The sequence below is a fragment of the Telopea speciosissima genome, chromosome 5, assembly GCF_018873765.1.
Source record: "Telopea speciosissima isolate NSW1024214 ecotype Mountain lineage chromosome 5, Tspe_v1, whole genome shotgun sequence".
NCBI lineage: Eukaryota > Viridiplantae > Streptophyta > Magnoliopsida > Proteales > Proteaceae > Telopea > Telopea speciosissima.
The window spans coordinates 53,884,126-53,955,825 of record NC_057920.1 but is presented as its reverse complement, the minus strand read 5'-3'; the positions used below and the strand labels follow the sequence as shown (position 1 = coordinate 53,955,825).

The 71,700-nt window shown below is 40.3% G+C and overlaps 3 protein-coding genes across 3 annotated transcripts; 1 reads left to right on the top strand and 2 right to left on the bottom strand.

Annotated features, from left to right (window-relative positions):
• Positions 1–23,809: 23,809 nt before the first annotated feature.
• On the bottom strand, positions 23,810–24,741 carry LOC122660973 (elongation of fatty acids protein 3-like). The gene has a single exon (XM_043856238.1). The coding sequence runs from the start codon at positions 24,653–24,655 to the stop codon at positions 23,822–23,824; it is 834 nt and encodes a 277-aa protein (XP_043712173.1). The 5' UTR covers positions 24,656–24,741; the 3' UTR covers positions 23,810–23,821.
• Positions 24,742–25,639: 898 nt separating this feature from the next.
• Positions 25,640–52,282, top strand: LOC122660871. Its single transcript, XM_043856122.1, has 3 exons — positions 25,640–25,832; positions 51,800–51,868; positions 51,967–52,282. The coding sequence occupies exons 1-3, from the start codon at positions 25,668–25,670 to the stop codon at positions 52,144–52,146; spliced, it is 414 nt and encodes a 137-aa protein (XP_043712057.1). The 5' UTR covers positions 25,640–25,667; the 3' UTR covers positions 52,147–52,282.
• A 16,252-nt stretch (positions 52,283–68,534) lies between these two features.
• LOC122663075 lies at positions 68,535–71,009 on the bottom strand. The gene is made up of 5 exons (XM_043858782.1): positions 70,491–71,009; positions 70,384–70,395; positions 69,866–70,245; positions 69,430–69,703; positions 68,535–68,747 (listed from the first exon to the last, which is right to left on the bottom strand). Exons 1-5 carry the CDS (start codon positions 71,007–71,009, stop codon positions 68,535–68,537), a joined length of 1,398 nt encoding a protein of 465 aa, XP_043714717.1.
• Positions 71,010–71,700: the final 691 nt, after the last annotated feature.

Sequence of the window (71,700 nt, the reverse complement as noted above, 5' to 3'; positions counted from 1 at the left end):
GGCTATTCATGGGCAGCCACCCACACCCTTTTAGATTTTGAACTAAGAGAATCATGGAGGGGAGATAAAGTCAAAATTTGAGATATCTAGAGACACTTAAAATTCCTGATTATCAGGCTAGGCAGTAGATTTCCCTTGTGCTTCACGAAGGATCGACTACTAGGAGATTGTGGGTCTGAAGAGATCTCCTCAATTCTGACAGTTGAAATTTGTCAGCTCAAATTTTGACTTGTTGCAGAATGGCTCTTTTTTATTTTTTTCCCCCCCTGTGATAAAGAAGTATAGCTCAATCGATGGTAAAACTAATCAATGTTAAAATGGACCGCTAGCTTTTTCCTGGTGCAAGGTTCCTATTTTGGGGTTACATGGCTCACAAGGAGGCAAGGAGAAGACCCAAAGGGGTCACTTGGGGCCATAGAGGCTACACATCTTGGTAAGCGAAAAATAACTAATGGTCCATATGCTATATGCCTAGCACCTATGGTGCACTTTATGAGAGTTGATCACCTAACCAGTGCTTGGACAAGCTCGCAGGTAAGAGCCTAGGTGTGCAATGACCTACCAGCTTAATCGAGCATAGGTCGAGTCGCTCAAGACTAGAGTCAGACACCATCAAGTATTGGGTTGGGCTTCACCAACATAATATCCAATCCTTTTTAAGGATAACGAATTGGACCGAGTTTTCTTTCACCCACAATAAAAGTAAAATCTTTTAATCTACAGGTTTTGGTGGTTGAATAGGATTCTTAGAATATTGTTAAGGGCATTTTGAACTTTGTACAATATGTGGTAGACGAAATAATACTACCCTAGTGACTAGATAGAAAAATTTTGCCTTTCTGATTAACTAATCAAATTGACATGGTCGGATGTTAGGGATGTAATCCAAGCAACATTATATTAGCATTTAAATTCAAGTGTAAGAAGCAATCCATCATCCAAATATGATTGAACTGATAAAAAAAATAGTTTAAAATAATATGTAATTATTTTCATGGGAGAAAAGAAGGTTGTTTGGTCTTGTACGTAATATATATTCCACACAACTAACCTCATGATCATCGGATTAGAGTCATTCATTAATGACCATTGATGTATTTTAGGTAATTAAAAATACTTTAGTTAATTTAATAATATTTTTAATCTTATTTAAATACTGGTTGTATAGGTCACCGGTTTAGATTTACCAAAAATACTTTAGTTAACAATTAAAGAGTAGAATCTCTCCTATTCTCTCTCTAGTTTCGACTAATTAAGGTAGATTATCCCTGTTATTCTCCCTGTCTCCTCCTTTGGACTCTCCACCCATGTCTCCTAGCAGTCCCCTTAAATCGATCATTTGTGTCAAACTCCAATAACAAGGTGTCACCTACATATTGAGTGGATTCCATCTGAACGACTGTGAGCTGTTCTTGTACGTGAACATTCACCTCCCCCTCTTACCATGCTGCATCATGTTCTGGTACTGTGGTTAAAGAAGATGTTCCAATCCTATAGTTTTTTTTTTCCAATTTTTTTAAGTTAAAAGTAGGGGTCCGACCCTCATGGGCAGTGGTGATCAAATGATCACTAAAACAAATATTATTCTTCATAATAAACCTTTAATAACCAAATCTCAAATATAAATTATTTCCATCACAGTTAAAACCATAAGAATCCTACTAGTGGCAGTCTAATGTTATTTACAGTCATAAGAAATTAAAATCCAAAATATCAGAGTTTACAAAGCAGAAAATTCCCTAATACATCCATTAAAAGTAAAATAAACCTACAAGAACATATATCACATCTTCAAGTCACCCTAGAGCACTCTACCATGATGACATGATCACATCCGTTTTAATCCTTTGTAATGTCATAAAACAGGGGTGATCAGATCTAACCGATACAGGTCGATCCGGATCGGAATCGACTGGGATCGATACCAGTACCAATTACTAAAATCATCATCCATGTTGGCAGAAAATTGACTGGAATATGCTGATTTGCATGATTCGATTACTAAAATCATCATCATGATTGTTAGAGGATTGACTGAAATACGCTGATTTGCATGATTATTTTTTTTTTTGGTAGATTTGCATGATTGAAAGATTTGATTAGGTTTACCAAAAATTAAGTAATGGATTAGGGAGATCATTAGTTTTTACCAAAAATGGATTAGGATCATTAACTTTTTTCTTTTTTTTTTGGTAACAATTAGGTTCATTAATTAGTTGTAATGAAGTAATGTTGCAACTTCTTTTCACCAAATTAAAAAATGTGCCCAATATTTACTCACAGATACCTTGCTATCATTATCTCCTTGATTTCATCTTCTCTCTCTTCATATTCCAAAACCTTCACCGTTTAGATTATTTAACTTGAAAAAAAGAACTAAAGGATTGCATCATGACACCTTGTTAATGGAATCCATTCAATGCAGGTGACATCTCGTTAATGGAGTTCAACACAAATGATCAACTCAAGGGGACAATTAGGAGACATGGGCGGAGAGTCCGAAGGAGGAAAAAAGGAAAATAAGGGGGATAATCTACCTTAATTAATCGAAACTAGAGAGAGAGAGAGAGATTCTTTCTCCTTAATTATTAATCAAATTATTTTTGGTAAATCTAAATTGGTAACCTATCCAACTAGTATTTAAATAAGATTAACAATATTATTGAATTAAATCAAGTATTTTTTTTATTATCTAAAATGCAATAATAGTCATTAATGCATGATTCTAATCCGATGACCGTGAGGTTAGTTGTGTTGAATATACACTACGTATAAGCAGCCTTTTTTCTCCCTATTTTCATATTATAAAAATATGACAAAAGGTTATATGTATAGCCATGCATGATGCATGGTCCTACATATACCTGTGCGATGGAGACAATAAGGAGGTCGAAATGACCAGTCCCCTCCATTTGACTAAGAGTTTGATTGCCATGTGCAATCATGCATGAACCATTTTCCCTAAAAATATTAAGGGTAGTTATCCATGCAAAATTGGAATGTGATGTTTTTGAAAATCACAAGATAAATCTGATCTGTCCTTTTTTATGTCTAATCGAAATCATTTGTTTCCATTTAGAGTTGAGAGAGTGCACAATATTTTCTAGAGTACTAGTACACATGCATGAGCATAAATGAGATACATGCCAATACAAAGAGGTTATTTTATTTTTTTTTGGTCAATCCTATACAAGGGCCCATAGGCCAACTACAAAGAGGTTATTTGATTGAATTACATTATGAAATTTGACATGTGGCTAACTAGACCATGTACTCTTTATCCAACAGTCAAAATAGACACATTATCTGTCCATGTGGCAAAATACATGCTTTGTGATGTTTAAAAAAAATAGAGTAAACATCTAGTAGACCCCCTGAGGTTTGTTCACCTATCTTGTAGTCTCCCTATTTATTAAAACCTTACTTACGGACCCATAAGACGGACGGAATATCCATTCCGTTAAGGTGAACCTGTTAAGTGATGATGTCAATAGTCCATAAATTCGTAAAAGGCCAACCCTTATGCTGTTAAGAGTTTACCATAATACCCTTTTGGATAAGTTAGATATTGGAAGAAAAAATAGAGTTTGAGAGTGTTTGGGACGGTTGCAGAGGCCGGAAAAGAGGGCGGCGACGCATGATGCCGGGAGTGGTGGTTGCAGATGAGGTGTTAAAAAATCTGGAACATCTCCGACCTCTGCAAATTGCCACGTTCTTCTCCGGCGTCTGCAAATCGAGAAAACAAAGAGGGAGACTGAGACAGTGAAGCTTGTCTCCCTAAGCCAGGGGACCATCACAGAACAACATCCACAGTCGCTTCTCATTTTTGCTTCAACCCCCGCCATGACCACCGATCTGCCATCCCTATTTTCTTCGGTGAAACCCTCTCCATTTTCCATTTAACCAAACCTGAAATCACCTACAACCCATCTCGTTCCTTCCTCATTTTCTCCCTACGAGAATCGCACCCTATCTCCATCAACACCTCAACCTAAACCCATCGACAGAAACCATTTCCATAGCCGAATACCCCTCCGACTCTTCTTCTCCCAGTTCTTATTTTATTTCGGTCATTAAACCCCTATTAAAAATGAGTATCCCAAAATGGATTCATTCGTCTTGTTATTTCTGTCATAATACAATGGTACATGTATACAAGTTGAATGACTAAAATAATGAGGATGGAGACAATGGGAGATAGGAGATAATGGAAGACAATGAGGATGGAGATAATGGGAGATAGGTGAATGACTAAAATAATAAAGATGGGGATAATGGGAGATCGGAGATATGATATCTGGTAAGAACACCCAATGGCCATGATTGAACTCTGCAAACCCAAACCCTCTCTGATTCAGCCATCTTTGAAACCAATCTCACCTTGCCATCTCTCCTTCACTCCCTCTTCGATACAATTGATTTCTCCCAGCTTTAGATCTGTCTTCTCCATGGCCCAAACTCACTCTGTGATGCAGATGCATAGATCCGTTGAGCTCTTCTGACGAGCTTCGACGTAAGCTCTGGCCTCTTTGTTAATGGATCGTCGATCATTCTCATCATACCAAACCCTGTTGGTGATGCCTTTGTAGATGCTGCTTCAGCAACATTAATGGCAGTTGGGTTACAACCACTAACAATGTCATGGAAGTAGAAGCAAATCCCTAACCATTTCCATAGCCGACGGAGGTTGCAGGGCCATGGAGAAGAGAGATCTGAAGCTAGGAGAAATCGATTTGCAGAGCCCTTTCACGGAGAGGGAGGAAGATCGCCAAAAATGGTTGCAGAGCTTGAGATTTTGGGCCGATTGCAGACCCATGGAGAGGCGAGGAAGAAGACAATGAGATTCGGTTTCAAAAGGCCATCTCTTTCACTTTAGGTTTTGTTTTGATTTGGAAGAAGATGTACAAAGGCTATTTTGATCTTTTACATTGTAAAATTAACACCTAACTAACATCGTGAGGTTTATGGGTCCGTAAGTATGGTTTTAATAAATAGGGGGACTACAAGATAGGTGAACAAACCTCAGGGGGTCTACTAGATGTTTACTCAACAAAATAACAACCTTTTGTGACAAATAATTCACCATAGGGTTATTAATTAAATAATATTATAAAGCATTTTACACATCCATTGTTGGAATCTTTTTTAGAGAAAGAGATACATACTGCCAATTTAGAGTGGTTCGGATCAAAATGATCTTAGATCCACTACCTTGATCACGGACTAAGGATTTAATCCACTATCAAGGTTCCTTTTTGGCATGAACAAAGTCCTTCTCAACTCAATCACAATCCCTCAGATTGAAGACCCGAGCAATACATGCTAAGTATTTTCGTACTTAGGCCACACAGGCCAAGGATTTCCACTCGAACCACATAGGTTAAAGATTTCCTTTCACAAGTACACAAAGTACAATCAGCTATACAAGCTCAAACAACAAGAAATGGCTTCTTCTTCAAGCTTGTAACTATACACGCTTAAGCTTAGATAGATGATCAACACAATATAGCCCTTCTCAAATTGTTGTTATCAATTCAGCTAAGTGCATAGCCCTTCTCAAGACGATGTTTCGATTTGGCTTGTTCTTGATTCATATTATTGACATCAAATGACTCAGTCTATTTATAGGTAATAAACACTAGTTGTTGGTATCAACAAACTAACTGTTAGAGTCAAGCTTAGTTTCCTATTCAAACTATTTGAATTATCTTTTCATTTCCAAGGGAAAACTATTGTTAGAGGTCCACTTCTATTTCAAGTTTGTTGGAAGTGTTAATTCTTGGTAAGAAACTGCTTTACTGATTATGTGAACCACATTGGGCTTCAGTCATACAAGCATGAAGAAGCCAAGGAGTGGAAGATGGCCAATCTATCGTACACATGATTGACAGGGTCTTCCTAGCCAGGGCATCTGCTATACTATTCAGATCCCTTGGAACAAAACGAAATACAATAGACACAAAGGAGGCATAGAGAGAAACGCAGTCTTCAAGAACAACACTTGTGTTATACCCGCACCCGGGATTATAATTAATTATTATTTCTTTCCCATGACATGTAGTTACCACTGCCGTGTATGCTGGTGAGCTGTACTCACTGGTGGTCAAACCCAGCTACAAAATCATTGACCACAGTACGGGTTTGCCTATGGAGGAAAGATTCCTCAATCGGCAGTGGGGAGAATTTCGTCGATGGCAACTTTGTCGACTATCCTCCAAGTACCAGCCTGGGAAGCAAATAGTTTAGAAAAGAGCACCTTGGACCGTCGCCTCAGTTGGACACTTCGTTCAGAGATGAACTTGGCATTGCTGTGATGAAACTATTCGGGGTCATGGGTGACGCACCATGACAATAGAGAAGTAAGTTCTAGCCCTAATTTTATTTATTTACCCTTTTCTTTGGTGTCCTCGAAGTGTGGGTCAAGGTTTGGACCGCCTGGGCTATTTTAGTTGAGTAAGAGAATATTTTGTTTGTGGGTCCCACTTACTTAGGGAAGCCTGTGATGAACTTATGATCCATATTATGTGGACCCCACCCCTTTAATAAACTTCTTTCCTATTTAGAACTAATGAGTCGACCCATTTAACTTGGGTGACCCATTTAACTTAAAGTGACCCATTTAACTTGGGTGACCCATTTAACTTGGATGATCTGTTTAACTTAAGTGACCCATTTAACTTGGGTGACCCATTTAGTTTAAGTGACCCATTTAAATCTATTTGACCCAAAATGGGTTTTGACTTATTTAATACCCAACCAAACAGACCTTAGTAAGGGTCTAAATTATAAATAGGAGCTTAGATTCCCTTAGCCTTTTCATTCCCTCCTCCAACCAAAACGTGGGAAGAAGGGAAAGAATAGAAAGAAAGAAGAAAGGAGAGGTGAAGAAGGAGAGAGGAGGGGAAGAATAAGAAGAAGAAGAAGAAGAAGGGAAGGAAGGGAGCCCTTGCTGTCCTTCCCTTGAAGCTCATCTCATCCTCCCCTCTTGAAGACCAAGCCAAGAGAATAACTTGTGGAAGGAAGGAGTGAAGGAAGGTGGGTGAAAGGGTTTGGCTGGAGGCTTGAGACCCCACCCTTGGAGTCCTAAATGTGGAGCTCCTCTGTCTTGGTGAGGTAGGCCATTAAAACCCTCCTCTCTTCTTCTATTTTTGGGTTTTGGGATTTGGGAAATGGGAAAGACTTGACCTAGGGTTCCACTTGGAACCCAAGGAATCGATGAAACCTTTAGCCTAGGCTATTGTGGAGTTATTGCACTCCATGGCTAGCCCTAAGACTCACAATCTCTTTCTATTATGCCTTAGAATAGGTTCTTCTTGGATTCTCCTCTTAAATCCCTTGGGTTGTATGGACCTAATGTGGTCTTAGAACCCTAATAGACCTAAGGGGGAAGCTCCTTTGAAGTCCCCTTATCTTTAAACCCCTTGGAAATGGAACCCTTAGTGGAAAACCTCTTGAATCTCGGACCTGGAGGTATGAGGTTTTAAATGTGGTTTTAAGACCTACGAGAAATCACCCTGAAATTATCTCCCTGAGTAAGCCCCTGGTTAGCTAGAATTTACATGCGATTTCATGTTCTGAGAAAAACCACCCATAAAACCGCATTTGACCGAGACTTTCCTGAGCCCCTGGTAAGCTAGGATTTGCATGCGGTTTCAGGAATTGGGCATAAGACCACCCATAAAACCACCTTGCCTCTAAAACCTTATACTTAGGTGATTCAAGGGATGCTTTTTTGGGGATCTTCTCCATTACTTGTTTAACCTTATTTTCGCTCTTGTTTAGGTTTAAAACTCCCATCTTGTGACGTGTTACTTAATCGCAGCAACAACTTGTAACATTGGGGTATAACATATATTGTGAGTGGGTTTGGTTGTTGTTTGGGCTTGCTATTATTAATTGTATATGTACCATGCTATTAGTACACTTTATTAAGCATGATTGTGCATCTTGCATACTTTTAATACTTGATTGATATGATGATGTTGTGATTGCTTTCCATTCTTTTATTGGGTTACGATGTCGGTGAGTGCTGGTGCTGGAACCCCGGAATATATATATAATACCTTTGATTGAATGTCATATTGAACTGTATGTGCCGTGTCATACTGGTACCCGGGTGCTAGATGGAATGGGACGTTGATGCACCCGGAATACCTCTCGGGACGATAGAACTTGCATGTAGTATATCTGCAGCTAGGACTTTTGTACCCTTATGCTACGACCCTTACCAACAGGGGTTTAGGTGTTGGGTAACCAAAACTCCAGATTCTGTGGAGGTGAGAGAGAGCCAGTCATGGTAATAATGGTTATCAGGGTTTATCACTGGGTGGTCTTGGAGGCTTCGATCAGCGTAGGCCCCCTAGTGACAATTGAGGTCTCATTGTGACGATAAGTTAAGTGACCCACAGTGTCTCCCGAGTTGTCACAATAGCATATACCTTTGACTTAGTCTGTGTGATAGGTGAAAAATGAATTAACATGTGCATGTATCATTGGACTATATGTGAATTGTGTGTTTGTGCATTCCCATCCCCTCACTGGCTCGGTGGAGCTAACCCCCTCGCGCCGCACACTTTTTAGATTATGATGCAGATGGTGGTTAACTCGCGGGACTCGAAGTCCAACCTACGGGATACAATGATATTGGTACAGAGGAGTTGGAAGCTGTGTTAGAGGAACATGGCAACGGGTGTCCTTGTGACGATTGCGCCTACGGACCGTGAGGATATTTGGGACTTGTTCCTCTTTTGTTATTTTGGGGCTTAGGCCCATGTATAAACATTTACTATTATACCCTTTTGATAGTTATTAGATGGTCATGGGAAATGTATTAACTACAGTATTTATCATTTAGCCTTTGAACATCTTGTAACTATTTGATTTTATACGCTTTCACAAAACTACTGATCTTTGGAATGCAATATTCCCTTCCCGCATTCTGATATTATATTGCTTTAATATTGGTTATAACTGTGCGTTGGGACACTGTGTCAATGATCCGGGCAGCTTAGTAGGATGGCACGCGTCGTCCTAGTCACCCCTTATATTATATTATATTCCTTACCTGGAATAGGGGCGTGACAACTTGCCTCCAAGGGGAGACTATCACCAATACCCTGAAGGAATTTAATGACCTCGCTATCATCCGATTCCACCACAAGGTGAGTGATCCCCAAAGAAGTGGTCTTAGAGAGAGCAGTTCGGATTGCAAGGGCTTCCCCCTATACAACTGATGTGAGATAATGGGGAACAGAGAGGGCATGAATCTGGTTGCCTTGATGGTCTCTGAAAATGATTCCAAGCCCACCCGTGGAAGACCCTCGCTGAAGCATCGCATCATAGTTGACTCTTATGAATTCACTCAGAGGGGAACCCGAAGCCCTTGAAGAGGGGGGTTGGGGGGTAGTTGTGCTCTTGAATTTTTGGGAGGTACTATTGAATTCTTGAAAGGCTTTATCTGCCACCTGAAGTACCTCCTGCGGGGTCCATATCTTGGAGTTGAACACCATACAATTGCGTGCTCTCCACAAGTACCAACATATGAATGAAGCTCGAGACAGTGCTTCCTTGGCCAGTCTCTTATCTTGTTGAAAAAATATGCCCCAATTTTCCAGCCATTTTGCAAAAATAGGAACCCGGTTCGTTGGAGGGGAATGCGACAGCGTGCTCCCAAACCAAACGGCTCTTACAAACTGGCATTCAAGGAGAATGTGGTTGGCTGTTTCACAAGCACTACCACAGCGATGACATGTTGGATCAGTTGTGATTTGTCTTCACAGAAGACCCTCCCCTAACGCTACACCCTCTGCATAGACCCTCCAGAGGAAGGATTTGATCTTGGGGAAGGTGTTAATAGCCCATATGCATTTCCATACTACATCCGGGATGGATTCCCAACGATCAACTCGAGCTACTGCAGGCTCAACCATGGCCCAATGATCCATGTTGGATAGCATATGACAAGCGGACTTAACAGAGAAAGACCCTGTTTTAGAGGCACCCCAAACAAGCTTGTCCTCCCGCTCAAAAAGGCTGAGCTTAATTTGGAGAATAGCATCTATTTCCACAGGTGAGAAGAGTTTATAAAGAAGCTCCAGCCGCCAGGATCGAGAGGTTGGGTTAATAAGATCAGCAACAAGAGTAACCGAACAGCCTATTGGTCGAGGGCTCTAAATCTTGAAGCTTGGCAGAGTTGGCACCAATTATCGGTCCAAATATTAATACTCGCACCATCACCGACCCGCTAGCATAATCCCATCTTTAAGACGCGCCTACCTTCAAGAATGCTACGCCAGCCCCATGAGGGTTTACTGCCCAGCGTTGCATTCAAAAAGGTCGATCTTGGGAAGTATATAGATTTAAGGAGGCGAGCCCAGTGCGATTCAGGAGAAGACCAAATACGACATGTCATCTTAGCCAGCAAAGCTTGGTTTTGAAGTTTTGGGTCTTTGAAGCCCAGCCCACCTTTCGATTTGGATTGACACAACCTAGCCCAAGAAACCCAGTGAATCTTAGGACCCTTCTCAGAGTCGCCCCAGAAGAAATTTGCGCTCGCCTTCCGAATTGAGTCATGATGAGATGTAGGCAATTTGAAGTGTGAACCAGCATAATTCGACATTGGTGCAAGGGCAGATTTTAAAAGGACTTCCCTCCCTGAGTGGGAAAGGAGATTTTTCTTCCAACCCTGCAATTTGTTGAGAGAATGCTCCTTGATGTCTTGGAAGAGAGTCTTCTTGGAGACACCAAACTCTGTGGGTAACCCAAGGTATTTGGTGGGCCCATCCCTATAAGGGATCTTAAGGAGTCTAGAGAACCATCTCTTGAAGCGAACATGAGTGTTTGGGATAAAGGTAAGACTAGATTTGTCAAGATTAGTTTCCTGCCCCGTGGCCTTACAATAGAGATCCAAGCAATCTTTTAAGGCATTAACTTCACTCAGGTTCAGTCTAGAGAATATTAAGCAGTCGTTTGCAAAAAGTAAGTGACTAATGGGAGGACCTTTATGCCATACTTTCACTCCATGAAGTACACCACTGGATTCGGCTTGAGCCATAGCAACACTTAGTGCTTGTGAACAAAGAATGAAAATGGTTGGTGAAATAGGATCGCCTTGACGGATACCTTGCGAAGGAGTGATAGGGCCCTTGATGCAACCATTTATAAGGAGGTTATAAGACACTGTGCGAATGCATGCCATAACCAGCTTAACCCAGTGAGGGTCAAAGCCAAGTTTTAGCAACATGCCTTCAATAAAATCCCATTCCATTCTGCCGTATGCCTTGCGCATATCCAACTTAAGAGCCATGAATTTATCTTTTCCTTTTTTCTACTTCTTGATGTAGTGAAATAGCTAATGGGCAATCATGATGTTGTCCGAGATCAAGCGAGAAGGAATAAATGTTGATTGTGATGGAGCAATAATATCATTTAGTGCTCTGTGTAATCGGTTTGCAATCAGCTTTGTGATGACCTTGAAGATGACATTGCAAAGACTGATTGGACGGAATTGATCAGCTTTCTCTGGAGCCTTCACTTTTGGAATCAAACAGATCAGAGTACTATTCAACTCCTCAGGGATATAACTTGATTCAAAAAAATCAGAAGCATATGCAAAATTTTCCTCTTTCACAAGATCCCAGTATTTTTTAAAATAAAGGGGTGGGAAACCATCCAGGCTAGGGGATTTGAGTGGGGCCATGGCAAAAACAGCATGCCTAATCTCCTCCAAATCAGGTGGGCGACATAGAGCTTCTTTCAGATCTGCAGAAACTGAGGGTTGAACATAGCTCAAAATCTGAGTCATGGCATTAGAATCTACAGGTTCAGAAGAAAAGATTTTAAGGAAATGAGAGCATAAAATACTAGTCACTTCAGAATCGGATTTTGTCCACTGGCCCTCATCGTTCTTTAATTTCAAAATCCTGTTGCAATGGCGCTTTCGGATAGTGGACATATGGAAGAAGGAGGTGTTCTTGTCACCACATTCCAACCAGAGGACACGAGATTTTTGTCTCCAAAACTCTTCCTCCTTTAAAAGCTCAGTATCAAGGAGTTTTTTAATCTCAGCCTCCCTTTCCTGTGAGAATGAAGAATTGGGTAGCCCCTGCACATACTCTAATTCAATCTTGAGCTCCTTGATCTTCATATGGATGTAACCAAAATTTCTTTGTTCCATTTCTTGAAAGCAAACTTGCTGTTGTACAGTCTCTTTAGAATACGATGAACAGCAACAGGCCCTGGTTGGTTAATCGACCAACCTTCAATTGCCACATCTTTGCACCTCGGATGCTGCATCCACATTGCTTCAAATCTAAAAGGATGACGACCTCGAGTGGCTCCACGCACAGTGTCCAACACGATCGGGCAGTGATCAAACCCTAAAGCTGGTTTAACAAAGACAGAGGCTTCAGGGAAGGTCAGTCTCCAATTAGAATTACATAGAGTCCGGTCAAGGCATACTCTAACATTATCTGCTCCACTTCTCCTATTATTCCAAGTTTAAGCTGGGCCATGAAAACCCAGATCCATCAATTGACATGTATCCAAAAAGGAACGAAAATTAGAACAGTCCTAGGAATTAGGCTGAGATCCCCCAGATTTCTCTTGTCAAGATAGATATGAGTTGAAATCACCCATACATAACCAGCACCCTTGTCGAGAAGCACCAAAATTAGCAATAGAATCCCAAATAAGATATCGCCTATGTCTCATAGGATCCCCATACACACAGGTTAAGAAGAAGGGTCGTTGGTCAGGCATCTCCACCACCATATCAATAATATGTGAATCAGATTGTAAAATATTTAAAGAAATATTATCATTCCAGAATAATGCCAAACCTCCTTCCAAGGGTTGTTGGAAGTGTTAATTCATTTTGGTCTCCAATATTCAACTTATATTTACTAAGAAAAATTAGTTGTTGGAGAGTTTTTCAACATTAGGGAAGTTGTTTAGGAATCTCACACAAGTGGTTAGAGTTCAAGTAGTTCACTAATGGCCGGTCAAAGCTTAACCACACAACTTTGATTACTAGCGCACAACAGAACACATGATTCTCACAGAAGACCACAGCTATAGGGACTCAAGACATCACCCTCGAGCTCAGACCGAATCAGAGCATAGAATACCGTGTGATTCTCAGTCCTGAGGTAATTTAGTCTAATTGCTTTTGGATATAGACAGAAGCACATCACAAAAGTCTATATGGATCTGCGAACACAGATCATTAAGCACGTTTATCCATTTGAGATGATTTAAAATCTTTTGTAATTTCTCATTTAAACTCGGTCATCCATTACTGTTCACGAAAGAGTGTGGATAATAGATTTAGACATTTTTCTAAGTCAAACCGCCTAGTTTCTTAAGTTTGTTCATTTAGGTTTTTAGATTTATTTTACTTTGGGATTTTCTCATCTTGTGGATCATATACATTAGTATTACATAGTGTAGACGTTTAATTTTGTCATCCCCCGACGATGACGACAACAGAACACAGACAAATATCGGTATCTCTCTCAAGAAGGACTCTTGCCCCTGCACCCAAGTCATTTCACCATCACATCCCTAAAAATGATTTAAAATACCCTTTTTACCAAAAGTTGAAGGAGGCGCTGCTTACCTTCCCCGACTATAACGGTTTATGAAGACTAGCTAGGCGGAGATAATCACACTTGCCTATCGCAAGTGCAGCGAGCAGATAATCACATTTGCCTACCGCGGTGTCGGGGAACGCCAAAATCCCCTATAAATAGATGACCCCCCCTCATTTAAAGACACCTCCACACCTTCAAGCCTCCTCGAGAAGCGCATCACAATTCATTTTTTGGTCTTTTGAGTGCCCAAAAGGCCTCTTTCAACCCATTTTGAAGTTCTACCCAACTTCTATTTTGAATCCCGTGTTCCTGTTACTCTATCTGCGACCTCCATCAACACGAATTGTTTCTTTTACCCATTGTCACCCTATTTTTCACTTTTTCTACCAAACCACTATCAAGTAACCCTCATTAGTCTTGCGTGACGCCGTTACTATACCCGAAGTGGAAGTGCCAAATTCCCAAAACTCTTTGTGACGTTGTTACTCTGCCTAAAATCCGAGTAACAAAAGTCTATTTTACAATCGTTACTCAACCTGAAGTCTGTGTAACCCGAACCCATCTCGCATAGTCTTTACTTTGTCCGACAAGAGAGAGGCAAGCCATTTGTCTCTCCACCTGAATCGGGAGATATTTTCCATTTCGCATCTTTTGGCATTGTTCTTTATTTTATTGGTTTTACTCGTAGGTATACATCTCAACTTTTCCTTTTACTTTTGGCACAATGTCGACTATTAAAGTTACTTGTTTTAGTGTACAAAAGAAATTTTTTTTTTACAAGAATAACATGTTTACTTTTATTTTTTATGATTAATGCATTTCAAGTTAGCCTTGCATGTTGGTATATGACATATCATTACGAGAGAGTATTTGAAATCTTAACATCTAGTAGAAATGATCACTTACCTAGATTCTCTGACCAGACCACATGGAATCAGGTAGCCCTTTCACTCACCCTGGATAGGATTACCACTCATTGGGTCCTAGGCTCAAATCCTAGGTGGTGACTCCTTCTATTTTAATACGTATGTGGAATGATCCCAAATCCCCATTTTAATAATGAATCTCAATAGTAAACCCGCACCCCCATCGTCGCCAAGGGACCTTGGAAATCTGTACGCAGACTGCGGTACCCACACATAGATAAACCCATAAAGCTCAAATCTTAATTCTAGTCTTGAAAGATTCTTCCACTTAATATAGCTTTCAACTCTTCTACCTTTCAATCCACGAACGATTGTCTTCTGTTTGCGAAAGTCCGCCCTTAGTAATTCTTCTTCCAATCAACATGTCATCTTTGTCTTCAATAGTTCCATCTCAGATGTTTGGGAATCATCAGTCTCTTAATATATTAACACACAAATTAATACACCCAAACATGAATCGTTATCACCTCCAATTCTTGCTCTCTCCAATTCCCTCCAATCCCTCACATAGGAGCAGAAATGACCCCCTTACGCACTACTCGAACACACTGCCCAAGGTGGGCTAGGGTGGTCATTTCTGCTCCTATGTGAGGGATTGGAGGGAATTGGAGCGGGCAGCGAATTGGAGGTGATCAAAATTCATCCAAACATACATCACACAATGGTTTTCGCATCCAAAACACATAACATATAGACAGAACCTTCTAGGTCCAACAGAACCCCATATGATCTTTTACCAAAAGAAAAATTTTCATCGGCACCCCCTCTGATAGCCTAGCCCGTTAAATTAATGCCACCCCACTAAGCACCAATATATCAATTCTGGCCCAAAAACTAACGGAAAAAGCCTTTTAACTGTTAATTAGTGGTTAGATTTTTTTAAAAGACTATTTTGCCCTTCCCCTTAAAATAAGTGAACCAATTCATCTGACCAAAATGCCCTCTATCTTCCCCAAATCGTTTCCCCAAAACCTGCAACTCATCTTCCCAAACCTGCAAATGGATTCGGATATAGGAAAAAAAAATTCAAATGGATCTTCCCAAGGACTCATGCTCGCCTTTGATCGAAAGGAAGAAGAAATCGAATCGAACCAAGAAGAAGGTACTTCCTTCTTCTCTCTCTCTCTCTCTCAATCTCTCTATCTCTCTATGATCGTCTCTCTCTATCTCTCTCAAATTTGTTTGCAAATCAGTTCATTTTTGCAAGATCTTCATCCTGCAACTAGCGATTCATCCCCAAGAAGAGAAGCAAGGCTCCAATCTCCATCATCTTCTACCACTAGAAGCTCTACCACCTGCTACCTTTGTTAGAACGAAGGGAAAAGCGATCTGCATCTCCATCGTCTTCCAAGCCTAACGTTACCATCTGCTACGCTTCTGCGTCTCCTTCAACTCTTCTTCTACATTTTAGAGGTCTGCATCTCCTTCATCTCTTTCTTATTATTCTGAAATAATGCATTCATACAGCCTTAGTGACCTAGGGTTTAAAACCCCCTCTTTGATTCCCGCTTCTCTGTATCCCTTTCTAATTTAGATTTTCGAGCATCTTGATTCCAAAGGCATAATCTCCTTCAACTCATTTTCTACATTATAGAGGTCTGCATCTCCTTCGACGTAGGTAATGTCTTTTTTCTTCTTCTTCTTCTTCTTATTATTCTGAAATAGTGCATTCTTACGTTTAGTGACCTAGGGTTTAAAGCCCCCCTCTCTAATTCCTGCTTCTCTATATCCCTTTCTGATTTAGATTTCGAGCACTTTGGTTCCAAATACGTAATCTCTTTGCTGGGTCATTTTGGAGATCCTTGGGATGTTTCTTGTCATTGAATATGTCGATGAAATTTTTGTAAATGGCTAAACTTTGTTTGAGAAGATGTACTATTGCTTAAAGAATCTGCTTTGTAGTCGGTTGATTTTGTACCTGAGCTCGCTTTTGTTTCCCTTCCCTTGCAGACTGCCATAGAGTTCCTGAAAGAACCGAAGGTGAGGACCTCTCTCTCTCTCTCTCTCTCTCTCTCTCTGTGTCAGCTCCTTGATAATGAACATGTTCTTTCTTCTCTCTCAACTCCTTGATAATGAAATTGTTTGTAAGTTGAGTTAGTAGACTCCTTGATAAAGTAGATTAGTCATTCTGTTCAAATTGAATTGCTTCCCATGGGGTAGATTCACCTGTCATGCTTCTTGTATTTGCCTTGTGGGAACCTACTGTAATAGGAGTACAAAACTTAAAATTTCCTTGATTGCTTATAACCAGGATGAATATTATCCCTAAAACTTAGTAGGGTCTGGTGCGTCAGAAAATCGTTGGTGGTCCCTTCAAGTGTCGTAACCTGTAAAAGGACCAGGGTGACAAAGGAGAACCGGTATGGTTCTGGCCTAGGACTCTCCGATGCCTAAGTTAGATCTCTCTGAGCAAACAGATGAATAGTTAGAATTCAAGATGGGTTGATGGGATAGAGTACCTCTGCTTTTATAGTGGAGTGTGGCGATGTGGAGAGTCCCAGTTGATGATGAGTAATCTTTCGTAGTTGTTAGAGTCCCTGGATAACAGGGTTCTTCCTTGGTTGTTTGCATCTCGTTAGGTGGTAGAGTTCCACTTGGGTTGGTGTCCCTGGTAGATAAATGTTGATACGTTGTTAGATAAGGTGCTTATATCCATCTTGGGTTATGCAGTTGATAGGCGGTGGTATAGAGTCCTGGAGATGGTGTAGGTCTTGTTGATGACGGCGGTAGTATCCTAGTCCAGGTCTGTGCAGGGTGGTCGTTTGGTCTGCGCTCATAGAGGGCCGTGCGGTTCGCTCCCGCTGTTGGTCTTACGCTGGTTTGGTCTTGGTCCACCTCCTTGGGCCAGGGACATGTGGCGGCCTCTGATTGATTGGGATGAATTTGGGTTTATCAGGGTCGTAAACCAATAACATCATCCTTTTCATGGATTTGTAAACTTGTATAATGCTTTGAGTGGACTCACAACTTTGATGTAATGCATCTTGTATTTGCCTGTGGGCACCTATTGTAATAGAAACCATGTTGATCCATGACACTTGGTAGCATCTTTAGTAATTTGACTTTCCAATTCCTTATACAGCTTCCAAGCAAGGAAATTGAAAACTTTTGAAGTTGTTAAATCTAGTGAATCACAACAGTTAAACTCTGTAATTGAAAGAGGAGGTCAAGGTCAATTCTCTAGCTATTTTCTATAAGCCTCAGGATTTCACTACCATTTATAAACCATTCCATATTTATTTGGTGGTGAAACCTTCAGTTCTACCGATACTAAAAGTGGTGGATTGCTAGTCTTTGAAGGAAATTACATTGGTTGGAAGCCCCCACCCCACTGGTATCCCCAATGTCCTTCAAAAACAAATAGTGGAAAGGACTTTTTCAAAGCATTATACGAGTTTACAAGTCCATAAAATGGGTCTTTGAAGGAAATGAAGGAATTAACACATGGAAGAACAGGGGACTGTGTAGGGGCAGTAAGGGGTCGGTGAGTATGACTGTGTGTAGGGGCAGCAAAGGGTGGGGTGAGTGTCTGTGTCATAACTAAATTGATGGGTTGATCTAACCCGATTAAACACGGAAAAAGATTCCCAAATAATATTTTCTTGATTTCTTCTACAGATCTATTCACAGAATAAACACTCTTCGAAAGAGAAGGAAAAACCTTGCATGGGATCAACATCAATGCACAAGAAAATGTATAAATGCACGTCTGAATTGTCAAACTATTGAGCTTTCACAATCATGCCTCACAAAGTGTTTGAAGCTGCAAGCAACTGCATTATTCTTTAGATCTCATACTAGTCGTATAGATCATGTTGGGGGGGGGGGGGGGATCATCAATATAGAATTAAGCATTGCATTATTCTTTAAGTCTAATGCTAGATATATAGCTAATGTAGGGGGGAGGGATCCTCAATATAGAATTAATAAGCATTTTAGCCACAACCTGGTCCAGGTCATTAATCCATAATCATTGCAACGTAATTAAATGCAATGATCATAGAAACACATCGATCTGTTGTCCTTATAGATACTTTGAGTATAATTATAGCTATGTGATCTGAATCTGCATCCTTCCACTCTTACGTCCCACTCCCGATACTCATGCTAGGATCTAGATCTCACCAAGAATACCATACAATTATTCTTTTATTGGGAGAAGAATCTTATGCAATTAGCGTGATGGACGTTGGGTTACACAGATTTTTATCCATGTACTGTAAAGAATGGGTTAAATAGACTGTTAGAAACCTGATATCAAAAGAAGGAGAGGACGGAGAGATAGCCTGAGTCGAACGAGAACGCTCTGTCCTTAAGACAATATTTGCACTCTATTACTGCACTAGGTTGCAGCAAATCTGCCTCCCAAGATAAAACAGGTTGGACTGATTACTGATTTGCAGAGACAATAATCACTTGAAATTATCAGAGAATTGAGAATGTATTAATGCCTGACTGACTGAAATCGTACCACAAAAATTGAATGATTTGGGCTGCCCATTTCACCTCTATTTATAGTGGTGGATGTATCTCTTCAAGACACCTCATGGAATGGGTGTATCCATTGACATGAGTGGATAGCATTAAAAGATTTTAATCCAAGCACTCATATGTAAGTATCTCTTGAAGATACCCCATGGTGTAGGTGTGTCTCTTGGAGATACCCCATGGTGTAGGTGTGTCTTTTGGATCAATGGATTAGATTAAAAGATTCTAATCCAAGTGCTATGAATGCACCTATACAAATGGATATGTCTCTTTGAACATACATGTCCCTTAGCCAAAAAATCAGGCCAACATTGAACCAAAGAATGACCCAAAACCGTCTACACAATTATTGAAAAAATTCCAACAAAGACTAACAGAGTTGAAGGGAGAAACATGTGTCATGTCGCCAAATCCATTTAGCTGTGATAAGACTTCATTCAATCGAGTTCAATACAGTACATGAGAGGGCAACTTCACTTCAATAAACATAATTCAACCACTTCATACAGAACCATTGTACCATATTGATCTTATAAAAAAAAAAAAAATTGTACCATATTGACATAGTGCCTAATAGAAAACCACACTTTACTCATGCACCTCCAGAGATGTTCATTTATGATCGTAAAAAAAACCATGGTCTTCTTAAGATGTAGTTGTAAAAGTAAATTGAATGCAATGAATAACAACAATTGGGTTATTTCACTTGTAAACTTCAAACTCTACTTGTTGGGTCTTTAGCTCAAATTGGTAGAGCACTTGGAACATGAGCATGTCTCAAGCATGTTCTAAGGGGATGGTGGTTCGAATCCACCAAGATCCTTTTTGGATAGTCATACATGATCATGGTGGATGTTTTCATCTTAATTTTAAGTAAGTTTAATCAAGTAATGACATTTCTGTAATAATTCATTAATGGGTTATTTTCAAATGCCCCCCTGCAAATGGCCAAACTTACAGTTGCCCTCCTGAACTTTCACTAATTCCACGTATACCCCTACTTTTCAAACTAAGTACCATTATAGTCCCTGTGGTTAGACAGAGACGTTATAACATAACGGATCCCAGTTTTTGAATATCGATGGACCATTCTACCCCTTGATAGGGTAAAATGACCAAAATGACCTTACTTGGAAAAATAAAAAAAAACAAAAACCTGCAACTCATCTTCCCCAAACCCTAAAAGGGTTTGGGGAAGATGAGTTCTTGAATCAGAAATCAAGAATGGAAGTCTCTGGAGAGTTGTTGGCAAACCAAACCCTCTACAAGCAAAATGCCCACAATCCAAGCAGACCCAAATGGATTTTGATTCTGACTTTGCATTCATTTGACCTGTTCCTTTCTTCTTCCCAGCTTTACTCCTTCCCTTACTTGACCTCTGATCAACCGCATCTTCCCTACAATCTTCGCACCTAATAGATTCCAATGAACCAATTTTTGAAGAAATTTTACCCAAATCAACACCCTTACTAAGATGGGTACATGCCTTTCTCTCATTAACTACTACTCCAACACCTTCAATCCCATCCGTTGGATTCAAGTTCGGGGGAATGGTTTTAGGAGAAGCAGAGGAAACCAGCTTCTCCTTTTGAGTGCTTCGTGTCTTCTTTTTAGCCTTTTTCCCCATTAGTACTAGATGAATCCAACAAAACCGAGCACACTAAGATCTTCAAGTCAACTAGCAAAAATAGTTTTAATAAAAAAACCATTATATGGGAGAACAAAGGGCAAAAACACAAACCAACGCATCAAAATTACCACAACAACCCGAGTTTAATTGGAAACAAGCAATCTAACGCCATTTATATGCTAAAAAGCCTCATAGATAAACAGATTCTGGGAAACCCATCAATCGATTCTTGTTCTCGGAAGAACAAATATGCTACTTTTGCATCACAACACAAATTAGTAATTCAATCAAACAGGTAAACAAAAAAAAAAGATAACTAGATAATAAATATAGGGAAAAGTCTGCTCACCTAGAAATCTGAATGCAGAAGCAACCGAGATTACTTGAAGAGTCTTCAATCGATATGCATTAGTGTTTGAAGAGAGAGAGAGAGAGAGAGAGAAAACGAGAGGGATTTCGTTTTTGTAAGATTAGAATCTGAGGTAAGGATGATAATAGAGTGGCGTGTGCATTATATGGGTCGTTCGCACCTTCTCTGCTCAATGTTAGGGAAGAGAGAGTGAGTTGGAAATGGATAATTTCTGATTTCTGATTCAAGAACTCATCTTCCCCAAACCCTAAACGATTTGGGGAAGATGAGTTGCAGGTTGTTTTTTTTTTTTTTTTTTTTTTGTTCCAGGTAAGGTCATTTTGGTCATTTTATCCTATCAAGGGGTAGAATGGTCCATCAATGTTCAAAATTGGGATCCATTATATTATAACGTCTCTGTCTAACGGTAGGGACTATAATGGTACTTAATTTGAAAAATAAGGGCGCACGTGAAATTAGTGAAAATTCAAGGGGATAACTGTAAGTTTGACCATTTTCAGGAAGGCATTTGGAAATAATCCTTCATTGATTTGATAAAAGATGTTTCAAAATAGGTTTTATCAAAAGGAATTGATCATGGTGGATGTTTTCATATTAAGTTGGGTGGCAATTAAATATGATTAATTATTTGGGTACATTAATATGGTAATGACAATATTTTTTAATTATTGGTTAAAGTGCCTTGTACTTTTAAATTTAGGGTAAAATACACGTACCCCTGTAATGCACCCAATATTCTTCGTACCCCCTAAGCTTCTGATAGGTCCATGTACCACCCTTGCTTTACCCCCCTAATGCCATTTAAGTCCACACCAAATGTTAAATGCTAAAAAAATGATCAAACTACCCTTTCTGCCCTGACCTATTTGTTAAAATTTGAAAATATCAAAATGCCCTCATCTTCTCCAAATCATTATCTTCTTTTACATACCCAATGCCACCACCACCGTGAAGCCCCACCTCCAGCACCACCGCCACCCAGCACCATTAATACCACCAACCATCTTCTTCCCCAGATCGTTTCTCCAAAACATGAAACCCTAAACCCATTTTAGAGTTTCAAAACCCCACTGCCGCCTTTAGCAGCGGCCAAACCAGAGGGCCGACCGCCAAATAGTGTTGATCTCAGGTAGCATTGAATGGTGAAGATGATATGGGGATAATATGTCAATCCCACCATTGAGTAGTGCCAAGCTCACTATGGAGCTCGCCTGTAACCGTGGCAGATTGAATATTCTCCATTAGAAAATATATTGAAATAATGACAGCAGAACGTTGAAAACCAAAGAACTGAGAAACAGAACCGCAGTGAATGAGAAAGAGAAAGAGAAAGAGAAAGAACCAAATTGTAGAATATGAGTCTAGATTGAGTTACAATAGGATATCAATTAGAATTAGAGAGATGGAAGGCATGACGTAGAGATCCCTTCCAGTGGATCCCGCTAATAACAATTGGTACGAAATAGCAAGGGAACACACACATTAATAAAAACAAGGTAAAAATTGCACATAAAGAAAGGATATGGTCAATGGTTTTTCGGAGATACCCGAGTAGTAGAATGGTTTTATGTGAATCTTCTTCTGCAACCACCAATCAAACCAGAGGGCCGGTCGCTGCTAAAGGTGGCAGTGGGGTTTTGAAACCCTAAAATGGGTTTAGGGTTTCATGTTTTGGAGAAACGATTTAGGGAAGAAGATGGTTGGTGGTATTAATGGTGGTGGGTGGCGGTGGTGCTGGAGGTGGGGCTTCACGGTGGTGATGGTGTTAATGGTGGGTGGTGGTGATATTGGATATGTAAAAAAGATAATGATTTGGGGAAGATGAGGGCATTTTGGTATTTTTAAATTTTAGCAAATAGATCAAGGCAATTAGGTCTTTTCAAATTTTAGAAAAGATAGAAGAAAAGGGTAGTTTGAACATTTTTTAGTATTTAACACTTGGGGTGGACTTAAATTAGGGGTGTAAATGAATAGTCAAAATCCATTTTCGTATCCATGTTCGTATCTGTTTAACACTATCCGAATCCGTCCGAAAGCTAAACGGATGCGGATACGGATAGACTATAGCTATCCGAAAAACTATATTTACATGTAAACGGATAAAATATCCGATCCGTATCCATGTCTGTATCCGTTTAGCATTATCCGAATACGTCCAATAGCTAATCGGATGCGGATGCGGATATAGCATTATCCGAACCGAATCCGATCTGTTTACAGCCCTAACTTAAATGGCATTAGGGGGTAAAGCAAAGGTGATTTGGAATATTGAGGGGTGGTACATGGACTTATCATAAGCTTAAGTAGGTATGAGGAATATTGGATGCATTACAGGGAGGTACGTGTATTTTAACCTTAAATTTAAGATTTGGCAATTGATAGAATCAGGGTAACCAAATAGTTTTTCAGAAAGATTCACCTCACAAAATCAAGGTAAATGAAGAGTTTATTTTTCCAAAATACGAATCACAGAAAGTCCAACTAGAAATCCTCATTCAAAATCAATATATGCTCCCAGTATAACTCCACTCATCTGCTAGGTTCTATATGTGTTCATTTGAGACGTTTACCTGTAATTCTTCTTCAAAATCGAAAACAAGTGAAGACTGGGCTGAAGGATGTAAGAAGACGAGAGAACGAGAACCCAGAATGCTTAAAATCGCATTGCAGAATGGGAATTGTTCTTGAATCTATTCCTGGATCTAAGAATGGGAAAGTAAAACAAACAAAATTTTTTTTTATATATATTTCAGAATTTATTGACCCATTTCAAAAACCCCCCAAAAAAGAAAAATCTCAAAGAGAGATTCAAGAATCAGGATTTTTTGTCCATGTTCTCAACCTTTCTTCTTCTTCCGGCATAATTCTTAGAATGAAAATCAACAAAAAGAGCTAACAAAGAAGCATTAAACACAGCATTAAAGCACCATCCCCAAATCCCAGAACACCCAAATCCATTAAAATGGAACCAAAGCATCACCATTGAAATCCCAAAACTGAACACGAATTGAAAGATCTGAAAATCTGTTACCAATCTCTTCCATCTCGGTCGTCTGCCAAGTGAACACAGCATATAATAACCATACATCACTGTATGCACAGAAGCGTTCGTGACGAGCGCCACAGGGACGAGAGACTGCGAGGTGTGGAGCCAGAGATAACACATCACCACCACCACCGCATGATGGTACACGTGGAGGAATGTAAGCCGTCTGTTTGTTGAAGGTGATAGGAGGATAAGGATGGTGTCGATGAATTCAAGGATCTTCGAGAGGTAGAAAACGTAGGCCCAGAAGAAGATTGGTCCACTTGGTGGGGTGTTAGTAGGGAAGCAGAAGATCCAACGGATATTATCCATTTGAGAGACGGTGGAGAGGGTGCATCCGACGGCCATGATGAGGGAAAGGTTAAGGAGGATGAGGTTGTGGACGGCAGAAATGAGGCGGAGGAAGGGAAGGGTGGGTGACGTGGAGGAGGTTACGGACGTTGATTTGAGGTGGAGGAGAGCGGTGAGGGAGAGGTAGATGAGGACTGTTGAGGCGAGAAACTGAGAAGAGGCGCCCCATGTCTGGCCTTCTTTCCACTCGAATTTGCTCACCTTTGGGTGCTCAACCAACCACCGGCGCAAGTTAGAGTCGATCCAATCCATTCTTCTCGTTTTTCCAGCTTTTTCTATCCGCAACAGCTGCAAAAATGGGTTTCGCTGGCCAGAACAGGGAGAGAAGGTGAAGCGAGGGCAAGAGCAAGAGCAACGGTAAGGAAGGAGGTTAGAGGTTAAGGCGCTTTTATTGCCATTTCCTTTATTGTGGGTCTCACTATGTGCCCTGATCTGATGAGGGTATTTCCTATGTGGAAGATTATCCTCTCCAATTCTTTAAAGATCGACAGTGGGGCCGTGTTAGGTGGAGATATTGACACATGGTAGATTGGACATTCAACGGTCCAAACTCAACATAGTCAATAAGCTCAGATCGTTGGATGTCCGACTTACCACGTGTTGGCATCCCCACCTAGCACTGGCACACTACCGAGCTTTTAGAATTTGAGAGGATAATAATCGGTACTCTATGCATTATGTTACTGATTACCCTAAAATTGAAGGGTGTCATTCTATTCGATTCGGTTTAAGAAATAAAATGTAGAAGCCAATATCAAAATGAATCGAAGCGAGAATAGGAATACATTTTTTAAATCAAAATTGAATTGACTCGGTTCAGTTCAGTTTCGATTTTTATTCGATTTTGTATTCAACTTCTTAGTAAGTTTTAATTTGGTTTTATATTGGGTTTACGTGCTATTTTAAAAGTTTAGGCCAACTTTTTTACATCTTCATCAATAAAAAACCCTTATATGGTAGGATCATAATCCATCAAACTTTTTCCAAACACTAAAATGGAAAAGAATTTATCATCCACATTTGATTAAAAAAAAATTAAAAAATATATAATTTCATATGACTCCTTATTCAGTTTTAAACTTGAAAACTGAAACCGAATCAAACATAGAGAAGATTCCAACTTTGGAAAACTAAAGCCGCATCGATTACCAAAACGATTCCGAATCAAGATTAAAACAGTCCGATTCAGTTCCCGATTCCGAATTTTAAAACCTTGTTGTGTTTCTAATCTCAACACAGAAGGAGTAGTGGGAAGGTCCGGGAGATGAGAGGAGTGGGAGGACCGTTGCTGTGCATAGGAGATCTGCTAAGCGATGTCGGTGACGAAGCCAGCGTGGGGGAAAACCAAGAAACGTCTTTCTTGGCATTTCCATCATCATCAACTCTCAATGCTTCTCTTCCACCATTGCATCTTAGCCAACTCTTCAAGGTACTCTTTACTATCTTTTGCTTTCATTAAAGATCCATACTGCTTAATTTTTTTCTCCACTTGAATCTTATCATCATTTCAATTGTGTTTTACGAAGAATTGTTTTCTGTCTGAAAATTTTGTTCGATTGGTTTGGTTTCCTGTGAATAACAAAAAAGATGAGTTTGAAAAATCGCATTTAATCGAGTATCTTAAACTGAAGCCCTGATTAGTTGTAAAGAACTAATACCTTTTGGTTTTCGAGGAATTTTAGAATCCAAATTGTAGCCCTGATGAGGATTGAATTAAATTCACATACTTTATCTTTGAAGATCTAAGCCTTTAGCTTTTGGAAGGACAGGTGTGGTCTGAATTTTGGCTCTTTTAATGGTTTCACAGACCAATTTTTATAGAAAATCCACAGGTTGGTAGGTGTGAGTTGTTGTAGCTGCAAGGCACGCAAGCATGTCAAAGATCTCATGTCAACTGTTCTGATAAATTCACTCTGGAGTTTGTGAATCTGATTGAACAATAATTCATTAAGAGGTGTTTTAGGATTTTTTTTTTCTCTTTTGAAAACGAAATAATTAAGAGGGACAGAAGCTATATAACCATTATACAAATAACAAAGACCTTGAATTAGTGCAAAGACATAAAGGAGAAACGAAAAACAGAAAGCTATTATCTTGTAATCAGAAATTCAAAAGCTTGCATCGGTGTCTGACTTCACAAGCCTTTAACAGCAAATAATTTAAATCCAAATGGTCCAACCAATGGCATGAGGGACCATTCTTGACAGTCCAACTAACTCTATTAAGTTCAGTAGTCTTCCAAACAGAAGAAGAAAAACTTTCCTTAAAGGAATCTGGTAGAGGTAATTTAACAGCAAATAATTTCACAAATGTTAACCATATATAAAGTAAAGTTACCACATTTCACAACATGCCCAGCAGATTCACATTTCCATAAGCAGAGTGGTCATCTAGTTGCATGATGAACAGCTCCATTCTGCAAATTCTCAACGGTAAGAATACGAAGAAGTAACCAGGAAAGAACGCAAATTTTTAATGTACTCTTACTTTTGCATTAAAAAGCAATTTATTTGGGGCTGCTGCTAGGATAGATAATATCTACGTACAAGTATACCCCCTAGTTGGCTTCCTATACTTAGCTTGGGCCGCCATCTTGGATAATATCGATCCAGTCATGTGAAAGCTTCAGCTGCTGCATCAACAGCTCTTAAATTTCTAATTTGTTTTCTAGGGCCATCACAAAAATCAAGTGTGTTTTCTGCAAACTGTAAATGAGATACCACAACACTGCTACCATATATATCAAAGCCATTGAAAATGCCCTAGGTAACAGAATTTTCCTACAATTCTGATGTAGGTCCAAGCACAAGAAAGAAGAAGAAACAGCCCTAAGGGACTGATTGTTGGAGCCTTAGATTTTATTCTATACTTAGTTTTTTTTTGAGCTCTTAAATTGAACCGGTCCAACCAATGGTCCAATTTAAGTGTCTCTTAGAGCATCTTTAAGTAATTGTTTTAAAACTTGTCCCCCCTCCACAATTTTAAGAGGGCTGGATTTGTTTTTGTAATAGGAATCAGATCTGGGATTCCAAATCTAGATCTAAATAAGTGTAAGGCCTTTGCTCCTTTTGATTATAAATAATACAATTTGTGGGAGGCTCCCCCACCATTCTACTTTTTAAAAATTTGGCTTTCAGCTCTGCTACTTGCTGCCATTGTGCTGCTGTTTCTACTCCTCTGTGAGTGCTTGCATCCTTGTGGGATTATCAAGGTGGAAAGGGTAAGTGGATCTCCTACTACTCCTTGCATCGTGAAGATCGGGAGGACCTTCTCTGGATTGTTTAGTTTCTGCCATTGAAGTTCTTCCATTACAAGTAACCTATTTACTGAACTCTGCAAATAACCCTTCTCCTTTTCATCCTCTAACCTAGACCTACACTTCCCAATCGATCCCCTAAACCCTAGCTTCATCTACTTTCCATAAACCCTAATTCCCCTTCATCTCTGTGAAACCTAAAACCCCTAAATTCTGTCCAGCCCTATTCGACCATCCAAATCACACCAAACTTCAACCGAATCATCCTCTCCATGCCAGTAACACTCGACCAGCACCCCTTGACCTAATTCCCCCTCGAAACCCTAAATCTCATCATCCCCTTCATTCCTAAAACCCGAAACCTTAATTTCCTAAAATTCAAATCTTTACAAATCTTACCTCATTAGACTCCTATAGACCTGCCCAGCTTTATCCAATAAACCTCAAACACATTGTCCAAAACCTAACCCTAGTTTTGACCTAAAATTCTCAATTCTGCCCAATTGGCCAACAACTTTGTGAGGGTCTGATCTACTTGGCTCCTAGTAGGTCTCCTACCTATCTAGGACTACATTAAGTGGTATCAGAGCCATGGATGAACATGGCAGTACTGTTGTGGATCCAACCCTACTACTCTCGCCCGGCCCCATGGCTGCAATCATGGACATGCTGCACAAGCTTTCGGCAGATTAGAAAGCTATCAATGATCGATTATTGGTGATGGAACAAAGGCAGATTACACCTCTTAGGGACAGCAACCTTCCCTTAGAAGAGGACAGATTTCAAGTTAATTCTGAGGGACATGGAACTCTGGGAAGGAATGAACATCATAGAGATCATTCCAGAAGTCCCAGGGACCACAGAGATCATTCTAGTCACCACAAAGATCACAGATATCGACGTAGATATGACAGAGAAGACTACAGAGAAGACAGGGACAAAAACAGAGAAGAACCTCGAAGACCCAACTTTGAGGAATATCTGAGATCTTACTTCACTGCAGATGAGGTTACCAACCGAAGGTATGATACACATAAGGTTAAACTTGAGCTGAAAGAGTTTGATGAAACTCATGAACCTCAAGTATTCTATGACTGGCTTGCTGCCTTGGATGATTACTTTGATTGGTATGATTTGCTTGAAGATCGAAAGATGAGATTGGCACGTACCAAGCTGATTGGCCGTGCCCGGGATTTAGGGGTCTCAGTTCCAAGCCCGGCCCAACAGAACCGACCGAGCCTGATCGGCTAAAGCCCGGCCTGACCGGCTTAAGCCCGACACGTTTAGTAACTGGGTGGTCCCGGTGTGAGGTTCTAGCTTGTCGGGCGCTAGACCGAACTGACCGAATGCTACCCCGACCTAGCCCGATCGATCCTAGCCCGACATAGCCCAACCTATTTACTGGTTTTGAAACCTTGTGATTGGTTCTAGCCCACTTACCTATAAAGCTTATGGCAGCAGATTGGGTGTTGAGAAGGGAGCCATTCTTGACTGGAGTGACTATTTCTTTCTTCAATACTTACCCAACTCCCTTAAGGACCATAACAAGTGGCCTGCTCTCCTAACTCCGCTCAGGTAAAAATTTTAATTTTAAAATGAAACCATTACTGTTGTGTTCCTACTGTACCTACATGAGCTGGCCCAACTTTTTAACTTGACTTATCAGATACTTGGAACTAAATCCATATTATGTCTTTTCTTATTGACCTGAATTGATCCGGACATTTTAACAGACACCCATTAATTGTAATTTTTTTTTTGAGTGTAGGAAGAATCGAGGAGTACTGTGGACAATTGGTCCTCTGTGGCACTTTAATGAAACTCTTCTCCATTAACTTGGATTTGGGAGAAGATCATCTACAGAAGGCGTTTGGAGGAGACGACATCGGTGCGTGCAAGAGGACCAAACCTCACACTTGGGCTCTCCTCCCACTTTGACCTTGATGGAATGACCATTCTCCACCCAGACTATTAAGTCTCAGTTTGAGTTAAACATGTCCATAGTCAGGTTAAGGCCCGGTTAGAGCTAGACATGCCCACAGCCCGATTAAAACCCGGTTAAGGTCCGATTAGCCCGAATAAGGTTGCCCCGATTAAAGATCGAACACCGACCGACCGAATTGAAACCGTACCATGCCCGCCCAAGACAAGCCCGAATGCTTAAACGGTCGGACACAATGCAACCTATAAAATTGGTGAGGCCCGTCTAGGCCCGACCGAGACCAACCCAATCCGACCGGTTGACACCCTTACCGGGAATGGTGGCGAAATGAAGAGAGACATGGAACTTGATGATGATGCACCTACTACCTGGGAAGACATGAGGTATGACTTGAAGGAGAAATATCTACCCAGGCACTTCAGAGCTTAGCTCCAGGATCAATTCAACTCCCTACGCCAAGGGACTATGACTGTAGCTGAGTATATGCAGCAGTTTGATGCTCTTGCTTCTCGTAATGGAACTGGAGAAGGAGCTACTCAGATGTTATCTCAGTTTCGACTGGGATTGAGAGCAGATATTGTTAGGGCTATTGGAGTGGCTGATGTTAGAGACATCAAAGACTGTTTTGAGAAAGCCTTGAAGGTTGAAGAACTATTGACTACCAATAGGAGGTTCGGTCCCTCTGCTGTCGACACCAGAAAATCTTTTCCAGCATCCAAACCTACTAATGGTTACACTAAAGGTAACAACTCTATTGCTGGTCCTACACGATCAGGTTACTTTACATGTAGCTCTTCTTGTCCTACAGCTCCTACACGATTTGACAACAAAGGCAAAGCTCCCATGGTCAGTAATGATTCTTGCAAGTGTTACTACTGCAATAAAATAGGCTACTATGCCAAGGATTGCCCACAAAAGCATAGGCAAGTCAATGTGGCTGAAAAGGAAGATGAAAACCCTGATGATAATGATGAGTAGGGTTTGTATGCATATCCCCCTGATGATGATGATGACGGGGCTGATTATTTTGAAGACTTGGGCGATGATTATGAAGATACCCGAGGAGTTCATGTGGTAGCACACATACTGAGTGCTGAAACCAAAGGTGAAGATTGGCGACGTAGCTGTATCTTCTATACTCGTATGCAAGTTGGAGAACGCACTGCCCAGGTAATTGTTGATAGTGGTAGTTGTGTTAATGTTGTTTTTGAAGGCTAATCTGAAATTTGAGAAGCACCCTATGCCTTACAAAGTTTCTCTGTTGAATGGTAATAAGTTGGAGGTAAAATAAGAGATGTTATGTTCCCCTACAGCTCCATCACTATTCAGAAAAGGTTTGGTATGACATCATCCCAATGAAGATGACTGATGTCTTATTGGGAAGACCATGGTTATATGACAATGATGTTGCCATCTATGGAAGAAAAAATCAGTGCGTGTTTCAACACAAGGGCAGTAGGTTGTTTTTCATCCTCTTAATCTACCCTCAGAGATGCGCAAACGACAAACCATGCGTACCAATCAAAAGGGGACAGATTCTGAGCATAAACTATTAGCTGTTCCACAAAAGAAATTTGAGCAAACCAGCCATGATTCAGGTTTGATCTTAGCTGTGGTGACTCAAGAAGTTGCTGCCCAGCCAGAAGTGAAGCTAGCACAGCCCATTAAGGATTTATTGCAAGATTTCTCTAATGTGGTGCCAGAGGAATTGCCTAATGAGCTACCCCCATTGAGGGACATTCAAAATGTTATTGACTTGATACCAGGCTCAGTTTTGCCTAATCTGCCTGCTTACAGACTCAGCCCATGTGCTGTTCCAGCCCTACTGACTCCCAAGAAGGATGGTTCATGGTGTATGTGTGTGGACAGCAGGGCCATCAATAAAATCACTATCAAGTACAGGTTTCCCATCCCTAGACTTGATGATATGTTAGACATGCTGTCCGGCTCTATGATCTTTTCCAAGATTGATTTTCGAAGTGGTTATCATCAGATTCGTATCCGGCCTAGAGACGAATGGAAGACAGCTTTCAATACCAAAGATGGATTGTTCGAATGGAAGGTTATGCCCTTTGGTTTGACGAATGCACCAAGCATATTCATGAGAGTCATGACACAGGTACTTTGTCCCTTTATTGGTAAATTTCTGGTTGTTTACTTTGACGACATTTTGGTGTACAGTAAGCATCCAGGTGACTATATTGACCACTTGAAGCAAGTTCTTAGAGTACTCAGGCAAGAGAAATTATATATCCACTTGAAGAAGTGCTCCTTTATGCTGCCCAAGGTTGTTTTCCTTTGTTTTATTATATTTTCAAAGGGTGTTGAAGCGGATCCGGAAAAGGTCAGAAGCATTGTTGATTGACCTACTCTGAAGACATTTACTGAAGTAAGAAACTTCCATGGCTTGGCATCATTCTACAAGCGATTTGTTCGCAATTTTAGTGCCATCATGTGTTACATGCAAAGTAATCTAAAAATTAAATAAAATAAAGGGAAAAAGTTCTCTGTCCAGGAGTGTGGCCTACCCCAGCACTCCCATGAGTCCATCTCTCTCCTCCCCATGTGAAAAGACATTTCTGCCACCTTGTTTTAAGGAGGAGAGAGATAGACACATGGGAGTGGTGGCATAGGCCACACTCCCGTACAGAAAACTGCTTCCCTAAATAAAATAGAGAAATAATAGGGAGAGAAAGAGGAAGAGAGAGAGAGAGAGAGAGAATGTGCTTTATAGACGAAACAATGGCGTCTGGCTTGGGTGAGGAAGCTTACCTCATCTCTAAGAGATAATTTAGGGATTTAATTTGCTATTATCTATTTCATATTAACCTATTAAATAGGCAAAGCAAGTAGTTACAACTTACAACTCCTAAAACTTCTCCCACTCATCACGTACAACTCCAATAACTTCCTTAAATAACTATCTAAATAACTATAATATATTAGAAATAAAATAATATAATAATAGTTCAATAATACATAACATTACTTCTCCCTTAAAAGTGTCCTTGTTCACAAGGACAAAAAAATTAAGAAAATAATAATTCCACCAGGATCCCATATCTTAATATGGAATATTATCTCAATTACTAATGTCAGAATAATAATCTTATGATGAGCCAATCTTGTTGTAGGGAATGGAATCTCCTTTAAGGATATCTTCTTCTTTTTCTTCATCTTCTTTGATATCTTCATTTTCTTCTTCTTCTTTTTCATCATTTTCTTCATCTTCTTTATCTTGTTCGTTGGCTGCGCCGGGTACACCATTATGGCTATCTTTTCTTCCTTCGGTCTCCTTACCATGCTTGAAGATGCTTCTATTGGAAGATCGTTGGTTGACGTACTCAATCCAATTCTGACAAACAACACGGTTAGCTTTTCCATGGTCTGGTTAAACTTCCCGAAAATTTGTTGTTGCCCCAACATGAAGTGAATGCACTATATCTTCCAATTTCTTGACCCTTTTTCTCAAATCTGGTTCTGATGCCATTTGTTACATGCAAAGTAATCTAAAAATTAAAGAAAATAAATAGAGAAATAATAGGGAGAGAAAGAGGAAGAGAGAGAGAGAGAGAGAGAGAGAGAGAGAGAGAGAGAGAGAGAGAGAGAGAGAGAGAATATGCTTTATAGATGAAGCAATGGCGTCTGGCTTGGGTGAGGAAGCCTACCTCATCTCTAAGAGATAATTTTGGGATTTAATTTGCTATTTTCTATTTCATATTAACCTATTAAATAGGCAAAGCAAGTAGTTACAACTTACAACTCCTAAAACTTCTCCCACTCATCACGTACAACTCCAATAACTTCCCTAAATAACTATCTAAATAACTATAATATATTAGAAGTAAAATAATATAATAATAGTTAAATAATACGTAACATCATGGCACCCATCACTGAGTGCACCAAACAAAGCAAAGGAAAGGTCGAATGGACAGCAGCAGCCCATAAAGCTTTCCAATTGATCAAGAAGAAGATGATTGAAGTTCCAGTGTTATGCCTGCCAAATTTTGACCAAATATTTGAAGTTGCTACTGATGCTTCTCATATTGGTCTGGGAGGAGTTCTTATGCAGAATGGGCATCCAGTTGCCTTGTACAGTGAAAAGCTCAATGATGCCAAAACCAGATATTCTACTTATGACATTGAGCTTTATACTATTGTTCAGGTGTTGCATCATTGGAGGCACTATCTTATTGACAAAGAATTTGTCTTGTACACAGATCATGAAGCACTCAGGCACCTCCACTCTCAGAAGTCCATTAGCATCCGACATGCTAAATGGGTTGCTTATCTACAGGAATTTAACTTTGCCCTCAAGTACAAGTCAGGAAAGGAGAACACAGTGGCTGATGCACTAAGTAGAAAAGTTCAGATTTTGAACACATTCTTAGTCCATTCACTTAGCATCGAGCAGATCAGAGATGAGTATGTTGGTGACAAGGACTTTCATATCCTATATGCTGATTAGAAGCAGGGTGGACGGCACCCTAAATATTCACTACATGATGGTTATTTGTTCTTAGGAACACGACTCTGTATTCCCAACTCTTCCCTACGCCATCACATTATTAAAGAGTTACATGGAGGAGGCCTGGGAGGACACTTTGGGAAAGACAAAACCATCTTACAGGTGACTGATCGGTACTATTGGCCTCACTTGGCCAAGGATGTAGAGCATGGAATCAGGAGATTCCGAGTTTACCAGTTAGCTAAAGGTGCCAAGTAGAACGCGGGTCTCTACTCACCATTGTCGATCCCTCACCAGCCCTGGGTTGACATCAGTATGGATTTTGTACTTGGGCTGCCCCCAACTCGAGAGAGATTTGACTCCGTCATGGTTGTTGTTGATAGATTCACCAAGATGGCTCATTTTATCCCTTCCCAAAAAACACTTGATACACTTGATGCTTCCCACATTGCCAAGTTGTTTTTCGAGGAGATAGTTCACATCCATGGGCTGCCGAGTACTATAGTCTCTGATAGAGATGTGAAGTTTATGAGTTATTTTTGGAAGACTTTATGGCTGAAGACAAACAATAAGCTTCTGTTCTCTACTGCATTCCACCTACAGACTGACGGGCAAACAGAGGTAATAAACAGGAGCCTTGGTAACTTATTGAGATGTTTGGTCAGAGATTATGAGAAGACATGGCCCTCCATCCTTGAAATTGCTGAGTTCGCCTACAACAGTTCTGTAAATAGGACCACTGGATGTACTCCTTTCGAGATTCTCCTTGGGATACAGCCCAAGCGCCCCATTGATCTTGTCCCTTTACCCCCTCATGCTAGGGTAAGTGTGTAAGCAGATGAGTTCCTCCGCCACATCACCGAAGTGCACGCTGATGTTCGAAGGAAGATAGAACTCAATACTGATCATTACAAGGCTACTGCTGATAAGCATCACCGATTTGTTGAGTTCAAGCCTGGAGACATGGTCATGGTCAGGGTTAACCCAGAGAGACACCAACCAGGTGTCAACAGTAAGCTCCATCCAAAGAAGATGGGTCCATACAAGGTGCTGAAACGAATTGGACCCAATGCTTATGTTCTCGAGTTGCCTGCTGATATGGGCATAAGCAATGTGTTTAATGTGGCTGATCTCTATTTGTACATGGGACATCACTTAGACGATGGTGATTCGGAGCATATGCTGAGGCTGCCCCAACTCAAGCCACCTACTGAAGATGTGATCGAGGAGGTTCTAGATGACATGCACAAGACTACTCGACATGGCACAGTTTACCATTCCTTTCTTGTCAAATGGAAAGGTCGCCCACGCCAGGACAGTACTTGGATCCATGCAGACGACTTCTAGAAGCTTGATCCCGAGTTGTGTGATCGATACATGGCCTTCACCCATTCATTGGAGATGAATGTTTCTAAGCCGGGGAGTGCTGATGCAGGTCCAAGCACAAGAAAGAAGAAGAAACAACCCTAAGGGACTGATTGTTGGAGCCTTAGATTTTATTTCTATACTTAGTTTTTTTTGTTTGAGCTCTTAAATTGAACCGGTCCAACCAATGGCCCAATTTAAGTGACTTTTTTCTATTGGCTAATTTTGTTTTATTCCTATTGGCTCTTAGAGCATCTTTAAGTAATTGTTTTAAAACTATGTTTTGTCCCCCGTCGATTTTAAGAGGGCTGGACTTGTTTTTGTAATAGGAATCAGATCTGGGATTCCAAATCCAGATCTGAATTAGTGTAAGGCCTTTTGCCCTTTTGATTATAAATAATACAATTCGTGGGAAGTTCCCCCACCATTCTACTTTTAAAAAATTTTGCTTTCAGCTCTGCTGCTTGCTGCCATTGTGTTGCTGTTTCTGCTCCTCTTGTGAGTGCTTGCATCCTTGTGGGATTATCAATGTGGAAAGGGTAGGTGGATCTCCTACGACTCCTTGCATCGTGAAGATCGGGAGGACCTTCTCTGGATTGTTTAGTTGCTGCCATTGAAGTTCTGCCATTACAAGTAACCTATTTACTGAACTCTGCAAATAACCCTTCTACTTTTCATCCTCTAACCTAGACCTACACTCCCCAATCGATCCCCTAAACCCTAGCTTCATTTACTGTCCATAAACCCTAATTCCTCTTCATCTTTGTGAAACCTAAAACCCCTAAATTCTGTCCAGCCCTATTCAACCATACAAATCACACCAAACTTCAACCGAATCATCCTCTCCATACCAGTAACACTCGACCAGCACCCCTTGACCTTATTCCCCCTCTAAACCCTAGATCTCATCATCCCCTTCATTCCTACAACCCAAAACCTGAAACCCTAATTTCCTAAAATTCAAATCTTCACTCAAACTCTACAAATCTTACCTCATTAGACTCCTATAGACCTACCCAGCTTTATCCAATAAACCTCAAACACATTGTCCAAAACCTAACCCTAGTTTTGACCTAAAACTCTCAATTCTGCCCAATCGGCCAACACCTTTGTGAGGGTCTGATCTACCTGGCTCCTAGTAGGTCTCCTACCTATCTAGGACTACATTAAATTCATTAAGAGCTTCTGCAACTATTATAAAAAAGATAGGGAGTGATAGTATCTCCTTGTCTGATTCCACAAGAGCATCCAAATTTACTTGCCTAGGTCCCCTATTATTATGGAAAATCTTCTGGAAGCTAAACAAAAGTATTTACCCATTGTCTCCACTTCAAGCTGAAACCCATTCTTCATATAAACCCAAGATATATGGTCATAAGCTTTCTCAAAATCAAGTTTACATAGTAATTCTAACTTATCTTCTTGCAATCTAGCATCCACACCTTCATTGACAATGACCAAACCATCTTGAATTTTGTTCCCCCACAAAGTAGATAATAGGGCTATGCTTACTAAGCAGTAAACAAATTTCCAACCCACAAGTAGGACTGTCGGTTACTGTTATACAGCAATATAGGAGGTTTAATAATCACAGTAATAGGGCTTGGATTAGACCTAAAATCAGGTCAAAAGTAAGCTACAGCAACAATACTTTGAACCGAAAAGCTGGCAGCAATCCAACGGTGGGATTGATAGTTACGGCTGATGAAAGTAATTAGTAACTTACTGTTCAGAAATAGTAACTAAGGATAACACATTGGTCTAAGGGTAGAGTACCCAAACTGAGATCGGTTGTAGGTCTTTGGCACAGTAGAATACCCTTGAATTATCACAGCCAACTGATGGTTGGATCACAAGTTATACGCCCAAATCAGAGTAAGCAAGTAGTTACTAAATATTAAACTCTGCAATACCAGACAATGGAAGCAATAGATGGAACCACAATTCTCATCGATGGAAGGGGCTGATATGCAACCTATGGCTTCAGAAAATCATCAAGGTTCGATGGTTAGATGTGGCACAATAGCTAAAGGATGAAATTAGAAACTAGAGAGGAAAATGGCCACTTACAGGCCCTCAGAAAATCTAGCCATTGGATGTGGTTAAGACTGGTATAGAGGGAGGGTTCCAATGGGGAGACTTTGCTATCAAAACACCAAGTAAACCTGTCGGCCAGATCAGGAGTTAGGAGGGTTTGTAACTTGCTGCAGTAGAAGCCCAACAGGCAGTGCTGCTAGGTATGACAGTGGCCTTCAATCTCAGTCCTTGGTTTAGGATCGATGGGAGCACCTCATCAAGTTTTTAAATAGCAGCAACAACAAAAATGTTTGGAGGCTCTTAAGAACTTCACACTCTCAAAAGGCAGTTAATCATCAACATGCAAGTGGGCAGCATATCTCTAGGAGTTCATCTTTGCACTGAAGTATAAGGTGGGAGAGGAGAACACTGTAGCTGATGCTTTGATCCGTGAAGTGTTGACCCTACATACCTTTTCAGTCCATGTCATCAGTATAGATCACATTCGGGAGGAATATGCTTCTGACAAGGAATTCTCACAAATTTTCTGGAATTACAGCAAGGTGGATGACATCCACGATGGTTCTCTTCTTTGGGCCCCGATTATGCATACTGGATTCTTCTTTACTTTATCACTTTATACGAGAACTGCATGGTGGAGGTTAGGTGGTTGGTTATTTTGGCAAACATAGACTCTTCTACAAGTCACACATCACTATTATTGGCCTCACATGTCACAAGATGTCGATAACATGATCAAAAGGTGTTGTGTATATCAACTTGCCAAAGGAACTAAGCAAAACATAGGATTATACTCCCCTTTGCCTGTTCCGCGCACACCTTGGATTCATATTAGTATGGATTGTATTTGGTTTACTTACCACAAGGGAGAAACATGATCCTATATTTGTAGTGGTTGATCGCTTCTCTAAGGTGGTGCATTTTATACCTTATCAGTAGACGTATGATGCTTCACATATAGCTACTATCTTTTTCAAGGAAGTAGTATGACTTCATGGTTTACCGGAGTCCATTGTTTTTAATCGTGACGTCAAATTTATGAGCTATATTTTGAAGACTTTGGATGAGGACCAATACAAAGTTGCTATTTTCTGTGGCTTTTCATCCTCAAACCGAGGTGGTTAGCTGGAGCTTGGGTAATTTGTTACGGTGCCTTGTTCGTGATTATGAAAATAAGTGGGATTTATACTTGACGTGGCCAAATTTTCCTACAACAGCTCTGTCAATAGGATGACGGGTCATACTCCGTTTGAAATTGTTCTTGGAGTTCAGCCCAAATGACCCATCGAGCTTGTTCCTCTACCATTTGAGGCACGAGTTAGTATTAAAGCTGATGAGTTCTTGCACCATATTGCCAAAGTCCAAGCAGATGTGCGTAGACGGATCAATCTCAATACTGAAGCCTATAAGGCGGCTGCTAACCTTCATCGGCAACATGTAGAGTATCAGCCTAGAGACATGGTGTTGATTTGTATTGCCCTGGAATGATTTGCTCCAAACGCCAACACAAAATTTCATCCTTGAAAGATGGGTCCCTATAAAGTTTTGAAGAAAGTTGGCCCCAATGCCTATGTATTTAATCTTTCACCGGATTTGGCCATTAGCATAGTCGTCCTTGTGGCCGACCTTACTATGTACTTGGGCCATCATTCGGACAATGTGATACCGAACATGCTTTGAGGATGCCACAACTTCCTACCATCATTGATGATGAGATTGAAGATGTGGCAGATGATACATATACCACGACATGGCGACGGGTGGTTATCACTCTTTCCATATAAAGTGGAAAGGTCAACCTTGAACAGACTGTACGTGGATCTATGAAGATGTTGTACGAGCAGTATAGGGCACTTGTGTATTCGCCAGAGACGAATGAAAATTAATATGGATCAAAGGTTCTAGCAGAAGTATTTCCGCAAGAATAAGAAAGGCCATCCCAGCCAGCCCAAGTCTCATGGTCTTCATGGGCCAGGAGGCCCAGGACTAGGCCTAAATAGTTAGTCCATGTGTGGGAGGAGGTTTCTAGAAGGCACCAGCAAGATACTATGTTTGGAGAACTTTTGCGCTAGGAGATATAGTTTCTATTGTGTTACTATCCAATAGTTACTATTTTTCTGCTATAGTTTCTATTCCTTTTTCTTTAGCCAGCAACTAGGCTATTGTGTTGAAGTTTCTAATTTTTTTACATCTTCTATATTAGTAACTTTCCCTTAGCAATTGAGAGTTTCTAATGTCATAATAGTGCTACACTCTTATAAATAAAGAAGACGCCTCCATAATGGCCCACTATTTTACAGCCTAAAGAACCTTGATATGTGCATGTTTGTGAGTGTGAGATGCATTCCTGTTGTGAGAGACAGCAGCTCTAGTTGAAATTCCAAGGAGATCGGTGAGAGGCCATCTTCTAGTTGGTGGGAAACCAACAAATCCTCTTCTATCCAGCTCTTCATCTTCAAGCTCAGTCTTCAATCCAGCCCTGGTTTAGTCAATCTATGAATGGTAAAATTGTTGCTGCTTCAGTTTTCTTTACCATTACTAGGTTCTATTATAGTTCTGATATTCCTGTTGTGTTCAATCATTAATTAAGTTGCAACCCAGCTTCATAACACTCTTTCCAGCAGCATAATAGGTTTTGGATCACAGCATAATACCCTACCTATTGTTCTGTGCAATGAGTTTCAGGACTGAGGATCACTATTATAGTAAGTTACTAATTTCTGTTGAGGCTATAACTCACCATCCGACCAGTGGATTGTCTCCAAATTTTGAAGCTATATTTCTATTCATATATAGACCCTTTGATCAGCATATCTAGTCCATCTGACCAGCAAATTGTGATAGACATATTTTCTCTCAAAACCTGGTTTTTCCTAACCCCGTTGTTCTGGTTTCCCTTTGGATTCCTGGTCACTATTGTTAGGTGATTAGGATACCATTACGGATGCAATCAAGTTAACCGAGAGTGATTGTCCACAAAAGTAAAAAAAGAAGAAAAACCAGATCTACTCTTAATACAACCTGGACCCCAAATATCAGAATGGACTAAAGAGAAAAAGGACGAACTCCTAGAGATATCACAAAAAAGAAAGGTGGTGTGATGATGCTTTCCAAGCTCACAAGCCTCATACTCAATGCGTAAAATAAACTTGCAATTGGCAACGATCTGCTGAAGTTTGGAGAGTGATAAGTGTCCCAACCGATAATGCTAGTGAAGAGAAGCAGTCGTAGAGGAGGAAGCACCATTAAGGTAGTATAGACCATTCTTCTCACGCCCTCCACCGATCGTCTTCTATGTCTGGAGATCTTGAAAGACTCAATATGACTCGAGGTGGATGGCAAGATTATTGGAAACAAAATTCATTCGAGTTACCGATCATATGAGATGAAGCACCTAATAAACCAAGTGGTAGAAGATGAAGAGGTGAGAACTGTAACAATATTTGTATGGGCTAATGTAGTAGTGGAGGAATGGATGATTGAGTCTCGAGCTGCTGAACTCATTTCATTAACTGGTTATAATCATCAGGAGACACAATAACTGATTGACTAGAACCAGATGAAGAGCGAGATTGATATCATTAGGTGACACCACTTCAAGATTCCCATCAACAACTGATGTATTGGTATAGTGTTGTGTCCATTGAGGTTTACCGTAGTTTACCTAACATTTGTCAACAATATGATTAATTTTACCAGTGCGTACACTGACATAAAGCTTGGTTGGTTTTCCGTCCTCACGATCACCAGAACCTCTCCTTGAACCACGACCTCTTCCAAGGAATCCAGAACCATGACCACGACCACCAGTGCCAACTACCAAGGTTGAACTGTCCTTGGAAGAAGATAATTCACATCTAATGCGGCAGGTAGATGCAATCTGCTGGATATGGAAAAAATACTTCATTCATATAAAGAACCATTTTGCTAGGAAGAAGTTGATTTTTGATGGGCTGCAAGTCATAGTTCAACCCAGATAAAAATTTATCTGCCTAAAATTCTTCAGTTTGGGTCTTCAACAAAGTCCAAATCAGTAGTAAAAGGCTGATAGACATTCAGTTCTTCCTGCATGCCTTTAAGTGCGCTATAGTATTCTCTACAGACTTGTCACCTTGCTTGAAATTAAATATTTTCGCATACAGATTCATATACTCAGACACATTTTTGTTTTGAGAAAAACTCTCCTTCAAATCCTTCAAACTCCTTTAGCTGTCGTACGGAACATAACATTTGCAGCAATTGATGGATCCATACTATACCATAATCAGACTAATAATATATCGTTCTTACTCGTCCAATCATCAGTCTTCTGAATCAGCAGATGGAGGTGCTGAAGTTAAATTCTTCAATTTGCCTTTCGCATTAATATAAACTTTCACAGCTTGTGCCCACAATAAATAATTAGATGCGCCTTTTAGTGCGATAGCAGTAATTTTGACATTAACAGGTCCACAGAGGGTTTAGAATCACTCATTATAGCAAAGCAGAGAAAGGTTCAACCCCAATAACTGTTAGAAGTCATGTAATAGGGGTAGTTTAGGAACTAGTCCCATTACTAGTTGCCTTATTATGTAATTATGTTTTTCTTCTTTATTTCCCTTGTACCTCCCTAGGGAGGTGGATGTAATTTCCTATTTGTTATGATTGAATTAATATAGGTGTATAGAGAAGCCTCTCCAACACAATCGATTACAACCCAAATATTCTCTTCTCTCTTCTCTCTCTTCTCTTGCTATCTTCTTCCTCCTCCAAGTTCTTCCTTCTCTCTTCGTACCTCCTAAACCTAAAATCTAACTTGGTATCAAAGAAGGCTCAAGGTTTGAGAGTCGTGTTCAGTTCCTGTTTTCATTCTTTCTCTTCTCTTTGAAATCCTTTATGTCTAAGGATTCCAAAGAGGAGATTCCTGTGTACAGCTTTGCTTAAAGAGTATGGAATAGGCTCATTCTAGCCTCTTTTGATGATCGAAGGATATACCTGAGCTGTTTTGAAGCTCTCTTGAAGGTTTAGATCTCACACAGCTGCTGCTACAAGTTCCGCCGAGTTCGAGTTCAGGTTGCGTTCTTGCTATTCTCGGATTGCTTTTGTGTCTTGGTTAGGCTCATTTGCATCGCCCTAGGACACTTATGAGGATGGCTATGATCTTCCTTGCTGATTGAAGAAGCCATATGAGCAGATTTGCTTCTTGTGTGGGATCCTCTGTTCTGCCCAGGTAAACCCGAGAGTGTTTACCCTTTTTTCTTGCTTTGAACTACAGTTTGATGCTCTCTTGGTTGAGGGATGTGTATGCACAGCCTTTGTGAGGCCTTTCCTCTTGTTTGGAGTTGATACTACTTCTTGCAAGCTTTGTGGTACAGTATTATAAGGGACTGCTTGCTGGACTGATGTTGGAATGCACTAGAAGTGCTTGATTTAAGTCCTCTTAGAGATTTACTGCTAGGACTGCTTCGGCAGTGTGCTATCCTAGGCTGCTTATTGGATTTTTTGCTTGTTTGGGTTGAGTGTGTACTCCACATTTGTCTTTAATATTCTTGTTTATTGTCAAATCCCTTCCATCATGGCTGCTTCAGATGCATCTGTGCTTGGTACTGCTGATTCATAGCCCCCTACTGTTGTCCCTCAGTTGGCTTATGAGAGTACTCACCAACAAATTTCTTTTGTGAAGCTTGATGGTACTAATTACCTAGATTGGTCACATTCTGTGAGACTTTCTCTTAGGAGTAAGGGAAAACTTGGATATATTACAGGTGCTATCAAGGCTCCCACAGCTGGTTCACCTACTTTTGATAAATGGGAGACTGAAAATTCTACAGTTATGACATGGTTGATCTTCTCCATGAAGCCCGAGATTGGGAGAAGGTTTATAAGGAAGGAAACAGCCAAAGCTATTTGGGATAGTGTCTCTGTGGCCTTTGACAGAGTAGGTGACACTGCCAAGGTCTATTAGCTTCATCAAAAAATTCACTCATTGAAACAAGGTGACAACACTATTTCTGAGTACTACAGTGCGTTCCTTAATCTTGTGGAGGAGTATGATCACTACAGGGACCTTCATTTGACCAACCCAGAGGATGAAACAAAAGTGTATCTGACTCTTGAAAAGGAGCGTGTCTTCTCTTTACTTGGTGGTCTGAACCCTGACTATGAGCCAGTTAGACTCCAGCTGTTAGGCCGGTCTCCCCTTCCCTCTCTTAGTGAAGTCTGTAGTTACTTACAGAGTGAAGAGACCAGGCGGCTTACTATGGCACCACCACCAGCATCATCTGAGAGGTCAGCCCTCAATTCTAGTTCTGTTCGAGACACCCGTGGAGGTGGTAGAGGCCCAGGGCCTAACCGTGAGGAAGCCAGTACTGTGGAGACAGTTGGTGCCAGTGGAGTTGGGCGAGACAGATTTAAATGTGATCATTGTGGACGCACTGGACACACCAAGGATAGGTGTTGGTCTCTCCATGGTCGTCCTCCTGGTCTGCGTGGTCGTGGTGGCCGTAGAGGGAGAGCTCGAGCTCATTCCGCGGCGACAACTGATGTTGATGCCCCACAGGATGACTCCACCTTCATGGATGCAGTGGTTCGCAGGGTTGTGTCACAGTTGAGCGCATCTTCTACATCTAGTATGGCTGGATCCTCATCATCCTCAGCTTTGCAGGTCTCCACCTCAGCTTCTACTGCCGCCCAGCCTTGGGTCATTGACTCGGGTGCCACAGACCACATGACTGGTACATCTCATTATTATGATTCTTATACCATTTGCTCTGGTAAGGACAAGGTTAGGGTAGCTGATGGCTCCCTTTCCTCCATATCTGGTAAGGGTAATATCCCTGTGACATCATCTATTTCTCTCTCTTCTGTTCTTCATGTCCTTAATCTTACATTGAATCTTTTATCTGTGAGTCATCTGACTAAATCTCTCAACTGTTGTGTCACATTTTTTCCTTCTCACTATCTTTTTCAGGATTTGGTGACGAAGAGGATTATTGGTAGTGGAGGTGAGGAGCAAGGCCTCTACTTTTTTGATCCGTTTTTTTCCACAGCTCATTCCTATGTGTGTGGACGTAATGATAGTAGTTCTGTGGATTCTGTTATGTTATGGCATCCATCTTTTGTTGTAATGAGGAAACAATTGCCTCACTTATTTTCTTCTATTGTCTCTTCTCATGTTTTTCAATGTGAACCATGTATGTTTGCCAAACATTGTCGGTCTTCATATCCTTATCATGGTAATAGAACTGTTGCTCCTTTTCATATTGTGCATACTGATGTTTGGGGTCCTTCCCCTACTACTTCTTTATTTGGCTTTCGTTACTTTGTGTCATTTGTTGATGATTTTTTCCGTGCTATATGGACTGTACTTTTGAAGCATAAGAGTGATGTTTGTGATGCCTTTTAGAATTTTTACCAAATGATCCTTACTCAATTTGAGACCCGCATCAAAATTGTGCGATCTGATAAAGGGGGAGAGTACATGTTTGGTGGCCTTCAAACCTTCTTTACTACTCATGGCATTATCCATCAGCTAGCGTGTGTTGACATACCCCAACTAAATGGGGTTGCTGAGAGGAAAAATCGCCATCTATTGGAGGTCACCCGTAGTCTATTGTTTGGCATGCATGTCGCCAAGACCTTCTGGTCCGCAGCTCTTCTCACTGCCTCCTTTCTCATCAATCGTATGCCTACCAAGCTTCTTAATTTCAAATCTCCCTTGGACATCTTATCTCCCAAGGCCTTTGCTTTTTCTCTTCCTCCTAGAGTCTTTGGCTGTGTTTGTTATGTGCATGTTAACAAATCTGCCTGCACTAAACTTGACCCCAAAGCTCTCAAGTGTCTCTTGTACTCTTCTACTACCAAGGGGTACAAGTGTTATCATCCTTCTTCCCGCCGATGTATCATTTCCAAGGATGTTACCTTTCTTGAGTCAGTCCCTTTCTTTGTCCCTTCTCAGCATCCTCTTCAGGGGGAGAATTATGGGAGTGAATAGGCTACTGATGATTTCTTTCTTTCTCCTCTACCTACATCTCCTTTTATGGTTGACATTGGGAAACACAGGACTGTAGATGTGGTTGAGGTTGATGACCAACCACCAGGGGGGAATACAGATTTGGTTGTTGAAAGTGGTTCTGGTAAGGAGAAGGATTACCACATTACATACAACAAGGGTGAAGGCTTACATAATACAAGAAAGAAGACCTACCAAGAGTCCTCTTCAGATCCAGATCCAGATCCACATCCTGAGATTCATTCTTCTCAATCAGGTGACATTTCTTCTCCATCTGATTTGGACCTTCCTATTGCTATTAGGAAAGGGAAAAGAACTTGTACTAATCCTATATCCCAGTTTGTTTCCTATGATGCAATTTTTCCTACAGGCCTTGCCTTTATTATTGCTCTCTCTACTGTTTCATTCCCAAGAATGTCATTGATGCTATGTCTGACCCAAAGTGGAGACAAACCATGTCTGAGTAGATGATGGCACTTGAGAAGAATGGTACTTGGCAACTTGTAGGCCTTCCCAAGGGATGTGTCCTAGTTGGATGCAGTTGGGTCTACACAATCAAGTACAAATCTGATGGCAGTATTGAGAGATACAAAGCAAGGTTGGTGGCCAAGGGGTACAGTCAAGTCTATGGAATTGACTACCAGGAGACATTTTCCCTTGTGGCCAAGCATAACTCAATAAGAGTTCTTTTATCTTTGGCTGCCAATAAAGATTGGCCTTTATATCAGTTGGATGTGAAGAATGCCTTCCTTCATGGTGAGGCTTCAAGATGCCTTCAGTTGAAGGGAAAGTGTGCCTCCTTAAGAAGGCTCTATATGGTCTCAAACAGTCACCATAGGCATGGTTTGAGCGCTTCCGACAGACTATTTTGAAGAATGGATATTCCCAGAGCCAAGCTGATCATACTCTCTTTACCAAGCGGAGTAATGGTACCATCACAGCGCTCATTGTCTATGTTGACGATATCGTGGTCACAGGAGATGATACAGCTGAGATAGGTAAATTGAAGAGCTACTTGGCACAACAATTTGAGATCAAAGATCTGGGTTCCTTGAAGTACTTCTTAGGAATAGAAGTATCAAGGACCAAGAATGGAATCAACATATGTCAGAGGAGGTTTATCCTTGACTTGTTGACAGAGACAGGGATGTTAGGCTGCAAACCAGCAAACTCTCCTATTGAGCAGAATCACAAACTAGGAGAGGACTGTAGTCCTCTTGTTGATGCGGGGAAGTATCAAAGGCTAGTGGGGAAGCTTATCTATCTCTCTATGACTCGGCCAAATATTTCTTATGCAGTGGGAGTTGTCAGCCAGTTCATGCATGCTCCCAAGAGTGGCCATTTGGATGTTGTGTATCGCATTCTAAGGTATTTGAAGTCCTCTCCAGGGAAAGGACTATTGTATGCAAGGCACAACTACTTGAGAGTGGAAGGTTTCACAGATGCCGATTGGGCTGGTTCCATTACAGATAGGAGATCTACCTCCGGCTATTGTACCTTTGTGGGAGGTAACTTAGTCACCTGGAGGAGTAAGAAACAACATGTTGTGGTTAGATCTAGTACCGAGGCAGAATTTAGAGCTATGGTACTTGGAGTGTGTGAGCTCATCTGGCTAAAAAGACTTGTTCAGGAATTGGGATTCGACACTGAAGGACCCATGAGACTGTACTGTGACAACAAGGCTGCCATCAGTATTGCTCACAACCCTGTTCAACATGACCGGACTAAGCACATTGAGCTTGATAGGCATTTCATCAAGGAGAAGATAGACTCTGGCTGTATTTGTACTCCTTTTGTGAAGACTGGTAATCAGTTGGCAGATATCTTCACCAAGGCTCTTGGCTCTCCTCAGTTTAGTTCTTTCCTAAGCAAGCTGGGAATGCATGATATATATTCTCCAGCTTGAGGGGGAGTGTTAGAAGTCATGTAATAAGGGTAGTTTAGGAACTAGTCCCATTACTAGTTGCTTTATTATGTAATTATGTTTTTCTTCTTTATTTCCCTTGTTCCTCCCTAGGGAGGTGGATGTAATTTCCTATGTGTTATGATTGAATTAATATAGGTATATGGAGAAGCCTCTCCAACACAATCGATTACAACCCAAATATTCTCTTCTCTCTTCTCTCTCTTCTCTCTCTTCTCTTGCTATCTTCTTCCTCCTCCAACTTATTCCATCTCTCTTCTTACCTCCTAAACCTAAAATCTAACTATAACATATCACAATAAAGTCAAACCATAAGGCAGACCAAAGAAAGATAGTAGACAGATCCCAATCGCAGGTTAGAAGCAGATGGGAATTGCACTTGACTGCAAAAAAAAAAAAAAGCATAATCTTATTTCCTGACCATAAATAGCAACAATAGCCAGCTAAAGGTATTAGTAATATTAAAAATCCACTCAGAGTCAAAACACAAGCCATAACAAAAATCTGTAGAGCAGGACAAGACCAAACTGCAAGAACCAGAAAATTAAGACTGTGAAATCGCATGGGGAAAGAGTTGTTTGATTGCCTTGAAATTTTGGTCGAGCATCCCTTTATGAGGATAATATACCTGTAAAACATAGTTGTCAAGGCGCCTAGGTGACCAAGGCGTTGGAGGGTCTCTTAGGCGACAGGACGCTCGCCTAGGCAGATCGTTATATCTAGTATAGCAATAATATAATTATGCTTACAACATTACAACAACAACATTATTTAGAGGGGAAAAAGCTTAAGTAAACAAGAGAAGTGAACTAGTGAAGTTCGATTTCTTTCTTTCTTAATTAATTAATTTATTTTATTTTTTGGGTACTAAATGATCCCATGCTTCTCACCTATACACAAACTTGTACACAAGGCAATAAAAATGTTGGAAACAACATTATTTAGAGGAAAAAATAAGTGAAAAAAATCAACCGCCCAGGGACCTAGGAATGCCAAGGTGCGCCTTGTTAAGTGAGAATAAGGTGGGTGACCACCAGCCCTTGGAAGCCCGCCCGGACGCCTAGGCTGAGCCTAGACAATGCCTTGACAATAATGCTGGAAAATTTCATGGAGTTCTGACAAGTGAAGGTGGGCTTCTTGAACAAGGATTTTTAAAGAACCGTAGCAAACCAGGTCTGATGATTCTGAAATTGAGATCAATCGACCGCAAGAGATAGTAGAGCAAGTCTACAAAGTTTGGACTGATTCCAACAAAGGAAGACGCCCATTCAAGAATTCCCACAAGGATTCTTGAAATCGATCCAACATTGCAGAAGACTTATCAGATCATATCATTGAGGGGTTTATTGAAGACTAATAACCATTCAAGCATGATCGCAACAGAGAAGACTTCGTCCACACAAGAAATCCCTTGTTTTGTATTTCATCGAACAAGGGAATACATCACGAACAATAGAAGTTGCAGCCGTTGCTGCACACCACACATTTTGGTTTAGGGACTCTCAAACCAGAAAAAGAACAAATTGCAGACCAACTGGTTAATGATGCTTTGATACCATGTGACAAATCAGAAAAGCACTAACCAGTACCTGCACAGATCTAGAGAAGAGGATAGGGGAGAAAACAGAAGCTAGTCGATTAGGAAGTTGTGAAACCTAGTCGATAACTAAAATATATATTTATAATTATAAATAGTGTTGCTAATTACAAAAAAAAAACCCTCAACATTTGAGTATTTTCTCATATTCCCCTGAAACATAAGAACCATTATAAATGCACCCCCTGCAGTATAACTTTAACACTTCTTTCATGGAACAAACTGATAAAAAAAAGTGGGGTAGGTTTGTTATAGGCTGAGGTAGTGATGGGTTTCTAAATTGCCTAAGGTTAGGAATCCAGAAGTCCCTTAGAAAATAGAATCGCAGTGAAGGGTCTAGAAACCAGGTTCAAGAGAAAATTGACTTCAGCAAGTTGAATGTCCAGATGAGGCTATAAATCTGGTTGAGTGCTCCATTCCAAGTATTAAACATTCCTGCAAAACCTGATTGAATCCAACGGCTGGATTGGGAGATATGAAGATTTCCTACTTGAAATAGGAAACTTACAACCCAGGAAATAACAGAATCAATGGGCAGGGTTCTGGTATCTCGGAACAGTGACAACCAGAGGTCTGATTTATTGATTAAACAGCAATATGGAACCATAAAAAGTTGCCAAAATCAGATATAAAAAAATTAAGTTCAGAAACCCAGACTTTGAGAAGTTGACTTGAGATAGGACTTCTTGAAATCAACTTTAAAGTTCAGGGTTTAAAGCAGAAACATAAACTAGATAATTGGATAATAAACAGAGATTAATCACAGCAGAAAACCTATCTAACAGAATAGCCAAACAGAAGAACAAATGGGATTAAAGAGAATGAAAATAACATGTGCAATATAGAGAATAATCGGGTATTTAGAAACTGAGAATAAATAACAGAATTAGTGAATACTGACCTGTTCAGTTGATAGAGAACTAAGTTCAGTAAATAAAGATCGGAATCCACCTGATTACTTCTGAAATCTACCAGAATATCTACTGAATCCACAGCAGAGAAGAAACTCAGAATCCACTGGACAACTTGAGAAATCCACCCAAGTAAAGTCTGACGCTTCATCATCGTCCAACTCTAATCCCAACTGCAGCAACTAAAGGGTTAGCACTCCTCTTGTTGGGACACTTCTTGGCAAGATGCCCCATCTTATGACAGTAGTAGGACTCAATGTAATTGCTTCTGTCTATAGGTGCCTTCCTCTTGTCCTTGGCCACAACTAGAGGTTTTTCTGTTATGACACCAGAAGTAGGTGTCTTTGTCTACTCCCCGGCTTGAGAAGTGAACCTCTTAGAAGGGAGCTTAAGATTTTCCTCTGCCCATAGTGCCTTCTGAAAGCATTCCTGATGGTCAGATACATCGTGGACATTTGTTTCTCTCCTGATTTCCGGAGTCTGCCTTGTTTTGAACTGTGATACCAGCTGAATATCGTCCTCGTCAATTCTTGTGTGTGAGACTAATGCATCAAACTGCTCCATGTACTCTGACACAGTTGAGTTGTTTTTCCGCCGTGCTCTGAATGTATGGGGTACAGTATAGCTTCCACTGATATGTTCTCCACCACTCCCCAGCTGGTCTGACTAACTTAGCTTGGGCTAGCTTCAGTTTCCTGGGTTCTATCAAGTCAAACCAATCTAAATAATCATCCAGACAGGAAAGCCAGACATTGAATAGTTGGGGGTCCAATTTCCCACTGTATATTTTTTCAACTCAACTTAACTTTCTGGATATCATCAGACCATCGATTATGCAACCCAATTTCAAGTACAGTGCGTAGGGTATCCTCTAAGGTAGGCTGCTGTGTAGGTATCCTCTGTCGTCGTCTCCCAAAATCTCTCATGGTATTATTTGCAGTAGAATGAGCTGTCTACATTTCACCAGCTAAAGGCCTTTGCTGCAAATGCCATACCACGTTAAACAATGATCCTTTAACTTATCTTCCGTCAGGGACACTCCTAAATCACCTCGAATTTTTTATTTTCTTAATTTATCTTTCCTATTTACAACTCATCCATCTCAACATCCTTGTCTCAGTTATTTGTTTATGTATTATTTCTTTGTTGCCTAACATTAGTGGCAGGGAAACATGGATCCAGCATATGCCTGAGTGATCAAATCTGGATAGTAGTTGTGTTTTACGTATGAACCAATAACATTTGACCAGTCTCAGGTTTCGGACAAGCCATTTTTATCTGAGCTGACTATATTTGGGTCAGTTGGATGGTTCCAATGAAACTGCCACCCCTATATTTAGATGCTTTCTCAATGTGAGAATGATAACGATCTTTAGATCTGAGGTTCTGTTGTTCTACTTTTTTGTTTTTTGATAAGCATCAAGAGGGATAGATTTTATATGTTATGAACAAGTGAAATTCAACGGTTCAAATTCTTATAGGATATCATGCTGTAACCTCAGCAGATCATAACAAATAGTCAAACAAAGGACCAACTGAGCCTTCTCTTTTCTGGTGAAACCAGTCTTCAATGTCCAAATCGACAGCTAAAGGAGCAGAGAAACTCATTTTGGTTGCTCGAGTCCACTTTCGAATGTCACATGCTTGCCAATCCGTTCTCCCAATTGGAACTTGACTGAACTTGTGATTTGGAACTGAATACTTGATTATTTCGTACCTTGATATTGAAACTCTTGGAAACTCAATCAAAACTTTTAATACAAACACTGGAAAGACAGAAGGAGCTCAGCATTCCTTATAAATGTGAATAGCTTCTGCTTAGTGTGTTCCATCTGTGACGGGATATGGTAGTTCTCTAATTAATGGTCATAGCTAAGAACATCATCCATTCTTCTTAAATCAGGAAAACTACAACCAGTTGAATGAGGCATTATCAGGGACAGACCACTCATGGACAGCTCTGACGCTGAAGGTGAAGATATATCTGAACTGGAGTATTTCGCAGGAACATGATTTCATTTCTGCATTTGGCATTTCTAACTAGTTTATTATCATGTTATGTTATCCTAGTTATGCACTTCCCTAGAGACTGCAGATAAGTTGATACAGTCAGCCAACTCAAATGTCCGAGTGCTTTCCGCGAAGGTTGAAGTTCTGGAAAGCATCATGAAGCGAGGAGATTCAGTTGTAGCGGCAGCAAAAGGGATTGATGTCACACAATTCAAGAAGGAAAGACCTACTGGGAGTTAAAAATGACTTTAGGTATCATGGGGCACAAATCTGACGAGGGGAGATCATTAGTGTTCTGTATGTACCTTAGAGAACAGAAACCTAGAATTGAAACTGTAGTCGTAAATCTGTAAAGATGTGTTCTTTATGCTTCTAATATTTTTAGTGCTGTTACTTAACCAGTATTAATTAATTGTATTCACTATAGAATCTTCTTAAAACCAAGTTTGATTCAAAGAACAGTAACAAGTGAGGACCAAAGAGCATTGAAAAGGAATGTAAAAATTCGATGGGAAATAAGAACTCTGTCCGGGAGTGTGGCCTACGCCAGCACTCTCATGAGACTAACTCTTTCCTCCCCATATGAGAAGACACCTCTGCCCCCTTGTTTTAAGGAGGAGAGAGGACAAAAAACTGCTTCCCAAATTCTATATATGTTGGGTTATATGGTTGAGATAGAAATGTAAAGTAAATATGTAATCTATCCAAAGGATTTTCAATATTATTCAATGACCGAAATATCGTAATCTCAATCTATATGACAAAAAAAATGACAATTTAACAACACCTCGAACTGTAAATTTAGATTCTCACCAAGAAATTTAGTACCAAAATGGGTGGTGGGAGGGGGAAAGATTCCCTTTAAGAAAAGAATCATATATGAAATTGGCCAAATGTTCCTTGTGCCGGGGCGTAGGCTGTATCCATGGAGGTGAACGAAATGATCACCTTGCCCCCCTGAATGGTAGGCCCATGTGTCTATGCGTAGGCCGCGCTGCGGCACAGAGAACATCAGTCCATGAAAATTTTAAGGTCCTCATTTTTTTATGGCAAAAAAGAATAGAGAATCTTTGTTTAGAAGGAGAAGGCAACACAAGACTATTGATTTTTCAACGTGGCATGCCAAATAGCCAAATCATAACCTTTGCTTGTAAGTAAGTGAATACCATGTGTTAGTCATCAAATTAATTTGATGCCTTCATTCAATTATTTGGCCCATGTCCCTTATAATGCAGCTAAGTGGAGGAGAGAAATCACTCGTACGAGACAAAAAAAAAATAGATTTTTTGAAATTTTCTTCTCTCCTCTCTTCCTCTCCTACCTAGGGTTTTGTACCATAGGTTCAATTATTGAAGAAAGGAGTTTTCGCAACTGAGTGGAGATGCTTGCATGAGTGTCCAGACTCTTCCAAGGTGTTGCCCATGTGACACTATAAAGCTAACCTGAAATCTATTACCTTTATTTTTGGCGAATGCCCTAATACATGTGAGGATGTATTCCCGAAGATCAAATTTTGGTTTGGCATTTCCCCATCCTCTAATATAAGACTCTAATGATAAAGAAGAAGGGGTGATGTTCCATCCTATGAAGAATTGTCAAATACCTTTGAGGAACCACATAAGGAGTTTGAAAATTTATGTTTGAATGTGAGGATTTGAAAAAAAAAAAAAAAAAAAGGTCTTTACATTGAACTTAAAAAAAAAATCTCTAAGGAAAACTAATGAGACCTTGAGTTTAAAAGTTTATTTTTTTGTTAAAGAACTAATTTATTCAGAAAAGTGAGATACTCTCCTAAGATCTGACTGAAAATGCTTAGATAAATAGGGAACGGAAGTAGGCCATGATGTCTTTCTCGTGACAGATAAAGACCTCCTTGTAAGAGCATTTGCTACAGCATTAGTAGCTCTTGGAATAAACTGAAAAATACATGACCCAAAGTAACTAACCAGGTGTCTAATGTCAGGTACAATAGAACAGAGAATAAATCTAGAATTGATGGATTCGGGCCGGAGACACGATCTCAACTCTTGATTATCATTCTCCACAATCAAGTTGTCAATGCCTTCCAAAATAGCCTCCAAAAGACCTTGCCGAATTGCTATGGCCTCTTCCACCAGAACATTATCAAAAGAACAGGGTTCAAAAACTGCAGAGATACATCTCCCCAAATAATATGTAATTAAAAAATACACCCCCCTCGATTCTCCTTTGCAAGGAAAGAAGCATCACAGTTCAACTTTATAAAAGGTTGAGAAGGAAGGTTTGTGGTTCTTGAGTGGCCACCGATACTTGCCCCTGAATGGGAGGAGCATTCATGAATTCCAACCAAGCCGACCGGGCCGAATCTATAACCTCATTTGGCATCCACTTCCAACGAGCAAAGAGCAACTCATTACGAGAAATCCACAAGAACTAGCAATAAAAGCATAGAGAGATGTCGTTTCCTTGAAAAAATTATTTCCATGAATAGAGAGAGAACTCCAATTGTCAATTCATTGGGATACCGAAAAATCCATGTTGCTTGGAACAATATAAGAAGGACTGCAACCGAACCATACTGCTTTCACGAAAGGGCAGTGAAGGAAGATGTGGACCATTGTCTCCAACTCAGCTCCACATCGTTGGCAACAAGGATCGACCATGATTTGTTTCATACCAAGGCTGATGTAGATATGTCGCCCGCATAGATCCTCCAAAGAATATTTTTCACCTTTGGCGTCGACTGACAATTCCAAATCTGCTTCCATACATGTGAAGACACCAAATCCCAAGAGTGTGATCTAGCCGTCGAAGGTTGGGACCTAGTAGAGTTCATCCACTCATTACAAAGAAGATGATAAGCACTTTTAACCGAAAAATCCCATTCTTTGTCGCACCCCAACTGAGATAGTCGTCTCCTTCAAACAGGCCAAGAGGAATATGGAGCATACGTTTCTTATCGGTAGGATGGAGATACAAACCAAGCCGTTCCAAATTCCATACTCTTAGATCTTGGTCAATAAAATCTGAAATCCAAATGTAAGGACAATCACGAGTTGGAGGGAATTGCACTCGAAAGTTTGGCGATGTTGGAATCCAATTATCCTTCCAAACATTTATACTTGTACCTTTTTCAATATGCCACAAAATATCTTTTTAAGGACTTCCCAACCTTCAAAAATACTTCTCCAAGCCCAAGAAGAGTTAGAACCCAGCTTGGCGTCGAGGAAGGAATGCTTTGGAAAATAGATACGCTTCATGAAGGTGGCCCACATGGAGTCAGGTTCAAACCAAAGCCGCCATGCGACCTTACATAATAAAGCCTTGTTATGAAGAGCGGGGTCCCGAAACCCCAAACCCCCTTGCTCCTTCAATTGGCACAATCTCTGTCAAGAAATCCAGTGCATTTTATCCCTATCCGAGTCATCTCCCTAATAGAACCTGGTTGCGGATTTCCTTAAGTGATTCTGATGAGACTTTGGCAATTTGAAATGGGAGGATGCATAATTTAAAAGAGAAATGCCACTGATTTCAACATCACCTCCTTACCAAAATGTGATAATAGACGATGCTTCTAACCTCCCATTTTTTTATTAGCCTTGCCTAAAATCTCCTTGAACAGTTGAGATTTTAAACCACCTAAATCTATTGGAAGCCCAAGGTATTTGTTAGGACCCTTACTATAAGATGCCTTTGGCACATGGGAAAACCATCGCTGGAAATGCAATGGAGTATTAGGGATGAAAAGAAGCAATGATTTTTGCAAATTCACATATTGGCCACTAGCCTTACAATACCACTCCAACCATTGATGCAAATAACAAACCTCTGATACACAAACACATTATCAGAAATAAGGTGGGCAGAGAGAAAAGCAAATTGGGAAGGGGAGATTATATGTGGGAGAACAACTTTTAACCTAGTAACCATTATTTTTGTAATTACTTTAACAGCTACTGCACACAAACTAATAGGCCTATACTGGTCAATATTCTCTGCATTTCGAGATTTTGGCAATAAAGATATCAGAGTCTCATTACAATCTCTTGGAAGCTCTACAAAATTAAAAAAGCCAAAACAAAAGAAAACAAATCCTAGGAGGTAATGTCCCAGAATTTTTGAAAAAAAGCTGGGGATAATCCATCTGGACCGGGTGCTTTAAGAAGAGCCATCGTGAAAAGAGCTATCTTCACTAATAGAAGGTAAAGCACATAATCTCTCGTTCATATCATAGGTCACTGAAGGTTGAATCAAATGCAACACCACTTGTGCCGCCTCCTCATCAATGCCTTCAGAAGCATAGACACTAGAATAAAAATTAAGAACTTCTGTGTAAATTTCACCATCACACTTAGTCCATGCGCCAGAAGATAGCTTTAGGTGGAGAATCTTGTTGTTAGAACGACGTTGCAAGGTTGATTGGTGGAAGAACTTGGTGTTACATCTCCTTGTTGCAACCAAGATATTCTAGACTTTTGACGCCACATTTCCTCCTCGCAATCTAACTCCTCTGAAAGCTTCATAGAGATCTCGTTTTCCTTGATTTGAGAATCCGCCAAGACTGGTAGCCCTTGAAAATGCTCCAATTCTTGTTGTAATTTTTTATCTTAGACTAAACGTGACCAAACACCTCCCTGTTCCATTTCTGAAAAACAACTCTACAATTATGCATTTTGTTTAGAAGAGGATTAATATTATCATTAAAGGGAAGAGCCCATGTCGAAGCTGCAATGTTTTTACAACCTGGATGCCTAAACCACATGGACTCAAATCTAAAGGGACGGTTACCTTTAAATTTCCCGCCTTCCGTGTCAATTACCAAGGGGTTGTGGTCCGAGTTCATTGCAGCATGAACAAGAACCGCGTCTAGAAAAGTACAATGCCAAGCATGATTTGCCATTGAACGATCCAACTTAATTCGATTGGCGGAACCCACCCTCTTGTTGCTCCAAGTGAACTTAGGCCTGTGAGATCCCAAGTTAATTAGTCCAAACACATTTACCATATCCTTGAAACAATCTACATCTCTAGATGCCAACGTACTTCCTCAATCCTTCTTGTGCCAAGAAAGATAAGAGTTGAAATCGCCATAAATGATCCGGGCCTCATCCCTTCCCATGCCAAGAGAGACAATGGAATCCCAAACCTTCTTATGATTTGCCTTGATAAGATCTTCATACACCGAAGTCATGAAGAAACTAATGTCATTAGAGATACTAACCTTTGAGTCACTAAAATGAGGATTTGAGGAAAAGATTTCAATTCTAACATCCTCATGCCACAATAGACATAAACCTCTAAAGGCTCCTTGCGAATCCACTGTAAAACAAGATGACATTCCTGACCTTCTTTTGATAAACTTCATCCTTCTCGAATTACACTTTATCTCGATCAAAAATATAATATCTGGTCTTTCCACCTTGGAGAGGCAAGCAAGAGTACAAATTATCGAGTTCCTCCCCCAAACCACGACAATTCCAATTTAAGATTTTCATTGATTCCCATGGGCCTGCAACCTAGCTTCCACGGGGGTAGATCCTAAATAATGGATCACTGTTGGATCATGAGAGAAATCACCATCAAGACGTTCATCAGGTATCATTAACTGAGGCCTCTTCTGTTTGTCCTTAGGTGCCGAACTCAAATAGTATGCCACATTAGAGTCCATTGTTGTAGCAATAGGAGCCCTCTTCCATTGTTGGATATGGTAATGGTTCAGGGAGAGGGACCGGGTAATATGGTTATGGAGGAGAGGTAGAAGATTGGTTGGATATTGGTATTATGAGGGATGATGGAGAGGGAGTCAATAAGTTCGGTTGAGGACTTGGAATGGGTAGAAGTTGTTTATGAGGAGTTAGGTTAGAGAGTGTGACAGCCGATAGATGTGGGCGAAGAGACACTAGAATATTGGAGATATTTGGATGCATAAGTAAAAGCTCAATGGATTTAGTGGAGGGTGGAGTTAGTGGGGTTGTTAATGGAGTAGTCGAGGGGTTATTAGAAGGTGAAGTCAATGGAGTAAGGGAATTTCCATTGATGGATGGAGGTAATGGAGGGGTTAAAAGAGAAGTTAATGGAATAATGGAAGAATTTCCATTGATGGATGGAGGTAATTGAGGGGTTAAAAGAGAAGTTAATGGAGTAATGGAGGAATTTCCATTGGTTGATGGAGTAATGGAGGGGTTCATGGTGTAATGGGTGGAATTAGTAGAGGGATCAATTGAGGGTGAAATTAGTGGAGGGATTAATGGAGGAATGGAGTTAATGGGAGGTAAAATTGATGATGGAGTGAATGGGGTAATGGTAGAGACCGTTGAGCATTGAAGAGAAGGAGAAAATAAGGTGGTGGGAGTAGAAACGATAGGGTGAAATTATGGTCAACAGTTGGTGTTTGTGGAGGTGACATGTGACTTAAAGGATGAATCAAAAGTAGCTTCAGGAGGAATTGGAGTTAGTGCATTTGAATGAGGAATTGAATGCGTAACGGTTGGAAGAGAAGATCTTTTATAACTGAAATTGCCATTAATCGTACTTGGGTTCACCGGAGCTATGGAAGATACCGAAAAAGAGATAGAACCGCCGACCACCGCTAGCAATGCCGCTGCTCGTGATGCACTAGTGCAATGCAACTGGTTCTCCGGCACCGTAAAGCTTGGCATACTCTCAAGGAGACGAGCAACTGGGACATTGGTGTGAACTTCAGGCCCAAAACGAAAACCAGAGAAAGTAGAACGACACACAGTGGCCTTGGAGCAGCCATGTTTAGCTTGATGGACTTGTTGTTCATCGAAAAGAGTAACACACCTGGAAGATTCATGCCCAATTCGACCGCAGAAATAACAAAAGGTCGGCAACCGCTCGTATTTGACAGCCACAGTGGTGTGAGACCCAGACCTTCTTCTAATGGAGATTGATGAACGAAGGGCCTTTAAGATGTTAATAGTAACCCGCCAACAGAAAAAACTAACTCGTTGGCCCAAGTGAGGACCTTGGAAAAGGATCACCTTTTCCGGAGGACCCAATTTCCTCGCAAGTTGCATGGTAATTTCGAGAGAGAATAATTCTTGTAGGATCCCATGGAGCTGCACCCACATTTCTACCTTATCAAACAACCAATTTTCCTCCTCACACCATTTCTCTAACATGAGTAAATTACCACCCACAAACCATGGTCCCTCCTCTAACATGTTGGTCATGTCCAATGGGTGATGAAAGTGAAACATATTCCGATCCACTTGCATAGTAGAGACATCAACCTTATAATTTGCATCCCATGCAGAAACGACACCTCCTGTGATTGCTTGGCGGTGGTAGGGCTTACCAGAGATGACCTGACCCACTAGGAACAAATCGTCATCATCCGAATCAGCAGAAGAGTAATCTGGCCGCGGTGCAAATTGAGGAGAATTATTTGAGTTGGATGCTTCACTCGTGATGAAAAGATGAGAGGAAAGAGAGAGAAAAAAAATAAACACGGACAAGCCGGATTATCAAAGAGGCACGAACATGGCGGAAACTTAACACCACCGTATTCGTAGTGGTGGAGGGAGAGGGAGAGTGGGCATGCTTACACCCCCATATTCCTAGTGGTGGAGAAAGAGGAAGAGAAAGAGGGAGAGGTTGAGCTGAGAAGTTGATGAGTTAAATGTATCACTTGAGAAGTTCACTAATGGAACCTTGAATAAAGAATCGCAAATTGACCAACTTTCCTTCTCACTGAGTTAGTTGCTCACCCCATAGCTATTATGTTTTTACAGGGCACACACATATGGAGTGCCAGTGTGCCGTTTTCATCTAGAAAGCTAAGGGGAAAGGTATCCAACCCTCCCAGCAGAGGATGGGAGATTTGACTTCAGGTTATATTGTGTATATAGTTGTTTTTTATTTAATTAGATAAACAAACTTTTGATGGAATTCATAGATACAAGTTTACAGAATTTCATAGATAGATGAGGATGAGTAGTTTAAATGAACAAATATTTGTGGACCTTAATGTTTATGGCTTGTTATGGAAATTTCACTTGGGAATGTACATAATGAACGAACAATATCATGATGCAAGAATGGATTCATTGAATTAGAAGGATAATTTTGGATATACAGGTCGTGTTAAACATGCCCCAAGTTGACTAAGACTCTGCTTAAAGAACATGAATCTGAGGTCACCCACATCAATGATCTGTGGTGTGTCAGCCCAGTGGTTACAATCAGTAGGGAGCCCTAGCAAATGACATCCACCATACCTGTAAGAAGGTGGGTTGCAACACCCTGCAACTGCTCAGCCCATCACCTGCTGTACAACACAGAGTACAGGTATTTTCTTTCCTGGGTACCAAGGGGTCATGCCCTTAAATATGTTATTTTTACATTGGTAGCAGGGTGTAGGGAAGGTACCATGTGGAAGAACTAACCCCTATGAAAGCCACAACAAAAACTCAGCAGAGCTGCATTCTCTAGACGATCCACTGGACGATTGGCCCAAAGGTCCAGTGTAAGCTCCAGAGAAGTTGAAACCTGTATTTTCCATTCCAAACTTGTGGGAACTAAGTACATTGCTTGCAAACACTCCTTATATGAACTTTGGAATTTTAGGAACCATCCCTTACCTTTGGGTCCATGTGGGCCCCACCCATAAGGCTAAAATGGGCAAGAATCCAGCTGAAAATGCATTTTGAGTTTAGGGACTGCCAAGCCAAACTGACCCTAGTACCATAAGATCTATAAATAGGGGGCCCAGCTTCAATATTAGAATTCCTACTGTTCCTAACGTTGGAGAGTAAGAGAGAAAGAAAGAAACAGAAGGAGAAGAAGAGAAGAAGAGAAGAAGTAAAGAGGAGGAGAGAAGTTGGGATCAAGCTTGGGAAGCCTTGGCCGAAATTACCAAAGCTTGAAGGTAATCAGACCTGAGCCCATGCCACCTCTCTCACCATAAATTGTACTCTGTTATTGGTGTTTGAGTTCAAATCCATAAGCCATCTAGCCATGTCTTTATATGTATGTTGTAAAATCGTCATCTAGAGTACTAGGACAGCCATGGATCATCCATGCATGCTTTGATTTCACATGATATATTTACCATCTACACTAAATATAACCTGATAGTTCATAAATTTAGTTTCCAGCCTTGTTAGATAGATGAATATGATAAAATATGTACATATATCATATAAATAATAGGCTAGAGGTGTAGATCTTGGCATGCATGATGTGTTTAATGTATTTTAGTTTAGGGTAGATGCTGAAATGGTTATGTATGAACTATTCCTATATGATTTACAGTAAATAAAGTAGTTACATGCCTGATTACAGCCTTGTATGCTTAGTTCTTTTGATGTTTGGACCCAATCCATCAATCCATTAGTAAAACATGATTAGAAACCCTTTATGCTACCATATTAGCTTGATTATGAGTGATCCTACCCCTCTGGAATCATCCCAAGTTGAGTTGGGATGACCCCAATAGCCAAAACCAGATTTTAAATCCAAAATCCCATGTTCAACAGGGACTGGATGATGCACTGGGCATTACACCCAAACATCCAGTGAAACGCCCAATGAGACTATTTGAGGTTTGATTTGATTTGATTCCAGCCCTTGGGATCATCACCCACAGGCCTAGGACAGTTTGAGGAACCTTGTCACTGTCTCCAAAGTTTGTGGGGACCCTACATGTGTAAGCCATGTGGTGGAATTCATGAGATATAATGTTTTATATCTCTGGGTGATGCACTGGGCGTTTGACCAAAGACCCAGTGTAAGTTCTAGAGAATTACAACTCAATATTGTGTACTCAGATCTGTTTTCAATCAAACCTAGACCAACCCTAGGACATTAACCCATCTAAACCATATTTGACATGTTCTAATGGTCCGGTTAACATAGGTTATAACCCCCGAACATGAGGTGCAGTGTCAGATACCGACTGGGACAGAGCTGACTGAAGAGCAAGCGGGACTAGTACAAGGTGAGTGGAATTACACCATACGTGTAGGTGTAACATAACTAATGAGTTATGATAACAATAACAATTTATTTTTCTGTCTTTATATTTATATTCTCATGTTCTATTAGAATTATGTTGAGAATTGATGATGCAATGTTTGCATATAAATTGTTAGCCTAAATAGCTGGCAACCCCACATCTCCTCCCAAGTTGGCCGGGCCCAAGGGAGAAGAGAAAGAGGAGGACAAGAGATGGAGAGAGTGGGTGGAAGAAGGAAGCTCACCAAGGTAAGCTCCCCAAATCTAGCTCTCCCCCATTTCTCTTTGATTTTGATGAATTTCCTTGAGCTAGGGCTGACCAAGGGTTCCATTTGGGAGCTCTAATGATGCTAACCTAAGCCTCTAAATGCTGCATTTGCAACCATGGCTGTGGAATCCCTGGTTTAAAGCTTTCAAACCTAACCCTTGGACCAATACGAGACCCAAACCATGTAGGATTTTGGATCCTTAAGGTGAGCTTAGGACCTAGTGACCCTAGGAAGGCTTAGACACCTCCCCCTTATCCCTAAGAGCTTGGGGCACTCCAAGCTTCAAACTAGAGCAAAAGCCCTCTGAAATCTCGGAAGAGACTGTTGGTGGACGAATGACAGAATCCACCAATTGTGGTACCGTCTGTCAGTCCGCCCAGTATAACCTTTGTGTGTTGGACTGCCCGGATGAAGGAACGGATTCACTCTATTTGCCTCCGCCCGGGGCTTGTTGCTCTCGAGTGTGTCTCAGGGATTGAACGGATGCAGGGGCAGACCTAAGAAGCACATCCGCCCGTTAATCCGCTCCCTTTTAGTTATGCCTCAGGTGTCGAACGGATGCACGATCGAATTCAAGTGAAATGTTCCGCTCGCGGGTCCGCTCGCTCTATCTTTGCCTTTTAGCCTGAACGGAGTCAGGGACGGATTCACCTCTGCTGAAATCGTCCATGAGTCCGCTCGTGCTGTCCTGGTTAAAATCTGATTTTAACCTAGAGGGCCTAGCATGGGACCCTTCTATGCATGCTTTAATGATTATTTTTGTATTCCTAGGCCACCCAACTCAATGGATAGCGGGGAGCCCAGGTGAGATTCATGTCTCGTGTTAGGTGAGTGGGTTCTGGGTGATTTGTTGGGCTTGAATATATATTTAATATGAAATCTTAAGCATGCTATTATATATCTATAAGCATTGTGCGCATTGCATTATTATCCAAATGTGATATGTTGTGAATGTGATATTATGCTCACCATTGTATCGGGCTACGGTGCCGGGTGTGCCGGTATCGGAACCCCAATTTATTTAAATTATGAAAACTGCTGCATGCCATCCTAATCTGTATGTGTCGTGCCGTGCTAGTACCCGGGTACTAGATGGAATGGGATGTTGATGCACCCGGAATACCTCTCGGGATGATAGGACTTGCATATACTATATCTGCGGTTAGGATGCTTGTTCTCTTATGCTACGACCCTTGCCAACAAGGATTTATGTGTTGGATAGTTTGAGCACCTGTGGTCCGTGGAGGTGGGAGAGGCCAGGATAGGGGTAGTGATGGCTATCAGGGTTTGCCACTGGGTGGTCATGATGGCTTCTACCGGCGTAGGTCCCCTTGTGATAATTGAGGTTTCACTGGGGCGATAGGATAAGTGACCCTTAGTGTCTCCCGAGTTATCACAGTAGCATATAGCCCGCAGAATGGGATGCGGTTGACACCACCTGACTTGTACGATATCATTAAAATTGCTAGTCTAGATGCCATAGTCGGCTTGGAATTGAGGCTAGAGGTGGCCCGTAGAATGGGATGCGGGGCACCACCCGACTCGTACTATGTCATATAGAATGCATATGGCTAGGGTATCATCACCCGTACTATGAACCATTGCCAACAGGGGTTAAGGTGTTGGATGTCTATGAGAGAACTTATACCAAAGGTATTTACTCGGTTGGGCACCCATCTTCAAGTAAGATGGTATCACAGGCTAATCACAGAGGGCCGGTCGGGCTAACCTTGGGAAGAGATGCTGGAGCCGACTGGTTTTCTCTGATAACTCAATGGATGTATCACGGGAAGGGGTTAAAGACCCACACTAGGGATACATGTATTGGGGATTGTAGTAGCACTATATCTGCCTTAGTTTTGTCTATTAGGTGGCTTAATAATAACAACGAATATCATTCATATAGGCTTATGGTTGTGCTTGCATGTGCACGTATGGTTTATATTTCATTCACGGGCTCGGGGGAGCTCACACTCTTGTATATTTTCTTTTACGTGATTTTGCAAGTACTAGTTTGCCAATGGACGATGAAGCTATTGATGGAACTGTAGATCTTCCTCATGTTGTTGATCTATGAGAATTTTGTTATTATTTGAGTTTCTCTCTTTCAAGAAGTGTAATTACCATGATAAAGTGCTTTTGAACATAAATGGATATGTATACAGTATAACATAGGTATTTGGGATTTTATTATAAATGATATAAATCATCTATGGGTAGTTCGATTTTTCGTTGCACTCTAATATTCGTTTATTATCTTTTTACCCTCATTGTGTGGTTTGTGATATGTAAGTACTGCTTCTGGATCCTTGGGGATTGAAGGATGTCGTAGGATATCCGGGTCACTTGCCTAAATCCTCCCAAGGGGTGGTTTGGGGCGTGACAAGTCGTGGATAGATTTTATTGTGTAAATGATATTTAGAGGTCACTGATGTTAATGAAAATGTACAGTTACAGGGGACATCCTGTCAAAATTTTAAAAAAAATAATAAGAAATTTTACGTTGTTATTTAACGGTGTCTCGCAAGGACCTACACCTATATCTTTCTCGTATTTGGGGGCACCTTTATGAATATAATAAATAATTGCTCATAATGGGTTCCTAACATATACAATTTTCCAAATGGGTATAAATGAAAAGTTTTAGGGATGCGACAAAAAATTTTGGATCCCCAACCGCAGAGGCTGGCTGAAATAGTGGTGATGCTAGTAAGCAAATAAGGAATTAAGTAGTATATTCTCTTACTTACCTATGTATTTAAACTTGTGGAATGCAAATAACATGTGTTCATGTTGTAATGCAGCTAAATGGTGGGGTGTTGTATGTGAGTTCAATTGAAAATTTGAAGAGGATAGCAATCAAGGTCCTATCCTAGACATGTTTCGCCTCCGGCTATGAGCGAAACTGGAGTACATTTTCACTCATCCACTCAAAGAGGTGTAATCGATTAGGTTCCCAATGCCTAGCTGACTTGGTGTATGTGCACTATAACATGAGGCCAAGGATGCAACACATATGCCTGGATATGGAGAATGACTCTTCCTAGATCGAGCTCGTCGACGTTTTCCAAATCAAGTCAGATGATGTGGATCCTATTGTGGCTTGAGTTAGGGACAGAGGTGAGTCAGTGATGGATCAGCCTAGGGGTAGGTCTGACCCACATATTTCCAGTGAGATTCGTGTTAATGTGAGTGAGTACATGGCTATAGAGGGTCTGATACACTCAAAGACACTCTAACTGTTCGAACCCATACCTGGTGTAGATGATGAGGACCCTGATTGGTCCACTTTCTTCAGGTAGTCAGCTGACTCAACTTCGCACACTGTCTACTCATAGAAGTGATGGAGACGATGACAATGACAACGATGATGATGGTAGTAATGGTGGTGAGGGTGATATATATGAAGGAATGCGAGTGCAATATGATCAAGGAGAGGAGATGCAGGAGGCGCAACCGGAGCCAGTTTGATTCACTAGGGAGAACCAATTTGATCATGCCATATAGGATATAGACACAGAGCACATCCATCCACAGCCTACACAAGAGGAAATCGTCACCGATTTGGAGCAAATAGGCAGGCTGACTGTATGGACATTGATAGCTTGTCTAGAACTATGAGTGGGATGAGTGCAAGGGAAAGCAGAGGAAGAGGGAATTGGTGTGCCCCATCTCAGAGTACAGTTCATATGAGCATTCCATTGGCGTTGGGGAGCATGGATCTTCTTCATATGTTCCTAGTTTTAAGTATGACACATACTCACAATCACAGGGACATATTGGATCAACCTTTGTCGACAGTTTCTTCGACTACCCAACCCACCAACCATACATGCATCCACATGGATCTAATGAGAGTGGCTAAATGACTAGTTCTTCACATTATGGTATCCTATACCTTAGGATAGGTTATATACAGTATTTAGATGAGACCATTTACAGTGCAACTGTGGAGAACTACTATTGTTTCTTCTTGAGCACTATGACGTGGAATTCAAATGTCATGCAGACAGAGGACAATGCAAGTCGTCTCCCATCGGACCATAAGTGGACTCAATCCACCACGTCATAGTTCATATCAGTAGGCAATCACTTGTTGGGAGTTGGGACTTGGGAGACTTATGTATTATTGTTCACTGTACTTGGTAGTTGGTATTATTGACTTATTGTTTGGAGTTGGGAGTTGGGACTTATGGTATGTATTATTGACTTATTGTTCACTATAGTAAGTAATGTAGTTTGTAGTATTCTAGTAGAAACTTTAAGTCTTTAACTATTTCCTTTCAAGATTTGGTGTCTTCATCCATTATTTCATAATTTACTTGTTTTACTTGGAAACAATGTGTAGAATAGGTAATATTACATTAAGGGTTCGGCCTTTACTGCCAACTAAGGGTTCAAATCCAAAACACCAAATTGAGTGGTTTTTGTTTTTTTTTCAATTTGAATATTTAAATATGTTTGTTAAGCCTAAAACAAGCTTCCCTTAAAGTTTCAGAGCCAACTATGACCATTTGCCATCGAAACATATTTCCGAAACAAAAAAAAAAAAAAAAAAAAGAAGCACCGTCCCACCAAGACCTAAAGATTTTGACAGACTCAATCTGGTTGAGTCGACTGTTCTAGATGAGTTTTTGAACCAAGCCTTTAATACACCAAAACATATAACATCTGACTGCAACACTGAGGATCTCTCAGGTCAGGAGACTAGAGTACGAGTGGTGAGAGTCTTATGAATAAGATACGATAAGCGACATTCCATGCAAAATTTTCATAATTATCTGATTTGATACACATAACATATAAATAATTAGATTTATATTTTCGGGATCTCATTCATAAGAAAATATACAATGTAACAACCTTATAAACCAAAGGCCTAGTTCAGCTCCTAGCTATGAACGATTTAAAGATCAAACCTTAATGCACAAACCATCACAGATTCACATATGAGATGACCAGATTTAAATTCAATTTGGCATACTTGGAAAACCAAGTTTTTTTACCCGACTCGTCTTTAAGAAAAACATGGTGTCTTGGCCTTGTCAAACCCTATCAAAATGAGTCACATTTTCTCTTATTTTTCAATGCGATGAATATGTATAAAAAATATAATAGTAAATTTCTAGTACACCCCCGAGGTTTGTTCACCTATCTTATAGCCCTCTTGTTATAAAACCTTACTCACGGAACCTATAATAGATGGAATACTTGATCCATTATAGTCAACAGGTTAAGTGATGATGTCAGCAAGATATGAAATGAGTAAATGTCAAAAATACCTCTTTTACACTCTTTAAAATAACCAAAGTGGAAATTACAATTGTATTCTTAATTTCATCTCCAACCTTGAAATAAGAGTTGGAGATGCCGACTGTTGGAAAGAAGACCGTTGGAGTTGCAGGCGATGAAGCTCTAAGACCGATAAAGCTCCAACACCATTAAAAATCCAGATCTTATTCTAAAAGCTGATCCTGCACCTCTATGTTAGTTCCATCCCCTTCTGAAACTGAAGCTCTTGCACATCCATTTTAGTCGATTGAAACCTCCAGATTCTCTCGCTACTCTCCGGCGACTGAAAATCCTACAACTTTAAGGTGAGTAAATTCCTGCAACTTTAGCATCTGTTTTGTTCTGGTCATCAACCGTATACGAACCCTAGGTTATTAATCCTTTGAATTTTTTTCAACCGAGAAAATTTTTTTCTAGGTTAATCTGTAGAATTTTTTTTTCTGGTCACTAACCCTTTAACCCTTCTCAGTCAGATTAATGTTTTGAATTTGTTCCACTCTAGTTCCATTAACTAGAGTGAAAAAATGGAAATTTTAACACTATGTATCAAATTTTTTCCACTATTATAGATAAGAATGGCTTCAGCTTCTAGTACAAACAATACGTCGGGTTATATCAAATTGGAGAATAAGAAATGCCATTGTGGACATAGAGTTATAGTGGAGATATCGAAATCAGAGAAAAATCCAGGAAGGCTCTACTACAAATATGAAGTGGATGCCAATAACTTTCGAAAATAGATGTACCCAAATGATGTTCCAACAAGGTCAGCTCTGATGATAGATTCAACAAGAAACAACTCTGTTGCCAACAATCATGTGGCTAACAACCCTAGAAGTGAAAATGAACAGTTGAAGAAGAGCACAGTGAATCAAATGTACAAGATGCTTGTTGTAATGATGTTTACGGTTCAATTTATAGTAGTCTTGTCTGTTATTAACTTTATAGTGATGATTGTAAAATAACTGATGGAAGTTGTAAAACCCATTTTGTTTAATGTTCTATGAATTGGGGTCTAGTTCATTGTCAAAGATGGGAAATAACAGGTAGTAGATCCCCTCCCAACATCTCAATCCCTTGAAAGGTTTTTAAAACTTTGAATTGTCTTCAAACATTTTGGCATCCTAGAGTCCCTGTCTCCAGATGCAAGGCAAACAAAAGCATGATCAAAAGTGTGAAATCGGGATTCAGTCCCAATAATTCAAGGTCCTTAACATCACTATTCAAAATTAGAACTGTTCTATTCAAGGCAATGCCAACAATAGCAGCAGCAAGTAAGCATGAGAAAACCAAGGAACTGTATATACTATTCAAGGCAACCTGCTGAACATCAATATTCAAAATCGGATTTTACAGACTACACCTGTTAACATCAAGATTCAAAAATGAAATTTCCTAATAATATGCATTTGCCCATCAATATCCTTATTCAAAATTGAAATTGGACTATAAAGAATACACCTGTTGAATATATCAAGATTTAAAATTGAAATGAGGTAAATGCATAGACCATTCAATCCAAGGCAACACTTGATGAAATTCCAAAGTCACAATTCCAAAGTCTAGGAGGTAAATGCATAAACCCCTTAATACAATAGTCACAATTCCAAAGTAGCCATACAAACATCCACTCCAAAGTGGGTAATACAAACATCCACTTCAATAGTCTTAATACAAACATCCACTTTTCATAAACAAACCGAAAAAAGTTCTCGCAAAACTAAATAAAAGAAAAGTAGTCTCATTTCTTCTTCTTTGTTGTCAATCTCTTTGCTCTCATCTTTGCTGCAACGGCATCCATTTTGGCTTGTGTCCTTGCTTGGCTACTACTCTTCGCAGTGGTAGCTGAAGAAGATTGTGACCTGGTCACTCTCTAAGGGTTGCTGGTATCACACTAACTCATATTATCATGATTTCTCTACATAAGCAATAAATATATAGGGTTAGTTAAACATGTAAATACAAACGTTATAAGTATATATTGAAGCATAAATAGTAATACCTTCACACCAACTGTCTGACTAGAAGATGCCCTTTTGTCCTTCATTGGAGGTCTCTTACATTTTCTCTTATTATGGCTTACCATGTTACATTTGCTACATCTGAGGCTTGTTGATCTCTGACTGGATTCTCCATTAAGTGCCTCATCAGGATCCTTCCTCCTACTTTTTTGTGGTCTACCTTGAATCCTCCTCAGCCTTGGAGACTGAACCACACCATATATAGGACCATCTTCTCTCAAATCAGCTAGATCATCTAGAGGATGGAACATCTCCCTATATGCATCCATATATTTATCCACAGTGTATTATGCATCACAATAGTCTTCAATTTGATACCTCTCACTTGTAATAGCTGATGCCGCATGCTTACAAGGTAGTCCAGTGACATCCTAAACTTTACAAGTACGGGACCATTGTCTCAATTTTACCATAAACCTTCTTCCACCAAGCTCTATGACCTCAAATTCATCATCAGCTCCACCATGACTAATACAATCCCTTGATGTTTCCTGGATTTTGATTAATTTTTTTCTCACCATTGGTGTAATTGTACCGTAGAAGCTTTGGCCCTTATGAAACTTATGATACATTCTATCCATTAGTTTCAATCTCAGGGCATCAATTAAGGTGAGAATGGGCTTGGTCCTAATGGCTGATATCCATTGGTTGAATGAGTATGTCATGTTGTTGGTAATATATTCACTCTTCGGTCCAACATCAAAAGCATGTCTAGCCCACAATTTTTTGGGATCTTTGATCAACCACTCATATATTGTAGTATCCATGGATTTGATGGCATTGATTTCAAATTCAACCTGATTGATAGTACATACTGAAGAGGCAGTCCAAAAGTGTTTTCTAAATGCGTCATCTGGATATTTTTTCTTGAAATTCTAATAGAGATGACGACTACAACATCTAATGTGGGCATTTGGGAAGATGGAAGCAATAACATCTGCTAGACCCTACAAACATAAACATGCATTTTAGACATCAGTTACATATTAGTATTACATTGATAAGCAATGAACATGGTTCAATATGAAAGTACAGTACATACCTTTTGTTTGTCTGACATGAAATTCAACAACCTTTTAGTATCCTCTGGGTCTATGACATCATGTAAGTGATTTAGGAAAAACAACCAACTTTCTTTGCACTCCACCTCTACTACAGTATATGCAACAGGGAACAACCCTTTGTTCCCATCCACTGATATTGCTGACAATAGTACTCCATCATACCTGCCCTTGAGGTGGCATCCATCAATACCTAGAAATGGTGTGCACCCCTTCAAGAAATCTCTTGCACATGCACAGAAACAAATGAACACTCTCAAAAACACAGGATCAACTGTATCCAACTCATGCTCTTGTCTACTCTCATACTCTATTATGAATTTACTCCCAAGGTTTTTCTCCAGAACCAACCCATCATATGCAGGTAACCGAGCATAGAATTTTGAATAGCTACCTTCATTTATTTCTTGAATAATCCTACGTGCCCTGTAGATCCGTTGGTAAGGAAGTTGAATATGATATTTTTGAAGCAGAAACTCATTAATAGCAGTGGGCTTCATTTCATGATCAACCTTGATAAGATGGGCAATTTTTTTTTCAACCCAACAAATTATAGTATGCTTGATTGTCTGTTTCCATTCACATATGTGCTTACTTTCATAAAACTTTGTTTTGTATGTCACACCATCAACAATGGGTGATGCATGAATTCTCCAAATACAACCCTCTGCAGCATATTCAATATTCACTCTATTTCTCTCATTTTTATTAAATTGCATCTAAAACCCTTCTTACACCATAAAATCTTGGAGGGCAACCTTGAACATGGTTACATTATCAAATACCTAACTTAACTACAATTTCACTTTTCCTTCATCTTTACTTACATCTACATTGGTAAACTGTCCATAAAATTCTTCAGAATCATACCCATCCAAATCACCATCATTCATGTCCCCTTCGGCTTCATACTCTAAACCATCTTCAACACTCAAACTATCTTCTTTTTCACTTTCTTCATCCCATTCATTGTCACTTTGATGTACCCATTCATCATTAGTACCATCACTCTGGCTACCAACATCAACCTTTTTTGTCAAACCTATGTTGGTACATGCTACATTCTCACCAACCTCATAATTTGCATTCAACTCCAAGGGAGTTGCACCACTTCTATTAGGCCTCCCTGTATATCCAATGGAAATACTACTAGTCCTTGAATTATCAGTAGCAGTAGGCTTAGCAGTTGCA

What these genes read in the sequence shown, in the direction of transcription:
- LOC122660973 (XM_043856238.1), bottom strand. Translation starts at nt 24,655, where the DNA reads ATGGATTGGATCGACTCTAACTTGCGCCGGTGGTTGGTTGAGCACCCA.
- LOC122660871 (XM_043856122.1), top strand. Translation starts at nt 25,668, where the DNA reads ATGAGAGGAGTGGGAGGACCGTTGCTGTGCATAGGAGATCTGCTAAGC. An exon ending in ATCTTAGCCAACTCTTCAAG is followed by an intron (nt 25,833 to 51,799) that starts GTACTCTTTACT and finishes TTCTTAAATCAG; the next exon opens with GAAAACTACAACCAGTTGAA. An exon ending in GGACAGCTCTGACGCTGAAG is followed by an intron (nt 51,869 to 51,966) that starts GTGAAGATATAT and finishes ATGTTATCCTAG; the next exon opens with TTATGCACTTCCCTAGAGAC.
- LOC122663075 (XM_043858782.1), bottom strand. Translation starts at nt 71,009, where the DNA reads ATGAAGCCCACTGCTATTAATGAGTTTCTGCTTCAAAAATATCATATT. An exon ending in ATAGAGCTTGGTGGAAGAAG is followed by an intron (nt 69,704 to 69,865) that starts GTTTATGGTAAA and finishes GGATGCATATAG; the next exon opens with GGAGATGTTCCATCCTCTAG. An exon ending in GTCAGACAGTTGGTGTGAAG is followed by an intron (nt 68,748 to 69,429) that starts GTATTACTATTT and finishes GATGTTCAGCAG; the next exon opens with GTTGCCTTGAATAGTATATA.